The 72,089-nt window shown below is 33.4% G+C and overlaps 2 protein-coding genes across 2 annotated transcripts; one reads left to right on the top strand and one right to left on the bottom strand.

Moving 5' to 3' along the window:
- Positions 1 to 38,005: 38,005 nt before the first annotated feature.
- LOC105791050 (protein PHOX1) lies at positions 38,006 to 41,751 on the top strand. Its single transcript, XM_012618927.2, has 3 exons — positions 38,006 to 40,735; positions 40,830 to 41,085; positions 41,291 to 41,751. Exons 1-2 carry the CDS (start codon positions 38,599 to 38,601, stop codon positions 40,976 to 40,978), a joined length of 2,286 nt encoding a protein of 761 aa, XP_012474381.1. The 5' UTR covers positions 38,006 to 38,598; the 3' UTR covers positions 40,979 to 41,085; positions 41,291 to 41,751.
- A 318-nt stretch (positions 41,752 to 42,069) lies between these two features.
- On the bottom strand, positions 42,070 to 50,205 carry LOC105791052 (uncharacterized). Its single transcript, XM_012618928.2, has 16 exons — positions 50,045 to 50,205; positions 48,809 to 49,138; positions 48,592 to 48,720; positions 48,290 to 48,497; positions 47,595 to 47,741; positions 47,067 to 47,141; positions 46,742 to 46,813; positions 46,506 to 46,577; positions 46,009 to 46,080; positions 45,827 to 45,898; positions 45,275 to 45,346; positions 45,106 to 45,177; positions 44,342 to 44,485; positions 43,482 to 43,553; positions 42,943 to 43,089; positions 42,070 to 42,509 (listed from the first exon to the last, which is right to left on the bottom strand). The coding sequence occupies exons 2-16, from the start codon at positions 49,004 to 49,006 to the stop codon at positions 42,325 to 42,327; spliced, it is 1,737 nt and encodes a 578-aa protein (XP_012474382.1). The 5' UTR covers positions 49,007 to 49,138; positions 50,045 to 50,205; the 3' UTR covers positions 42,070 to 42,324.
- Positions 50,206 to 72,089: the final 21,884 nt, after the last annotated feature.

Below are 72,089 nucleotides of genomic sequence, written 5' to 3'. Positions count from 1 at the left end.
ATCAAAATAGGGTTACAGAGAATTACTGTAAAACTATAACATAAAAACATACAATTCTAAACATTGATATAAACATAGCATAATCCAATCATATACCTACATATTGTCCCTTAATCGAGCCCTCGAGGCCTTAGAAACAAATTAGAAATGACTCAGGACTAAATCGGAAACATTCGGAACATTGAGGATAAACTGTAGGGGTCTTAGGCCATGTAACAATCGAAATAGGGACACACGGTCATGTCCCAGCCCGTGTCCGTACTCATGTAACTCTCTAACTTGGGTCACATGGCCAAGCCACACGCCCGTGTGCTAAACCGTGTAACACTCGAAATGGCCTCACACACCCATGTGTCAGGTCGTGTGCTAGGTCATGTAACTGCCTGACTTACAACCTTTAAAACCTATATGGGACACACGGCCGTGTCGCATGGCCATGTGTCACACACGGCTGAGACACACACCCGTTTCTTAGGCCGTGTGGAAAAGAAATTGGCCAAAATCAAGTCATTTCCTTCACCCATTTCAAACATGTACCTACAAGCAATATACACATATAATCAAGGCACCAAAACATACCAAAACATGCATAATAAGACCAAATCAATAGGCCATTAATCCATCCAACCAATATGCCATGTAGGCACCTCAATCACAATCAAGCAAATATACCTAAACTTATGCATAATTGACCATAACTCATCTATACACATCTAGCTCAATTCCATATCAAAACATACCATAACTTACAACATTGCAAACATACCATCACTTACCACTTTGGTCATAAAATCATGCATCAACTTGGCCATATTAACACCCAACCCCAAGGTATCAAAAGTACCAAAAGTACTACAAATTCAAAATAACATTTACAAGCCCTAAACATCAACTAACCATTAAACATAAGTCCACTTATACATGCCATTATAACCTTGACCAAAACATCAAAATTTATCGATATAATCGTTGGATAGTGTGATAGGTCTCCGACGAGCTTCCGATAATCTATAAAACATGGGAAAGAAAACTATGTAAGCATAAAATGCTTAGTAAGTTCGTAAAACATGAACATAACTTACCATCTCAATGCATAACTTTAAAATTAAACATGATACAATCCAACCAATAGCTTGGCACAAGTTTAAGCATAATCAACAACAATTGTTAGTGCATTAACACATAATTGACTTGAATTATCACATGGTAAGGTAAATTCACATGAACATAATGCCATTGGATTCATACTTTCCATAAACATAGATATACATTCATAGATCATTTCATACCTTTCCATAGATTCATAACATAACCATTGGAACACTTATCACTCCTTTCCTTTTCATGCCCATTGAACCACTTAGAATAATATCGGATACGAGGAAAAGCACACACAAAATGTGCTAAACATATGGTCAAAACCATTTCTTTTCATTTTCCTTTACATCATTGCTCACTCAAGCCAAAAAATGGGTCTGCTCACACAAGTTGAAGGTCAGAATGTAAGCGACACGATGTCGCTCACACAAGCTGACAATTATCCGCAACAAATGCCAAAACTCAGCCATCGGTAAGACATTTAGGACCAGCACTTGAAACATGGTAACCCTAATGACATGTCATTTGTATCCAATATATTCCTAAGGTTCAAACGGGACTCAATAATCGTCGAAACGTCATTGGATTCTCATCATTTCAGTACATGATATATAGCACAATTCATAAATATCAAAATAACATTACAACGTTAATTAAATATATGAACTTACCTCGATTACAAAGACGCAAGAACAAGATCACTAATCCGAGGCTTTAGCTTTCCCTCGATCTAGATCCGTACGAGGTATATCTTGATCTAAATAAGCAAATTCAATTCATTTAATAATTTTACTATTCAATTTAGTCCAAAATTCATACTTTTCAAATTTACACTTTTGCCCATAATGTTTTAACTTCTTTACAAATTAGTCTTTAAGCTTGTAAATTGAAATTTATGCAATTTCATCCATATTTCATGCTAGCCAAAAAACCTAGGGGCTTATACAACCTCACACAAATCAACATTTCACAAATTTATCTTGGTATTTTACTACTTTTACAAATAAGTCACTAAATGATAATTTCATCAAAAATACTTAATAAAACTTGTTTATTTAACAACAAGGGCTCATAATCTTTCATTAAACTTTAAGAATCATGCAAACATGTTCATGGAAAAGCCGTAATCCTTTAACAGTTTTGCAAATTAGTCTTTGGGCTAGATAGATTAAGATATAAATATCCCGAAAACATAAAAATCATTAAAAATGGGATGAAATTACAGTTACATGCAATAGATATCCCTAGTTGAATGCTCAAGCTCCTTCAATGGAGTTTTTCTCTCTTATTTTTAGTGGAAGGGATGGACAAACAAGATGACATCTTTTTGTTTTCATTACTTTACTTTAACTTATTTATTAGATTTCATAATTAACCTTGTTAATTAACCTTCAATTCACTTAATTTTATGTCCATGAATGTCCACTAATAATAATGGTATAATTACCATATAAAACCCTTTGCAAATTAATTTCATAGCTAATAGATACCTTTAACTAATAGAACTCCACTTTTGCATCTTTTACGAATTAGTCCTCTTTACTTAATTAAGCATACAAACGTCAAAATTTCTTAACGAAATTTTTATACGAACTTACTAACATACTATAGACATTAAAATAATAATAAAATAAATATTTACTCATCAAATTTGTGGTCTAAAACTACTATTTTGATTTCACTGAAAATGGGCTCTTACAATTGCAATGTTGGCATTCAGGTTTATTATTTCGAACACTCCCCACACTCACTACAGATGTAGCCTAAGGTATCAAACTTGAATGTTGCTTCCCTTTTTCTCTTCTTAGAAGTCCGACTGAAGCTGATGTACAACTTTAAAATTCTTTCGATTTCTTTGATGAAGATGAAAATGATTTTCCCATTGGTCGCTTACCAGTGTCATGAGTCTCAAAATTCGCCTTTCTTTTAGCTTTACTAAGTTCTTCACCCTTATGCACTCGATCCACCAATACCAAAAATTCTTTAACATTTCAGAATTCCCACTAACAATTTGATGTCTTCATTTAAACCATCTTTAAACTGAGTACACATAACCTCTTCTGTTGGAATACATTATCGAGCATACTTGCTAAGTCGCACGAACTCTCTTTAATATTTGACTACAGTCATACGGCGCTGTTTTAACTCAAGAAACTCTTTCCGCATTTTGTCAAGATACCGCTAACTAACATATTTATTTCTGAACTCTATTTGAAAGAAATCCCAATTCACATGGTCCCTTGGTACCACAATAATCAAAGTATTTCACCACTGATACGCTGAGTCTTTTAACAGAGATACCACACATTTTAAACATTCAACTGGAGAACAAGACAGTTAATCAAAAACTCTCACAATGTTTTCTAACCAAAACTCAGCTTTTTCAAGATCGTCTTCAGCTTTTCCACGAAATACTTCTGCCTCATACTTACATATTTTATCAAGTGGAGGCTTGCTTACACGTACTTGTTCCAAACCTTAAGGAATAGAGGAGACAAGTTAGGGTACGGGATGGGGTGGAGGTCGTTGAGCTATAGGGTTCGTTCTAATGAATTCAGAGAACCATTCAAACATCATCTGGAAGAAGGCATTACTTTCACCCTCATCAGAATCAACTCGATTAGATGACATCCTTTATCTATATGGAAATGTAATTTGATTTGAGTCAGGAGATATCACACAATCACAGGTTATATAATGGCATGTATTTCTAACTCTATACATCCTACGCTCAGCCCGAGAACTGACTAAACAGTAGCTCTAATACCATTAAATATAACACCTCTAAGCCCCCTCTGTCGTTGGATTAAGGTTACAAAGCATTACCATGCAAATCCGAACAATTAATATCAAAACATATCAATAATGTCATTTAACAACAATTACCTAAAACTCATTATAACCTTAGTATATATGTACATTTGGGCCTTAAATCAGGCCTTTGAGGCCCTAAAATCAATTTAGAAACGATCTGGGACTAAATCGAAACAAATAAAAAATTTGGGAAAATTTTGAATATAAGGGTCAGACGATCGTGTGGCCAAGCCGTGTCACATTGCCCAGACCATGTAACAATTGAACAAAGGGACTCATGATTGTGTCCCAGCCCGTGTCTTAAACCATGTAACTTATTGAGTTAGGTCACACGGTCATGTCGTAAGCCCTGTACCAGACCGTGTAACTCTCTGACTTGTGACACATGGCCAAGTGATAGGCCATGTAACTCACTGACTTGATACACACGGCCATTTCTTAGGCCGTGTGAAATTTACACGAAAAATAACAAGTGACACACGGCTGTGTGACAGCTCGTGTGCTCCATAATTTGACCCTAAAACAAGCCATTTCAAGACTAAAAAATACCTAATCAACCATTCCATTTGTGCACACATTCAAAATACTTAAATACCTTTCAAACACATATAAACATACCAATTCAATCAACCTATTTCACCTAACCAATAATTCTTTCAAAGGCACCACATTTATACCAAAACATCATTAATCAAAACAAAGCAACATAACCACATTTCAAGCATAAAACCTACTTCGTCTAACTACCAAATGACATCAATTATAACCATTCACATATCATCATAAACATACCAAAAGGACTATATATTACAAGTACTTAAAAGTGGTCATAATGACTTAAACTGGTCAAGGCACTAAAAGTCCATCAAACAAAACACAAATTCCAAAAGAACACAAACCAAATTGACCATTAATACATTCATGGACTACCATTATAAAAAGGTCCTATACATGTCATTTATAACCTTGGCCAAAAATAACTCAAAAACTACTGAGATGATTACAAGATAGTGTGATAGATCTCCGATAAGCATCCAACCGATTGAGCTTCTCATAATCTACGAAACAAAGGAAAATAATTACGTAAACAACTAATGCTTAGTAAGCTCGTATAAACTTAAACATAACTTACCAGTCATAAGCTTAATTTATAAAATGTGCATAACATCTTTACCGTACTCATAAGCTTAAATACAATCCTATAAGCATCACCAAACTCACAAATTAGTAAGTTCATACATGGTACATATAAGTTCAACCATATCATAAGTAGATTTTCATGTACACATCATCTATCACATTAACCTTTACATAAGATGATTAACCATTATCCAAATGTACACATACCTTGCCATTAACCTTTGATTACCCGTTGAACCATCTAGAATTACATTGGGTACTGGGGAACACGAAAAAATTCCTTACACAAATGCAGGACCTCAGCCATCGGTAGGACATTCAAGACCAGCACCCGAAACATGAAATCCCAAATGACATGTAATTCGTATCCTAAGAATTCTTAAGGTTCAAATGGGATTACTTATCCGTCAATTACTCAAAGCATCGATATATATGATTTTCAAGTCAGTTTATAACAAACACAATATAACCAATAATCAATCAAACTTTAGTCTAGTCCAATTATGGTTGCAATTACCAGATTGTAGTCTAGTCCGAACTTTAGCTTTTCCCTGATTTAAGTCCGATTGTCATTTATCTTGATCTAAATAGATAATTTCATTCAATTAAGTACTTAAAATAATTTCAAGTATCCAATTCAATCAAGAATTCACATTATCATGAAATTAGTGAATTACCCCTCCTATTTTAACTTTTTTACAATTTAGTCATTAAGCACGTAACTTGAAATTTAACTATTTTAACCCTCCATACAAGCTAGCTGAATTTCTTAGGGACTCATATCAACCCACTTAAATCATCATTTCATAATGTTACCATGAAATTTTACTATTTTCTTGAATAAGTCTTTAAACCCTAAATTCACTAAAAATCCTTTAACAAAACATGTTTGTTTAACTACCAAGAGTAATAATCTATCAATTAACACTAAAACACATTAAAAAAATCATGTCAAGTACGTCAACCTCTAACATTTTTGTAATTTAACCCCTGGGCTAAGTAGTTTAAGCTAAAACCAGCTCAAAAACATAAAATCACTAAAAACGAGACTCAAATTAATGCCATGCATGAAGAATTTAAAAACCGAAGCTTCCTCCCCTTCAATGGATATTTTGGTTTTTGGATGAAGAGGAAACAAAGATGATAACTTTCTTCCATCTTTTATTTACTTTATTTTTCTTTTATTTACTAATTTACCTTTTTACCCTTATTATAATTTAAAATTTTCAACTAACCCATGTCCATAACTATCCATTAACTTAATTATGGTATAACTACCATCTAAGTTCATTAGCTTTCATTTCCATAGCCATTTAGCTCTTTTAACTAATAGAAACCCACTTTTATAACCTTTTACGATTTAGTCCTTTTTACTTAATTAACCATTTAAAATTCAAAATTTCTTAACAAAAATTTAATGCTAATTAACCTTATAAAACATTAGATAAATGTTAAAATAATAACTCACTTGTCGAAGTCGTGGTCTCGAAACCACTGTTTCTAACACCACTAAATTTGGGTTGTTACATTTAAGAAGGGAGTGGGTGAGCTTAACAAGCTCAGTGAATGCCTAAAACAACTGCCATGCAAGCAATTCATCAAGCCTCAACGAAACAATCATATAGCACAACCTTAAAAGATCCAACTCTAGTGTTATATTACACTTACTCGTGCATTATTACTAGTTCGTTTACATGGTAATCATATTCACTTTTAACCATATATCACATTACACATGTAATCACATAACATTTAAGAATATATCACAACACTCATATAATCACATAACATTTAAGCATATATCACAATACTCATATAGTCACATAACATTTAAGCATATATCACAATAATAAAAAAACATGTTTATAAATAAATTGGATAGCAACCATATTCTCATTTAGGCATACATCATATTACACATATATACACTTTAATATAATTTGACACTTGAGCTATGAGACATAAAAGTGAGTTTTATCATCACTCATCGGATACACGGATCTCCAACACATTAGATAGACTCATAGAGTCAAAGATGTCCCAAAAGTGAAGCATAAACTAACACTCTCCTTATTTCCCCTCACTTGTCCCGTTGAATGGAGCTTAACTCACATTCTCTTATCCCTCTAACATGTCCCAAGGCCTCAATGCCCAAAATCACTGTACATATAGGTGAGTACTCACAATCCTATGGCATGTCAACTATCTCCAACTATTTCAAGATCACAAGGCCAAAATATCTGAAATCAAACACATATCACTTACCGATTATCCGTGCACTATCACCGCATATTTGCATCTTTAGCAAAACATTGTCACTTAACATTTAACATATACATAACATGTACACATTTGCACTTTCACAACAGTTATCATAACCACATATCACATGTTATAACATCTCATCTCAATTCATATATTTACAAACACATAAACACACACAAGATAACATAGGTATGAGACAGCTTACACTCAGAATTTAGAGTAGGGGTATAGGCTACTACTAAATTCCTAAATAACATATTGAATCATGTCCACAAGCAATTATTCCAAACACTCACCAATTACGCTTTCGCCGAAAGCTCAATCTAGCTTTTCCTTGCCTTTACCTCTACTCATAGAAGGTCCTATCGATTCCAACGCTTCAACAAAGTAAATCACAACAACACAATCCACATTCAGCCAAAGACTCACATCAAACAATCTAAAATCACAAGCCTAGGCTAGGTTCTCTTTTGACCGAAACCTTCGACATAGAAAACTTAAATTTTGAATATCTCAGTCTATACTTAATCTTTTAGTCTAAAATGAAATCCATTCATCTTATAAATTCCGTACAACTAATTTTTAACCTTTAAACTACACAAAAACACCCAATTCATGGTATCGACTTTTTTAATTTGTTTATGGCAATTTTAACAAAAATTCGTTAAAAACTCAAGAAATATTTAACAATCCTTCAAAGTAAGTTTAGAAACCTTCTAATCATGTTTAAACAAGTTGACAAACACTTTGAAACCATGTTTTTACTCAAAATCTGAAATTCACCATTAACGATCCAATTTTTGGCTTTTACTAAAATCATGCGATTTAATGGCTAAAAATTCTATTTAAAAGACTAGATAACATTAAAAACTAATAGAAAGATGAATGGTTACCTTAGTTGAAAGAAAAATGGACTTGTTTTGAAAACCTGAAAAACTCACACACGAAGAAGATGATGAAATCTATGAAATTTTAAATTGTTTTCTTGAAGGTTTATGAAGATTTAATGTTTTTGGAATGATGGAAATTAATTGAATTAAGGTTTACAGAATAAAAAGTGGAAGAGAGGAGCTCTGTGAGCAAGGGATGGCTAAAGCATGAAGATGGAAAAGACTAACATGAAAATAAAGCTATAAATGGGGTTTTTAGGTTAGATTTTAAAATCTGGTCTAATTCCTCTTAAAAACTCTAAGTTTTGACTCTTCTACAAATCAGTCCTATTTTTAAAATTAAAGGTATTTAAAACTCATTATCAAAAATTGATTTAATTTTCCAAAAACATAATAAAAAACATTACGATAAATCATGTCGTAAAATTTTAACACTTTAAGGCTAAAATACCTAAAATACCCATAAAACTCCTAGGCCTTATTTGGGGTGTTACAGAAGTGTTTTTTGAAGTTTGATGGTAGATTTATAAGCTTGATAGTTAAATGGGATTATTTTGTAAAGTAATTTTTAGTGATTTTAATGTTTAAGGATTAAATAGTTAAAACAACTGAACTTCATGTAATTCTTGTAAACACTTTAATGTTTAAGGATTAAATAGGTTGTTTAGGGACTAAGAGAAATTTAGCTAGCATGAATGAGGATTAAATGTGCTTAATTTGAAAGTTTCGGGTTTAGGTACTAAAATGCATAAAGTGTAAAGTTTAAGGGTAATTTTGAAAAGTCTTAACAAAAGGGCTTACAAGCACAAGTTTGATTATTGAAGTTGTTTGAATCGATTAATTGAATGAAATTTATTATTTAGATCAAGACACAAATCGATTAGACATAAATCGTGGAAAAACGAAGTTAGCAGAATAGTCGTCTGCATCGTATTCGTAACCGTTTTTGTTTAGGTAAGTTTGTATATTGATTAAGCTTATTAATTATTTTTTAGCTGAAATGTTGATTCATATTTGTGTTATGCATAGTTTAAAATGATTGTTATGTGATAATCAGTAATTTGAATTAAGTTGTTAATATTAGCTAAATCGAAGGTTATGATTGAAAATGGGAAATTACATGGATAAGTACTTGTGATAAAATAAAGTGTAAATAATTATATGATTTGGATATGAAACATGGCTCGTTTGAACCTTGTGGGTTCTTAGCATACAAATAGCATGCCATTAAAGTTATTATAGTTTCGGGTGCTGGCCTTGGATGTCTTATTGATGGCTAAGGTCCTACATTTGTTACGGATTCTCCACAGCTCGTGTAGCTTAACGTCTCGACCCACACCTCATGTGAGTAGGGCCATTTCACGACTCGTGTGAGCATTTTCAATTACGGCTTGTGTGAGCATTTTTTCGCGTATCTAATGTTATTTCACTATGGTTCATCGGGTATAAAAGGATATATGAATGAGTTATACGAAATGGTTATATGGAAATAGATTTATGAAATGAATTCTTGAAATGAAAATGTGAGTTGTTGAAAGAAAATGAGATGATTGAGTTATATATGCTATTTATGAATGTTATATGGTATGATATGGTTATAAGTTTTATATTTGTGAACTCACTAACCTTGTGAGGTATGTGGTGTGCATAGGCGACAAATGAGCTTACAAGTTGTTTAATGATTTTTATCCATGAATTGTTTAGTTGAATCCTATACGATAAGTTTGAGTTTACACTAAATATGAACTTACTAAGAATTGATTGCTTAAGTCTGCTGTATTTAATTCTTTGTAGGTCATCGGAAGTTAAGGTCGGTTGGAAGTTCAAGTCGTAGCACACACTATTCGTTTGTTGACTTGGTAAAATCATAATACAGCCTTCTTGATGAAACTTGGATTTAATAGTCTCAAATTCTAATGCTCTCTGGGTTCATGTTATTTAAACAAAATATGGAATAAAAAATGGATTGCTTGAGGCTTTGGATCAAATAAGTATTAAATGCTGGAGGGACCTATGGGTCCCTACTATCGGTCCCCTTTGCAATCATATTTCATCTTACTCTAATTTGGCGTCGGCTTGCTTTCTTAAGGATATGGTCACTAAGGAAGGATATTGGAATCTTGATATTTTCTAACTTTTGCTTCTAGATGAGATCATTTGTAGGATTGTGGCGATTCCCTCGCCAAGTCCAACAACTAGATCGGATAGAGTCATCTGAGGTGATACAACAGTAAGAGCCTTACGCTCAAGAATGCAAATGAGAAGATTCAATAAGAGTCGTGGAACCCAAAAGAGGTAGTTTGGCAATTTCCATGGAAATTTGAAGGTCCTTAGAGGATTAGATACTTCATTTGGCTTGCCTTTCAGCAACGACTTATTACTAATATGGAAAAAGTGCAAAAGGTGATTGAGTCATGATAGTTCTTGTGGGTTTTTCATCATGAATTTGAAGATGTGCTACACGTTTTAAGGGATTGTCCGACAGCTAGAGGTATTTAGGAACACATAATTTCAGTAGATAAGCTATCTCAGTTTTATTTAGGTGGACTTCTAGAGTGGCTAGTAAATTTACAAAATTCTCAATAGTTATATTTGGGAGATGTTGATTGATTACGTGGTGTATTTGGAAAAATCGTAACCTTCTCACGATTCAGGGTATTTCATAGAGTGCAAGTGCAGTTATTAAAGTTTCTTATAGCTGGGTGAAACAGTATGTCTCATGTAGTAATAAGGTAATAAAGGTTGAATTGCAACATAAAATTTCACTTTCTTTCTTTTGTGGGAATTTTGATCTGCTTAAGAATAAATGGTGTGGTCAAAGTGGATAGAGGATTTGTTGTAGCTAGAGGAGTAGTGTGGGATCAAAATGAAAGGTGGATCCTTAGTTTTAACAGGTATTTGGGTTTTTGTTCTGTTACTGAGGCTGAGTTATGGGGCATCAAAAATGGTTTAGAGCCTCTTTTGGAACAAAATTATGATAGCATTCTAATTCAGACAGATAGCACGAAGGAAATCAATGCAATTCAAGACCAAGTTCCTAATGTTTCAGGTTCCTAATAGAATATTGGATCATTCGACATATTCTTAGGGAATATAACAAGGAAGCGAATGGTGTAACACCCCAAACTTGACTGAAACAGTCCGGCTCAAACCCAAAATGTTACATTAGCCACTAGAGTGACTCTCCATTTCATCTTCAACCAACCTCCAACACACCATCATACCATGTGAACAATAAGAACATGCAAGCTCTAAGATTTTAACTAACAATACTTCGCTTTCGCAAGCAAAGGGGTTCGCATGTCGCAGTAGTAAGACATGTAAACAAAAAGAGAACTCATGCGTACACGTAAATATGCAGAAGATTGTTAACACACAGTAACTTACTTCTAAGGCTCGCTAATTACACAACTCAAATATTCTAGTCTTCGAGGAATAAGTCTCCTTAAACAAGGTAGGTCTCACGAATGATCCCTTTGTATTAAGATTCTGCAAACTTGTATCGCAGGGCCCCTCTTATTTTACGTATCATAAATTATTAAGGGTTTGCAGGTAACAATTCGTTAAACACTACAGTTCGCACCTTGCACAGTTCGACAACTTTGTCACTTTGCAACAACTTTGGCGAACTCTTTATGTCGGTTTTGATTATTTCATATTCTAACTTATGGCAAACACTCTGATTAGAAATTAAATACTTTAGACATGAAATTGTAAATTAAGAAAACATCAAACATGGTTTCAAATTATATTCATACCGACAAGAAATTAACTTACTTAACATTCAAGTATATATATAGTTTCATTAGTTCACGAGCTTGAAATAATTGGAAAAAAAAAAAGCTAAGGCTCCATTTGTTTGCTAGTAGTTGATTTTTTGGAAAATATTTTCCTTCTTTTACCGTGTTTGTTTGACCGAAATTTTTTAAAAAAACATAAGAAAATGTCCCTTTTTTATGTAAAATGTCTTACAGATTTTATTTTTGTAAGATATTTTACAATTCTTCACCCTCATCACAAAGCAATCCTTCTTCTTTCCTCTCTATCCATCAGCGTTAGCCTCTCCTCCTCATCTTGGGTGTGCTTGTTATCAACAGGTTCTGTTCTTTTTTTCTCTCTCTATTTTTTGAATGATCAAGATCTGTTCTTGGGTGTGCCTTTCCTCTTTTTTTCTCTCTATTGTTTTTTTCTTTTTGGGTGGAATTTGGATGATCGAGATCTTGTTTTGAATGACAAAGTCTTAAGCTTTTAAAAAAAATTAGAAGTTTTAACTATTGTTTCATTTCTCTGATGTTTTTGCTCATGTATATTTTATATTGAAGGATCTTGTTAATTTGTTGCAAATGTGTCAAGCAAAATGGCTCTTTATGAATAGATTTGGGTCTTAGGTTTGCTAGATCTATCAGCTTCAAAGATTTGGGCCGAGGGGTCTTACTTGTTATGCTAGTTCTCTTTTAATGGCAGATTTGTAATGCATGATTGTGGGAAAAGAGATTAATCTCATTGAATTTGTACTTAAACATATTATCTTTGGATTTAATAATTTAAAGGGACTCATTGACTGCATCTTAAAAAAACACACCATCTATTTTAGGGTTCTTGGAAACTTGGTAAAATGAAATCAAAACACAAAGTTCATAATCTTTATTTAGTAAATCATTTCTTCGTTCTGCAAATGTGACTTGTCAATTTATCTTGTTTTCGATCCTCTTCAACTCCACTTTTCCTCTACCCATCTTTTTTTTATATATATATTGTCCAAAATAACTAAAAGAAATAAAAGTTTTCTGAAGAAAGGAAGGAATGAAGAAATAGAAACCTATGTTATTTTGAGAAACTAGGTTGTTATTTTTTGTGTTTTGTGTTTTGTTTTGTGGTTCTTAAACACGGCCTATAAACACGAAAATTAAATTTTCATCTGATGTTAATGCATCTATATATATGAATGAAACATGTAACATATATATTACTCTTTTCTGCACATCTCTCTTATATCAGTCAACCACAGAGCATAAACGTGTAGGTAACGGACTCATATGCATTTTCTTTTTCAGTGCTTTTATGTTTTGCGTTTGGTTTTGGTGTAGTTTGAATGCTGTCACTACAAGTACATTTGGGGATCATAAGTTAGGATTTATATAGATATAGATCGTGCACTAATTCAACTACATATTATGGAATTCTTGGTTGCAACATTGATTCATAACAAAGTTATTGTTATATTTTGGTCCCGAATGCATCAAGTTTGATGAATCATATCAAACTGTCGGTAGTTTAGGGATTATTTTATAATCTACAATCCAATATTTACAATTGTATTAGAGCTTTAAAAAGTTTGTTGCTAGTGCTATTATTATCTGTTATATCAGACCAATGATTGCTCCATAATGTCTATACCAAAGATTACAAGGACAACAGTATATTTTCTTATTCATTAAGTAAATGGCAAGTGTATGTTTAAGCCTGGTATTATATTAATCTATTTCAAATTATCTCCATATAGCTTTTTCCTTTAGTAGCCATTGAATGTTTAGATCTTCTTAAACACGAATTTGTCAATCCTTAGTGCAATTTTAGAAGTGGCGTGAATATGATTTTAGTACCAATAGTCATTCCAAATGTCACGGACTCATAGAATTAAGAAAAAAAATGCTTTGTTATGCTTGTTGGCTCTTTGAGACTAGCTGAGAGTTAGGACAACATTAAATTATTTGAATAGATTTGCATGTCGTCCTATTACTGCTACTCTTGCTTCAAATAATTTGTTTCTTCTACAAGATGAAACATATTTCTTGATCTAAAATTAGTTCTTCCTTATTAATTATATATATGGTAGATCATAGATGATGGAGTTTCTTGTCATATGGTAAGAACTCTATTTATTAAAATGTTAAGAGTCAATGGAACAACAGACTCAATTTTTATTTTTAATCAAATCCAAATGAGACTCGTAATGAATATTTTCAAGTATACATAATTTTGACCAAAAAAAAACCTATAGTGTCCTCCTATTTTTGGAAATTTGAATAAAAAAGCTACCTTGATAAATGTTGGGAAAATCGATTTCTAAAACTAATAGAGGTAGATTTAATTTGTGTCCTAATTCGTCCAACAGTGGCCATAGTTATAAAGTGGAGAGTAATAGGAATATTTTGCATCTGTTATCTCATTATGTTTCTCCTCCACAAATGAAAACTATCTTTCTACTACCACATATAAAATCAATTATTAAATGTTAGTTTTGGAATATATTACTTAATGTAACTTAAAAAATTAAATTACTTTATAATGTTATTGATATATATATTACTTTTTTATATATATCTTCTGTTTGTTTGTTTGTTTGTTTGTTTGTCCTTTGATCCTATGGCAAGCTTGTATTTTTTTTTTGTAGTGATCAAATATTTGTGTGGCATTATTTTGTGTAGATGGATCATAATCAAGATCAAAATGCAATTGTTGGGGTCGTGGCTTTAGTTTTAGCTTTTGAGGCTCTTTGGATAAACCGCTTCTCACCCTTGTGTGAATCAAGATTATGAAAGAGAAAATTATATTAATAGTATTTTATATAGTGGTGACCAACATTGTATTGATGTGATAAGGATGAAACCGATTGTCTTTTTTAATTTGTGTGATATTCTTAGTAGGAACAATTTGTTACAATCAACAAAATCGGTGAATATTAAGGAGCAAGTAGTTATATTTTTACATATAATTGGTCATCATGTAAGGTTTCGAGTGATTGGATCTAGATATTATAGGTCAATTGAGACAATCCATCGTTATTTTAGGGTTGTATTGAGAGCTATTTTGAAATTGTATAAACTAGTTATTAGATTACCTAATAAGTCTACTCATAATGAAATTAGAAACAATCCAAGGTTTTATCCTTATTTTAAATATTGTATTGGAGCATTAGATGGAAATCATGTTCATGCATCCGTTCCACTTAGCATTCAAAGAAGATCCCATAGTCGTGAAGGGGAGACGACATAAAATGTATTGATTTCCATTACATTTGATTTGAAATTTTCCTATGTTCTAGCTGGTTGGGAAGGTAGTGCACATGATTCTTGTATTTTAAGTGATGCACTTTCACGCCCAGGAGGATTAAGAATTCCGGAAGGTAAGAATTAACATTAAATACCAAATAGTTCAAGTAAGCTCTTAATTTATTAGTAATAATTATGTTTTGTAAAATTGTAGGTAAATATTATCTTCCGAATGCTGGATATGGCATCCAAAATGGATATATTACCCCATATCGTGGCATCCGATATCATTTAAAAGAGTTTAATGATCAGGGGCTAGAAAATGTAAAGGAACTTTTTAATCTTCATCATTCATCATTGCGAATTGCTATTGAACTTATTTTTGGGATTTTGAAGAAACAATTTCGTGTGCTAAATATTGAACCATTTTGGAATTTTCAAACTCAAGTAGAAATAGCTTTGGCTTGTTGTATCATTCATAATCAGATAATGGGAGTTGATCCTACTGATTTACTTAATCAAGGATTATATGATGAGCTTGAGCTTGATTTGATAATACCAACTCTTATGGAGCGACAAGAAAGAGAAAAAGCAAGAGAATGGTCTATTAAGACAGAGGAAATTGCACAAACTATGTGGACTGATTATATGGCTAGAAATATTAGGTAGGTTTAGGGCTTAGGATTATTGTTTCTATATTATGTATGTTTTAGTATTAAAAATTTTATTTTTTTTAATGTTGGTTAGATATTGATATTGAAATTAGTTTATTGGATTTTGAAATTATGTTTTAAAGTTGTTGGATATTGAACTTATTATGTTTTAAGCTTGTTGGATATTGAAATGATTGACAATGACAATTATTAATGTAAAATGGGTAAGGGCAACAAAGAAGGGACAACCAAGCAATTCAGGTGGACAAAACCGATGGAACATCTTTTTCTCAAAATTTTAGCAGAGGAAAAGGAAATAAGCCTTATAAGACTTTCAAAGTAATTTCTATTAATCGAGTTGTTATAGTTATTTCTGAAAAATTCCAAGTTCAATGTGATTCTAAGCATGTGGAAAATCATTTGAGGACTATAAAAAAATCAATGGCAAATTATATGCACAATTCGGGCCGAAAGTGGTTTTGGATGGGATGATAACATGAAAATAATCACATGTGATAGATCGACATATGATGCGACAGTGATGATAATATATTTATATATATATGTTAAATATATCTTAGCATTATATTATTTACTTGTTATCCTAATCTTGTATAATATCCAACAAGCACACAAGAAGTATGAACTATTTTTGAATAAAAACATTGATCATTATGATGAAATGGCTTTGGTTGTTGGCAAATATATGGCAACGGAGAGTTTTTCTAGAACATTTGCTGACATAAACTTGGATGATAGTAACTAAGATTCAATGCCTGTAGACTGCAACAATGAGGAGGTTAAGGTAAGAACAAATGTATCTTCATCTGGCACATCTAAATGTAAAAGAAAAAATGTTCAAGAAAGTGTCGTTGATGAAGAAATTAAATTTGTGGGTGAACAACTTAGCAAGATTGCAAATGCATTGGAACAATTTACTGCGGATAAGACACAACATCTTTACGAATAAGTGATGTCAATGGAGGTGGAAGGATTTGATGATGACTTCCTTTATAGTGTGTTTGATTGTCTTGTGAGTCATGAATCCGAGGCCAAGACTTTCTTAGTCAAAAGTATGAAGCATAGAAAAATTTGGCTTCAAAAATTTTCTCAAGGTTGAAGATATATATGTTTAATGTGGTGTAGTACTAATTATATGGTGTAATACTAGTTATGCACTTGGACAATATTGTAATTATCATGTGGTGTACTACTAATTATGTACTTGGATAATATTATTAATTTGTAGTTATCATATGGTGTACTATTAATTTGTAATATTAGTTATGCACTTAGATGATATTGTAGTTATCATGTGGTGTAATACTAGTTATGCACTTAGAAAATATTGTAGTTATCATGTGGTATACTACTAATTTGTAATATTAATTGTGGTTTGGAAGCTAATTTATTATTTAATCTTTATTTTTATTTTTTATAACACAATTAGGAATCATCTATTCGTTTTGGTTGTTTTCAATTTATGGTTATTAATATATTTAATTTGATGTATTTATAAATAAATAGATGCAATATATGTAAAAATAATGTAAAATATAAATTTAAGAGATATAAAATAAACTCAATTAAATAATAAAATAATAATAAATTCTCAAATGTATGTTTGTTTCATTTAAAACAGTTTTCCTGAAATATTTTCAGGAAATTTTCCAAACAACGAAAAATATTTTACATAGATTCATCCAAACACTAGAAAATATTAAATTTTCCAGAAAAGTAATTTATTTTCCAGAAATCATTTTCCAGAAACCATTTTTAGTCAAACAAACGGAGCCTAAGTCTTAGAACAATCAACGAAGTCAACAGAGAAAGATATTTCTATCCCCAAGCGAAGTCCCACATTTCCTTTAAGTCCAGAGTTCGTTTGTATCACCTATTCAGTGTTTATGCCTCGCCTAGATCCCTCGCTTCGCCACTACACACTGTGTGATCTAGCTGTTTGCAGTGTTTAGAAATTAGTGTGCAAGTTCTTGCAAGCTCAGTTAATGTACAAAAAAATACTGCATAGCATGACAAAAACATAAGTTACATAAGAGCTTTATCAAGGTTACTGTTCTGCAAACTGGGTTCGCCATATCTATGCGAAGCCTAGTTTGCGGATACCTGTTGTCAGTTAACTTAAAACAGTAAAACATAGTATTTTGGAAAACACAATCTTATTCACACATTCTTTTTTGTGGGATCAATAGATCTCTTTATGACTCCTCACTTTGACTAAGAGTCTTTCATATCCCATAAGTGTAGTACTAAGCTAACACTTCCGTAACACCAACATGTCCCATTGAATGGAGCTTGGCTCATTATTGCCTTATTTCTCCTAACCTGTCCTAGGGCCTCTCGCCCAGAACACAAAACAAAAAGGTGAATACTCACAATCCTATGGCATGCCATTATATCCAACGGTTACAAAAGACTATAGTGTCAAAGCATTTACTCAAACATAGAGCTCGCAAATCATTAGGAGCTTGCAAAACACTATTCATATCTAGCTTGCAATATAGAGCTCGCATATCACTATTTATGAAAACAAATATTTAAACACAATCAAAAAATAGAGTTTAGAGAAGACTTACTCCCGGAACTTAGGATTAAGCCCTAAGTCCTGATTAACACTATGGTTCACACTTACATGTAGCGATCCCAAAACACTCACTAGTTTGTTGGAAGCTTTAAACAAGCTTTGTTTTTCCATTATCTTTACTTGTAAACAACTCTGTTAGGTTTGCAACTTCACAAATATACACAAATTACTAATAGAAGAAGCACATTAAAACTAATACATAAACACAAGCAAACCTAGGTTCGCACATGCTAGTCTTTTCGCGAACCTAGCCTCTTTCGTTGCGAACCTTCTTAAAAGTTTTAAAATTACTTTCAATAGAGAAATAGAGTTTTACCTTAAATTTTAAGAGCTAAGTTCTGGGTTCTTGATTTCGTAGAAACAAGAGAAAGAAGTAATCGATGAAGAATTTTGAGAGAGTTTTTTCATTCAAATGAATATGAAATTTCAATGAAAAGAGCTTAATTTATAGGCACTTGGTGTTTTGATGATCTTAGGTTGCCCTAGTAGAAATAGGAAAGATTTACATGCATGGGTGGTGTTGTGAATAGGAAAAAAAGTTGACTTTCTACCTTTGGTATAACTGCCCTTTGGCTACTCTTAATGATCTTTTTTACAGTCAAGACCCTACTTTCACTCTCGACCCAAGCCAACGGTCGTAGCTTGCCAAGCCCACTGGCGACCCCTGCTCGCCAAACCTCAAACTCCTAAGCCCTATTTTGGAATGTTACAAATGGAATCACTAAACTAGTACAAGAAAGGAGAGAAGGACTACAAGTATTAAGGCTTCTCCTTTGGGAAGTTAGTTATGTTGATGTAACTTTTTCAAATTTTTTTATATTAGTTTTATGTTGATGTAACTTTTTCAATTTTTTTATCTTTTCACCAAAAAAATATTAAAAGATGAAAGGAAAGAAAATAGTAAACTATGTGGTTGGTTACTTAACTTTCTTAATTTTCATTTTGGGCATAAAAATAAAAAGTTTGTAAAATGGGCACTATCTTTACATACTTTCATCATTTTAGTTAATTTCCTTACATGCTTTTATCATTTTAGTTACTAGACGTTAATTTACCATTACATACACATTTTAGTAACATTAATAAGTTTTCATTTTGATCACCTATTTTTTAAATTAATTTTTCAAAAAAAAATACGAGTTTTTACAATGATTTGACTTATTTAGTTGTTGAGATGAAACCAAATTTTCCACCTTGTAACTCAATTTCATGTAACAGCTCAGGTTTTTCCTATAAAAACTAAAAAAGTTCTAAAAATAAAGGAAATTAAAAGATAAAAAAAGATTTTTTCCTTCCTTTTGGGGAAAGAATTTGAAATTAATTTTTTAAATGAAAAATAAAGGAAATTAAAAAGATAAAATAGTTTTTCTAACTCAAATTTTCCCATGTAAAACTTACTAAAGAAATTTAATTCTTAAAAATAAAAGAAAATTAAAAGATAATATGAGTGACCAAAATGAAAATTTATTAAAATTGAGTGACTAAAATGAGTACATGTAATGACAATTTAATGGCAAGTAACTAAAATGATAAAAGCATGTAACAATAGTGACTAAAATGATAAAAGTATATAGCAACAATAACTATACTGCAAACCTTTTGCTTTCAATACCTAAAATGAAAATTTATGAAAATTAGATTACCAACTATATAATTTACCCAGAAAAGAAGAGAATATTCAAAGAAAAGACATGTCGTTGTTGAAATTGTGAAAATAATAAAATTGGGTTTAAATAGAAAAGAAATGAGTTAAATTCATTGAAATAAATATAGTTTTATACAAGAGAAAAGTTGAAATATTATTTTATAACACCGGAAAGGGAAAGACACAAAAATAATTTCCGTTCTTCAATTTCTTTCAGTCCTACTTGTAATCTTTTTTTTTTCTAATACAGTAATCCATTAATTAATTAATTAATATTATTATTATAAGATGAAAAGATAAAGCAGAGAACAAATGAAATATGAAAGTTGAATGGAGCAAATGTGAGGGAAAAGCCGAAAGGAAGAATAGCAAGTTTTGTCATCAATCGTCCCACCAAATTAAATTAATAACTGATACTAACAATGAAGATCCACACCCATACAGAACCTTTTTATTGTGTTTGTATTCATGTGAAATAATAATAATAATAATGAATTGTAGTTTGACTTTCGAAAAAAGAAAAAACTACGCGCCGGGGTTTCTTCTTTCTTCATTAATTTTTTATAATTTAATTAAACAATTATTTTTATTCAAAATTGTTTTAAAATTTAATGGTGTGATTATTAATATCTCACTACTAAGATTTGAATTTAAATGATGTTTTAAATAGGGTTAAGTACACCTCTCTTCACAAATCATTTCATTTAAATTTTAAATGACTGTAATTTTATTTTAATTTTTAAATGCATAGTTTAAAATTAAAATTCAATCATTTTAATATGTTGTTGATCAATTTTTAAATATACTAGCTTTTAATGTCATGTGATTTTATACATTTAATATTTAATATATATTCTTTAAAATATTGTATTTTTAATTATAGAAATTAATGTAAAATAATATTTTTATCAATTCAAAGATTTTAAAATCATAATTAAAATATTTTTAACATATTCAACATATAATATAGTTTTACTTTATGTAATTAATGCAAAGTAACATTATTCAAAATAATAACTAATTAACATAATTAACTCTAACCAAGTAAAAATAATAATTAACTCTAATATTACTTAAATGATAATTAAGATGCTTAGAACTTAATAACTCTATTTTATATTAATAAAATTAGCACAATTTATATTTTACACCAAAAATAGCAAGATATGATATATATGTGTGTGTGATTCTAGTAAAAGAAAAAAGAAATTAATAGAGAATAATAAATAATAATAAAGAAATAAAATTACTAAAAATATATATATATAAAGAACTAGTTCCTTATCCTATTTGTTGTATATATCTATTAAATTTTATTAATTTATTAACTTTTAAATAATTTTAAAATTTGTAAGTTAGTCTAGTTAAATGATTAAAATAAATATTTGATCAAGATTCAATTTAATAAATATTTTATAAATTTTATTCAAATTCATAATTACTAATAAGTGGTTTTTTTTAACTAAATGTAACAATTACAATTTAATAGGGACTAATATCATAATTTTAAAAAAGTTAATAAATAAATTTGGAAGATAAATTAAATTGCGAAACTATTAATATTTAAAGAATTTATGAAGCAAATAAACCAAAAAAATGTGTGAACATGTGTTAAATAGTTTAATGTTAAAAAAGGTGTGATTATTACATGCGTTTTCTAATGTAACTTTCATTCACTTCTGCCTACAAATCCTAATAATAAAGAAATATTTAGAAATTTCCTAAGCATTTTACAACATTTAATCAAGTTTTGGGGTTTATTATCATCGCTTTGCATAAAAGGCGGAAAAAATAATTATATAAACATAGTCAAGAGTCAAGACCTTAATTTTGGACTTGCATGTTAAAAATTAATGGTTACCATAATCACATTCAATTTTATAAATATATGTACATAATTTTGTACTCTTAAAATTCCAAGATATTAGCGTAAATCTGAAAATAAAATGAATGAAGAGATTTACTGTATGCATGTTGAATTAATTGATTAAAAATATGATATTTGTAGAAACTATGTAAACCAACTTATAATAAAATTGATGAAAGATTACTACATGAATATTCTTTCTAATTTAGTCTTTTGAATAGCTTCAATCTTTTACAAATGAAATATTCTAATCTAAAATGTTCTTTTTCTATTTTACGTGAAATTGTAAATATGGTATTAAGGTAATTTAATAATTTGACAACACCCTAATTTAGTATTTAGAATATCTTTAATATGTTGTTAACTGTATAGTTACAATTTTCAATTAAAAAATACATATATTTAATTTTAAATAATGTATATTAAATTTTCATTATAAATATTTCTATTTCTATTTATAGTATTTCAAATTTATTTAGGAGAAGACCAACAATTATATTAATAAATCACTATAATTAAGTTGAAGAAAATATACTATAAATAAGGTAATTTAATAATTTGATTGTAAAGCCTTGAATTGTTGTTTTAATATAATCAATGATAAACTTTTCTATCCTTAATTATCATCTAAGTTTCTTTTTATTTAAAAAAAACTTTAATGATAAAAAAGTTACTTATATCATAAATGAATAATTAATTAAACGTTTGGTCCAAAATATCACTCATTTGAAATATTAATAAAAACTAACCATTGCTTTCAAAAACTAAAACTAACAATTAATTAAGTTTTCCAAGTTATCTTTTCCGTTTTAACGCCCAACACCGTTAACTTTAGGGGTGTGCAAAATTCGGGTAAAATCGAAAAAATTAGGTTAACCGACCGAATTCGGTTAATCGGTCGGTTAACCGAATTTTTTCGGTCGGGGGTCGGTTAATTATTTTTTGATTTTTCGGTTAACGGTTAATTCGGTTCGAAACCGGTCGGCTAACCGAATTTTTTCGGTTAACCGAAAAAATTAATAAATAAAATTATAATATATAAATAGGCTCACTATTCATCTAAACCCAATCTAAACCCAAGTATTTAACCCAACCCAACCCAACCATAAAATTAAATTACAAATAATTTAATAAATAAAAATAAAATTTTAAAACTAAGACTAAAACTAAAGTCTAAAAGTCTAAAAATAATTTAATTATGTAGTGATACAATTTGGTTAATTCGGTTAATTCAGGTAATTCGGGTAATTCGGGTAATTTTTAACCAAAAATAAAAAAAAAACATATAATTTTTCGTTAATTCGGTTAACCGACCGAATTAACCGAAAAAATTTCGGTTCGGTTATTTTTTTTGAAAAATTTGGTTTGGTTAACGGTTAAAGATTTTGAAAGGTCGGTTAATTCGGTTAATGTTATTTCGGGTCGGTTAACCGAATGAACACACCCTAGTTAACTTTGAGTTAATTAGGCAGATGACATGGTCCTTGGAAAAAATATAAAAAAGAAAAATAATTATAAGTTATAAATATATTTAAAATATATTAATGATAAATAGGGTAAATTACACTATATGCCACTGAACTTTTATTAATTTTTAAATTTTGTGATTAAACTTTTGAAACTTACAAAGATGTCACTAATGTTATCGCGTTATTACAAAAATACCGCTTAGCCGTTTACTGCTGTTATTAATAATGTGCATTTGACATAGCATTTTAAATGTGCCACATGTTTAAAAAATTAATTTTTTAATATTAAAATATTTATTTTCATTTTTCCTTATTATTTTCCTCTATTTCCCTTTTCTTCTTCTTCTTTTGTTCTTTTCATCTTATTTCTCTTCCCAACAAACCTTAATTGCCACCGATTGATTCTACCACTGCCAGTGGTTTCCTCGAACATGGAACCAACCAATGGATCTCCCAAGGTTGTCCCTTGATTTCGATAAGCCCAACCCCAACCCTTAATCTCATGATTGCAACTGCTCAACCTTGGAATTTAACTTTAAAAAAACCATTCAAAATTAAGTAATGACCAAAAATAGTACATGGAATAAAAAATAAGGAGTTAAACTTGAAACGCCTTGAAAGAACTTATGAAAGGTGAGTGCAACCACTAAAGGTTTTATAATGTTTGAATGTTCAGAAGTAGGGGTGAGCATTCGATCGAATCGAATCGAAAATTTTTGAGTTAATTGAGTTTTCGAATCTCATTTTATCATCTTAATTTTATTTAAAATTTTCTCGAATCGAGTCGAGTGAGATGGAATTCGAATCGAATATATTTGTTCGAGTTAAATTTTAAAAAATAATTTTGGGTCCTTGTAACCATTGTCACCCATCGTAATAAAATTTGTCCACCTTAATCAAATTTTTTATTAACTTTCATCACTTCGTAATTTATTTATTAATTTTTTATATATTGGTTAGCTTCTTTGCTTGCTTAGTTGTTTCAATTATCTTGATTCTTGTCACTATGTATTTTAGAATTAAAAATATATTAAACGTAAAAATATGATTTTTTAATAAAAGTTATTTTAAAATAAAATGTGAAATTGATACCAATTTAAAATTTTAACAAGATTATTTTATGGCATAATTAATAATTCAATTTTAATATAAATATTCAATATGACTAAACAATTCAATAATATAAATAATATAAAATGTGAAATTTAATTTAATAATATAAATAGTAGATATAAATAAAATTATTACTATTTATGTTTAGTGATTTTTTTTGGATAATTTTGATTTTTTATTTGAAGGTAAAGGGTGAGAAGTAAAAGTTTAGGGGAAAAATAAAAAGTTTTGGGAATAAAAGTTTGAGGGAAAGTAAATAGGGGGGAGTAAAATTTTGGAGGGAAAATATTAAAAAAAATTGGAGGGGGGAGGGTTTGGGACAGATGGGAGGTGGGATGGGAAGGAAATAAAAGTTTTAGGGGAAAAGTGGGAGAGAGTAAAAATTTTGGGGGAAAATAAAAGGTTTTGAGGGTTTTGGGGAGTAAAATTTTGAGAAAAAATAAATGGGAGAGTAAAATTTTGGTGGGAAATGGATTTTGGGTAGATTGGGGGGTTGGGAGGGGAGGGGAGTAAAAGTTTTGGGGGGAAAGTGGGAAGGAGTAAAAGTTTTGAGGGAAAAGTAAAAAGGTTTTGGAGTTCGGGGTAAAAATGTAAAATATTATAGTTTGATATTCGAATTATTCGAATTATTCGAGTTATTCGAATTCGAAAACTCAACTCGATTCGAACTTGAAATTCGAAAAAACTATTCGAGTTGATTCGAATAACTCGATTAACTCGAATAACTCGATTCGTTTAACTCGAAATTCGAATTTTTTTTCAATTTTTTCGAGTCGAATCGAGTTTTGCTCACCCCTATTCAGAAGCACCTAATGATATCCCTGTGATCAAAGAGTGTACCACTATTCCCAATTCCAATACCTTAAAAAATCACATATATTGATTTTCACATTGCAATTTCGAATTCATATTACAATTGAGTCAGTTACAGAAAATATTGAAAACAATAAAAAAAAACCAAAATTGCAATATATATTTTCATAAAACAATAATATATATGATTCATAAAACAAAATTGGCGTCTAAGAAACTGAGTTGAATCCGAATGCTCAGGCATAGAAACAGAACCATAAGCTTGGCCATGATGAAGATGATTTTCGTTTTCCCCTGTTTTCTCTTCAACCATCAATGTACCAATCTCAGCAGCCATAACCAACAGCCCAACAAACAAAAACTTATCCCAAGGATTTTTACTAAGGCAAGGAAATGTTAAGTTTTCAGTGGTGTTGGGAAGAACATGGATGAAACCAATGGACAATATCAAACCAGCAACAAAGGCTTTGATGATGGAAAAAAGGGTGTTTTGAGGAAAGCCTTGGGAGATCCATCAACGGGTTTGGTGTTCGGGGAAGCCACCAGCGGTGGTGGAATCGGTGGCTGCTAGATTTGTTGGGAAGAAGAAGAAGAAAAAAAAGAAGAAGAAGAAGAGAAAGGGGAAAAGGAGGAAAACGAAAGAAATAAAAAATACAATAAATATTTTAATATTAAAAACCAATTTTTTAAACACAAATAACAATAGTGAACGGTTAAATGATATTTTGTAATAACACGATAATGTTAGTGATATTTTGTAAATTTTTAAAATATAACGGCAAAATTTTAAAAAACTGATCAAAGTTTGTCACATTTAATATAGTTTACTTTATATATAAAATATAACAATTTATAAAATATCAATTAACTTAAAATTATAATTGCAAATAATGTTTAAGCAGCTACAATTTTCAAATGGGATGATTGGTCCTAATCATTTCATCCAAATTTACAAGCAATTATAGTTTTTGTTATATAAATTTTATATTCTAGTACTAAAAATACTTTATCTATGGATCTTAATTCAAAAAATCTAAAAGAAACTAAAATACCTTTTTTTTCTAAAAATATCATGTCTTTTTGAAATTATAAAAATATAAAATTATTAAAACGATTTGGATGTGAATAAAAAAGAATGTATAATATGCAATGTGGGTAAGTGTCATTAATTTTCTACTTGTTGAGTAATATTTTCTTGTATGTTATTGATAGAAGTGTTCGGGTATTTATATATGTTACAGATTCTATTACAGCTCATGATAGGGCCCCACTATTTTGTCTTGACTCTGTTGCCTCTAGTACTGGCATTCTCTGTCCCTAGTACTGGCATTCTCTATGAACACTAGGTTTGTTGGGCACGTGTCTACGAAGCACACAGTCCTTTCTGTTCCTAGGACTAAAACTCTGGGTAAGCTCCGTACCTATTGAACTCGTGTTTGGGTGGCCTGCAGAACACGCGACCCTTTCCTGCGAGCTCCCTAGGTCCTTGCGAGTTGGGTCATTGGCTTTGTCTTGCGAGCTAAGTTTGTGAGCTCACTCTACAAGCAGGGTCTGCAAGCTCTCCTTGCTATCCTCTCGTGGCTCACTTCACACTTAGTCTTCTGGTGGGACCTATCCAGGTCATGGGTCAAAGACCCGGATCTCTAGTAGGGCTCAGGTTGATGATTACTGATTATAACAGTCTACTCCCCCTTTTAATGGGCCCAAGGGGTGCTATAAAGTGGCGACCTTAGGTCCATCATGTCAAGTTTTTAATGCAGCTTGTTGGGTACGTTTGTGAGCTGTGATACATATCGATCGTTCTGATGGGTTTCGAGTGTGCATATCTGACTGTTGAAAGTTGAACCATTCCCATCTGCTTGCATTTGGGTCATTGATTTTTTTTGGTTATACGAATCGTCTAAGAGTGGGATGAGAAACCCTTCTTTAAAGGGGGAGCCTTCAGAACCCTAAATCTTTCACGCCTAGCCTTTCTAACAACCTGTAACAAAGGTAATTTTAGATATTCTTACTTTTTAAATTTTCGCTTTCTTCTTTTACTTGAGTTATGGTGAGGATGAGAGGAATCGACGATTAGATAGTCCCAGCCCATCCACTACGAGAATGACTGTCTCTGGTTCTGGTGACGAACAAACTTTATCCCTACACCACTAAGCAAGAGGAACTGCAAAAAGTTTTAGGTGTTTGGGGAATAAAACTTCTCAATTTTGTGTACAAGTTTTCCATTTTAGAAGGGTCAGACTGGCTGTGCGAAACCATCGAAAATAGTGTCCTTCTTCTGATTCACGCACTGGAAGTTGGGTTCCACTTGCCACTACACCATTTCTTCTGCAGTTTGTTTAAGGACTACAAGATTGCACTGGCCAACTCTCGAGCTTTTTTTGGTGGATTACCATGACGTACTTCATCGAATGCTCCTGGCGTGGTGAGGTTCCCTTGCTCACCGTTTTTCAACATTTATATTAGTTAAAGAGTCATAATATTGAGAACTCATCGCGGTTCAATTACTTCTCTCATCGAAAAAAGGTGAAGGCGGTTATTGTGAACCAATGTTCCAACCTTCGTCTAAACCGGAGGAAGTATGTCAGGGTTCGTAGCAGACTTGGCGAGACTTTGGGTTCCCAGTCAAGTGGTCTTCGTCGAGTCAGGATATGTGTTCGTTCCAGCGGACTCTCCCCACAGACGAATTTGTGGCCTAGCTTTAAAGGCTTTCCACTAGACGTCTATTGATTTTAGAAGACCTTATCACGGTAAGAAATTTTTTTTAGTACTACTTGAAAGGTTACAGCCTTAACGGGCGGAGGCCTGGTGATAACGGGGAGGTTGCTCGATCCCTTGGTGCATTGCTTGAGAGCTGTACGTGACCTCATGGCTCTTTTGACAAGTTAGGCCTAATATTGTAGGGTGCCACGGAGGAACCAATAAACTTTTTCTATCACTTCTGTGAGATGAAACTTCACTCATTTCTCTTGCCGAGTATTCACAAGGGGAAGGTGGTAGAGAGAATGTAAATCTGTTAACCGCTTCCACTAATCATAGGGTTGTTGGTGATGCAAGGATCAATCACAACTTTAGGGATAGTTTGAGTGAAACTGATAGTATCTCTTGCAAGATCAACGAGGCCATGGATATTGACTCTTTGATAAGTAGTTCTCACAAGAAGTGTAAGACTACTGTGGGGGTTGTGCGCATCAATTCTGTGAGTGAGGAAGAGGAAAGCAATGTGCAATTGGAGCGACGTAACAAAGGAAGGGCAGGCTCTGCTGGTCCTATTGCTGCAATGGTTGAAGCTTGAAATTCTCCAAGTTCTCTAGTGGTGAGCTTGCCACTTGTTCCCCTTGCCAGCTAGCTGATTGCCATTGATGAGAATACTCCCCCACCTACCCCTAATGTCTCTCTTTCTATGCCTATTATTAGAGAAGCTTCGATCAGAAGTAATAGAGGTTCATTTTCGTGGCACAGTAATTTGAAAGTGCATGAGTATCCTTATAATCCTAATGACGTGGCCTTGAGTGTCAAGCTTCAGTGCTAGAGGCTGCGAGGCTAAGCAGCTCACGAATACCCCCAACATCGAGTTTATCCTTATCTCTGCGATTCCTATTTTTACTTAGATATAAAAAGGCTCATCAAAGCAAGCTTGCAGAGACTAAGGAAGAGTTGGCAAGAGTTTATGAGTTATATCATAAGATGGAGGAAAATGAGGTTATTAATAAATAAAACAGGGATCTTATAGGGCACCTGGCTGTTGCTGAGATTAAGATAGAGGGGCTAGCCTGCGAGGTGGCCGCTAAGAGGTAGAGTAATGAGGCTGTGCAGGCTGAGGTAAAAAGGATCATTGTAAAGCACAGCCACTCTCGAGAAAACCATTAGAGAGTACTAGGACCAAGTGGAGGTCACTGTATAGTAGTCTAAGGCCCTAGAAAAGTTCAAAGAGAAAATAGTTGAAATTGTCTTAAATTCTATTTCAAATCTGAAAATGAACATATTGATGCACGCTCAAGTTACTATTGGCCCTTTCAATGCTCTTGATGGGGTAAACATGAATGGGTTGTGTTTCGACGTGTTTTTTTCTTCTGGTGATACGTGAGACTCATTTGTGTCTACCTGGAAGAATTCTCCATACTTTTACTTAGAGGAGAGGACCCAACTAGGAATGAGGACATGACTCTCTTTGTTGCGAACGACGACGTTGCCCCTTCTGATAATACAAACCAAGGCACTGATGGAGTAGATGGGAATAATATATCTTAGTCAACTTGTATTTATTGTTGTTTGGTTTTTCATGAAATGAAAATGTGTATTTAAAGAAATCTACTTTTGATAGTCGTTGCCATTATGTCTTTTACGAGATCATCATATTTATCGCATAGCTATATAGTTATTATAAAGGCTTTAAGTAAAAACCTTTGAAAATTACCAGCTACGAGCTATTTTGAGACTTAGTAAGGTTGTTAGCTAGAAATGTTATCCAAAAGCAATTTTATTATTGAGAAAATTTTGAAAGATAACATAGCTGGGGATGTGAATCCGTGAGCTGTTTTATACTTAAGAAAATTTTGAAAGGTAACATAGCTAGGAGTTTTCAACTCTCGTAAATTATGTTGGAGGCTGTGATCTTTATCCTGCGAGCCTTAGTATGGCAGTTGGGAGTTTTGCTCTCGCTAACTGTGTTGGAAGAAACGGTTTATATCCTACGAGCCTTAATATGACAGTTGGGAGCTTTACTCTCACTAACTATATTGGAGGCTACGATTTTTATCCTGCGAGCCTTAGTATGACTGCTGAGAGCTTTGCTTTCGCTAACTATGTTGGAGGTTGTGGTTTTTATCCTGCGAGTTTTAATATGACAGTTGGGAGCTTTGCTCTCACTAGCTATATTAGAGACTGCAGTTTTTATCCTACGAGCTTTAATATGACAAACTGGGAACTTTACTCTTGCTAACTATATTAGAGGCTGTGATTTTTATCTTACGAGCCTTAATATAACAGCTGGGAGCTTTGCTCTCACTAACTGTGTTGAAGACTATAACTCTTCACCTACAAGCCTTAATATGACAGCTGGGAGCTTTACTCTCACTAACTGTGTTGAAGGCTATGGCTCTTCACCTACGAGCCTTAATAAGATAGTTGGGAGCTTTGCTCTCGCTAACTGTGTTGGAGGCTGTGATTTTTATCCCGAGAGCCTTAATATGACATAAATGTTGTTAGGGAAAGATTCTTCATTCACAGGGTAAGGATTTAAACATGATACTTTTTAATATGTCGGACATTCCAAGTTCACGGTATAGCTATGCCCTCTATTCTCGCTAGGTTATTACTCAGTAACCTATTTTTTTCTATAACTTTGTATGGCCACTCCCAATTTAGAGTCATTTTTCCTTGTTGTGAGATGGGTAGACTAACTTTGGTATTTCTTAAGACAAGATTGCCAAGTTGGAACTATTTTTTTACCTTAGAATTGTAGTAGTGAGCTACTTGTTGGGCACGCGTTGCGTTTCTAATTTCAGTTGTTTCTCTAAGTTTGTCAATCAAGTCAAGATTGAGTCTGATGGCCTCCTGATTAGCTTCATCGTTGAAGTGTTGTGTTTTGTGTGACCTCAAACCGATTTGTACAGGGATTACACATTTTGCACCATAGACAAGAGAAAAAGATATTTCTCCTATTGCGGTATAGGGCGTAGTTCACAAGGCCTATAAGATTCCAGATAGTTCTTCTAACCAAGTGTCATTAGTCTTGCCAACTTTTTTCTTGAGGGTTGTTAGAATTTTCTTATTCATTGTTTTCACTTGCCTATTAGTTTGTGACATTTTCGTTGAGCTTTAAGCTAGAGCTATCTAGAGGTTAGTACAAAATTTTTTGAACTTTTCTTGGAACTGCGTACCATTGTCTATAATAATCATGTGAGGTATCCCAAACCTATAGACAATCGATTTCTACAGGAAAGACTCTATCTGTTTCTCTGTTATAGTTGTCAATGCTTCAGCTTCAATCCATTTGGTGAAGTAGTCCACAACCACTACTATAAACTTTTTTTATGTCATGGCTATAGGAAACATGATAAGGATATCAACCCCCCAAGTTACGAATGGCCAAGAACCTGACATGACTTGAAGAGGCTCTGCTAGTTATCGTTGGACTTTGGCATTTCTTTGGTAGGAATCGCACATGCGAACCAGTTAGTGCGTGTTTTTCTGGACTGTAGGCCAATAATACCCTTGTTTAAAGATTTTTTAGGTGAGTAGCCTACCCTTTAGGTGATCACCGCAAATCCCCTAGTGGATTTCTCACATTACATATTCAGCCTCAAGTGGTGATAAGCACTGCAGTAGTGGATGTGAAAATCTCTTTCTATATAGTACACCCTCCAAAAGGGTGTACCTATCAAATGTAGGATAAAATATGTTGTCTTAATTCATCGTATAGTCAGATGGGTTCGTGACATTTAAATATCTGAATCATATATTGGGAATTTGGAAAATATTTTTAATTTGTAATGATGACATACTTAACTACTTTACGTTATAGTTTTATGAGCTCCTTCTTGTCTCGATTGTCTGGTTCACCTTGAAGGGTGCGATTTATTAGTGTCATCTAGGTCTCTGCCTGATCCACACATAACACTTATAGTATGTCATAGCTCGGGGTCTCTCTCTGCTCGAGTAGGATTTTCCCTCTTTGTTCGATGACAACAGAGGATGATAATTTGGACAAAGCATTGGCACATGCGTTGTCACTTCTCGGGAGCTATTTAATTTGAGCTTTATTAAACCCTGCAAGCAACTATCCTGCCATTGCATGATATTTTTTCAGCACCGCTTCTTTCACATCGTATTCGTCATTCATTTGTTTTACTACCAACTGTGAGTCTGTGTGGACAATTAGGTCCTTTAATCTTAGCTACCGTGTTAATTGCAGTCTCGATACCAAGGCTTCATATTTAGTGATGTTATTAGATGTTTGGAACCCAAATGACAATCCGTACTGCCATTCGCTGCCACTAGGGTCAGTTATGAGTATACCTACTCCTGATCTTGTTTTGGCTGCGGAACTATCAGCATAAATTATCCAATTTTTTGAATTATCAGTTTGCATGTACACTTTCAAGAGGTGGGTTAACTACTAAACGTCGCACAACAAGCGAAAAAAATAATTTTAGTCTAAATACATAATACATGGTGGTTCATCATAAAGTATAACTTGTGGAATTGTTAGCATGTTATGCCTCCTCATAAGATATAACTAATCAAACTATTAACTTCCATTAATGTTCATACAACATACAATTTTTGTAGGATAATTACTATTCAACATTTCAAGTTGTAACCCACATTACCTGCTACGTCCTCAGTTCTTTCAAAGGAACACTCTACTATAAAGTTGGCTAGAACCTATCCTTTTATTGTTGTACATTGGGTGAAGTCTATTCCAAATTTAACAAGTTTAATACTCCACTTCATGACCCTTTCTGAAGTGTTTGCCTTGGACAACACTTTTCTTTATGGGCTAATTGGTAACCACAACGACTGGATGAGCTTAGAGGTACGGGCGTAATTTGTGAGCTATAACTATCAGAGCATAGATACATTTTTCAATTTTTGAGTACCTCATTTTTTCATTTTGGAGTATCTTGCTGGTGTAGTATAGTGGGAATTAGTGGACACCCTCTGACTTAACTAACATTGTAGCGACTGTCTCTTCTAAGGTAGTCAAATATAGGTAAAGGGTTTCTCCTACCCGGGGTGATTTCAAAAGTATAGGGGAGGTAAAGTACAATTTTAATTTCTTGAAGGTTACCTGACATTCTTCAGTCCATGAGAAAGAGATCATCAAAGCTTTGAAGAAAGGGATGCACTTGGCTTCCATGCTTCTGCCATTCTAGAAATGAATCTATTGAGCGCCACCACTATGCCTGTGAGGCGTTGTATGTCTTTTATGGTTCACGGAAAAGACATTTCCATGATGGCTTAGATCTTTTCTAGGTTCACCTCTATCACTCCTTTTGAGATCATGAAGCTTAAAAACCTACCAGCTCATACTCCAAATGCGCACTTATTAGGGTTTAACTTCATGTTGTGTGCTCTTAGGACTATGAATGTCTTTGATAGACTTCATACATATTTCTCCATCAACTCACTCTTTATTAACATGTCATTCATGTAGACCTCAAGCCCGCAACCTATCTGGTTTTTGAATATCCTATTTACGAGTCTCTAGTAGGTTGCTCCCGCATTCTTGAGGCAAAATGGCATGACCTGATAGCAAAAAAGTCCTTCCTCGATGATGAAAGTTGTCTTTTCTTGGTCACCCTGATCCAACAGAATTTGGTTGTATCCCCAGAAAGTGTATATGAAACTTATAAACTTGTGGCCTACAAAAACATACACTAATCAGTCAATTTATGGTATGGGAAAACTGTCCTTGGGGCATGTTTTGTTAAAGTTGGTGAAGTCAATACACATTCTCCATTTGTCGTTTGCCTTCTTCACCATTACTACATTCGAAATCCAATCTGGGTATTCCATCTCTCTGATGAATCCTATTAATAGTAACTTAGCTACTTCCTACCTCATTGCCTCCACCACTTGTGGCATGAACTTCCTTCTCTTATGCTTTACCAGCTTTGCCTCCGAGAGTACGTTTAACTTGTGCACAATTACTTAGGGGTCCACACCTAGCATGTCTGCTGCAGACCAAGAAAAACATCTGAGTTCTTCCTCAAACATTAGATCAACATATCTTTTTCTTCTTCTTTGAGAGTTGATAAAACTTTGACGGTTCTTTCCTTGTTATCACAAAATAACTGCAAAGTCTCAATATTTTCCACAGGTCAGGCTTTTTGCTCCTATGCTCATCTCTCATGTCCAAACTGTCTAAATCAAGAGTTTGGCTCACCAATTTAGCCCACTGCAAACTTTGTCCTTTAGCAATAGGCTCTCTCACTTGCTTGACAAACAACATATGACACTATGTCGCAGTTCGTTGATCAGATCGTAGGAATCCAACTCCAATATTTGTCGAAAACTTAATTTTCATATAGAACGTTGCAATCACCATCTTTGCCATTTTATTACCGGTCTTCTGAAGATGGCGTTGTATGCCATTGGGTGATTTACAACGTGAAACTAAACATATTTTGTGGTTGTCTGCTCTCCATTTTTTAAGGTGATTGGCAATGAGATTGATCATTTCACCTCAACGGGATGGTTTGCAAAACCATACAATGGACTAGCCTTGAACCGCACCTATTCCTTTAGTCCCATCTTTTGATACGCATCCTAAGATAGCACTTCCACCATGCTTCCACTATTTACGAGTATTCTTTTGCACTCGAAACCCACGACTGTCGTTGAAACCACTGTCAGATCGTTTCCTTCCTCATTTCGGACCAGTTCCTCGTCATTATTGCCAAACTCAACTTTTATTTTTCTATTTTTGTGACCTCTTAAGAGCATTGATGGATATCACACTTCTCATGCGCGCCATCCTCTTCACATTGGAGTATGGCCAATTTCGTTTGTGCTTTAGGTGCCTCTAACCTTTTGTTTACTCATGGGATCGTTGCACGAGCTTTAACCTTGTTGAGGGCCACTCTGATTTACAAATTCTGTGAGCTAGCCATCTATAAAGTGAAATAATTTTCGATTTTATGTCACATGTCGTTGTGGTAAGCACATCGATCTCTCGAGTTCATCCTTCTCCCGATGCTCCTCAGTGGAGATGGCTTGTGTAAAATGCCAAGGTTTCTGACTTGGTTGAGGATGTAGATACGTGTGGCGTTTAAATGGGTGTAAGTTACGAACCTTCTTTGAGGAACATATCTTCTAGCGTGGTTTTGCTGAGGTCTCTAGAGAGCTCTGAACGTATCACTTTGGGGCTGGTTCCTCTGTGGCATGTCACTTCTTACTCGCAATGATTGGTTAAAGGGCCTTGCCTACTATAATGACCATTCTTGTTTTTGGACTGTCTGTCTTCCCTCTAAAAGGTGGCGCGCGATGCTCGTTTGATCTCCTTTACTTTTGCGAACTTCTGAGTTCATTCATAGAGGTCAGCCAAACTTTGCGATATGTTATTTGTGAAGGAGTATTGTACATGGTCGTTCTGTACCCCCATGATAAAGGCGTATATGGCCCACTGGTCCTCTAAGTTATTCGTGTTTAGGGTCACCGCATGAAACCTCTTTACATAATCTTGAAGGGACTCGCATTCTCTTTGTTTCACAAACATGAGTCTATAGGCTTATTCATAATTTTTCTGTAGGCCCTAAATCTAACCAAGAACATCTATCCCAGCTGCGAGAAGTTTTGAACCGAACCTTGCGGAAGAGACAAGTACCAACCTTTGGCGCTCCCCTTAATTACTATGGAAAAAACTTTACATTTTGTCGCATCTGATGCTCCCAGTACGTTCATGTAGTCATTGTATTGCATCAAATGAACTCACGAGTCCCTTATTCCTTCAAACATGTCTTTCGGGACCTTGAAGTCACTTGGTAGGTCAGTGGGTTATTAGAACAGAACAGTTAATCCATGTCTTGCGATTCAGGGTGTAATGCTCGTACATCTCTTCGCAACTTGTCTATCTCGTTCTACCATTCTTTAGCCTGGGTGCCTGGGGCCTCGTTCTACGTGTTTATATTATCCTAGAAACCAGAGTTATCAGAATGTACCTTTCTTTATAGCTCATTGTTCTACTTCAACAGCTCATGCTGAACATCTTACTGTTGTTCGAATTGTGCCTCTTGAACAACCATCTACTCTCTCATAAGTCTCATTTACTCCTGAAGGGCCAAGAACTGCTACGGGGGTACCTCTTGGTTGAGAGGGAGTGACAACCCTTGACTGGTAGAAATATTCAAGTCTAAAGGACTAAAAGCTCTTCGATAAATTGTGTTGTCGAGGTTTTCTGGTCTATCGGTGAAACATCTGGTGAATAAGTCTGTTTCGTTGTGCCGGTCGCCAGAACCTAACGCTCCGACCTATCCTGGTGAAGAGTTGAGAGGGAAATTTTCACTCTGGTGAGCCATTTGCTTCGAAAATTGAAGAAAACTTAATCAAACTTCAAAAAATTTGATGATTAGAAGTTCGTCTACGCTCACTGCACCAATTGTTGAGTAATATTTTCTCGTATGTTATTGGTAGGAGTGTTCGGGTATTTATACATGTTGTTACAGATGTTATTATAGCTTATGATAGGACCTCACTATTTTGTCTTGACTCTGCTATCTCTAGTATTGTCATTTTCTGTCTCTAATACTAACATTCTCTGCGAACTCCAAGTTTGCTGAGCACGTGTCTATGGGACAAACGATCCTTTCTGTTCTTGGGACTGACATTCTAGGCGGGCTTCGTACCCGCTAAACATATGTTTAGGTGGCCTACGGAGCACGTGGCCCCTACTTGCAAGCTCCTTAGGTCCTTACGAGTTGGGTCTGTGGTCTTGTGTTACGAGCTGAGTCATTGGCTTTGCCTTGTGTGCTGAGTTTGTGAACTTGCTCTACAAGTAAGGCTCGGGAGCTCGCCTTGCTATCCTCTCGTAGCTCGCTTCGCACTTAATATTCAGGTGGAACCTATCTAGATCATGGATCGAAGACTCGAATCCCTAATAGGGCTTACTAATATATAACACTACTTTTGTTACCATATCATTAATTTATTATGTCCATCGCATTAGTTATCACATCACGAGCTTCAATGGAAAAGATGATGTGAGCTTGAATGAAAAAGATAATTTCAAGGATTTACAATACGGAATTTTTTTATCATTCAAGGAAAAAATTTGAAATTTTCAGAGTTGCGTAGAGAAGGAGGGCGGAGGACATTGGGATTGTGGCGGTGACTCCTAACAAAAGTAAATAGTCAACATCACGTTTCTGTAGGAATCTTTCTTACCACTTTCCAACAACACTTGTCTTGCCGTTTACCGTTTGCACTCCAACTTGCTTTGGAAGTTGCTTCAGACCCACCACACTTCACGCTTTTTATTTATTACTTATATATGTGGTTGAAATTACAAGACAAACATTTCTATTTTATCATATATTTTAAACATGACTTCTTCCAACCTGCCCTTCAACTTTCAAGCTAAGGAATTCTGAACCTTTGCCACGTGTTTTACTATTCTTTTTTATTGCTTTAATATTTATTTATTTATTTCATAAATAATTTTAAAAAATTGTTTTGTATATTTTTCCTATATATATCAACGATTCAACCTTTAGGATTAAAATTTATAAAACTTCAAACCAAATTTATTAAGCTATTACTAAATAAATATAATTAGATTTTTATAATTATTTGGATTGGAAGTAGCAAAATCTAAAGAAGCTGACAAGTTTATTCTCTAATGACAAATGAAGGTGCCAATAGTCAAAAAAAAAAAAATCTCTGCCTTTGGCCGTTTTATCAAACATAGCCAGAATCCCTTGGAAAATGGGTCCTTTTTATTTTTTCTGAATTAAAAAAAAAAACTTAAAGCAATTTGCGTTTGAAATATAAAGGAGGAAAAAAAAAAAAAAACGCACAGACACACACACACAAAGAAAGCTTTTTGTGGCGTTCACGTTAAGCTGAAATTCACGTTGTAAAAAAAAAGAAAAAAAAAAGAGCAACACTAAAATATAAAACAGAAAACGTTGGTCTGTTTTCTTTTCTTACGTATTCTCCCTGCAACACACACATATTCCATTTTCTCACAAAAACATTATCTTTTTCAATTTTCCTGGAAAAGTTCCACACCTCATTTCCCCTACATAAATAATCCCTTGCCTTCTAATTTCCTTCTTTATTTTTGGTTTTGCATCAAGGTCTTATCTTTCTAGCTGAAACTGAGCCTGCCTATTATTCTGTTTCTCTCTCAACTGGGATTTCTTAATACTTCGTTAAGGGCTGACAGCTTCTAGTTTTGAGGTGGTAAAGATAATATATATTTTTTCTATTCCCATTTTGGTATCTGGGTTTTAATTCTTTTTAGGTGTCTAAGAGCTTTTGTTTTGGTGTGCTTGTCATATCTGCTGTATTTGAACTGGTTTTTGAATCTTTATTCATATTAAAAGTTGTAAAAAGTTTTTAAGTGTTTTAAGGTCTTTTTGGTGGTGGGAGGTTGCTTGTGGTTTTAGCTACTGGGGTTGAGCTTTTTTAAACTTGTGTAAGAAGTTAGTTCAGGACCAGGGTAGGGATTTGTTTTCTTGGTCAGGGTTTCTGGATTGAGTCACGTAATATAGTTGGGGTTGGATTTGCAATGGGGAAGCATAGTGGAAAGCACAAGAAGCAAATAGGGGATAATAATGTGAAGCAAAAGAAAGTTGGAGACAATAGTTCGAAATCATATGATTCAGACACGGCAGTTTTCATTGCCATGTCTCAAGAACTGAAAGAAGAGGGGAACAAACTGTTTCAGAAAAGGGACCATGAAGGAGCAATGTTGACATATGAGAAGGCTCTCAAATTGCTTCCAAAGAATCACATAGATGTATGCCATCTTAGGACTAATATTGCTGCATGTTATATGCAGATGGGATTAAGTGAGTACCCCAAGGCTATCCATGAGTGTGATTTGGCATTAGAGGTTACTCCCAAGTATAGCAAGGCACTTGTAAAGAGAGCCAGGTGTTACGAATCTTTGAATAGGCTGGAATTAGCTCTCAGAGATGTTAATACAGTTCTTAACATGGAGCCTAATAATGTCATGGCATTAGAGATTTCAGAAAGGGTAAGAAGCTCACTTGAGAAAGAAGGTTTACCTGTTGAATTGCCTCTAGAGTCCGTTGAACCTCCAAGTACTTCGAAAACTCCGAAAGTTGTCAAAGAGAAAACCAAGAAGAAGATCAGCAAAGCTAAAGAATCTGTTGAACGTCCAAAGGGTTCATTAATTTCGGAAGTTGTCCAAGAGAAAACAGAGAAGAAGAACAAGAAAAAGATCAGTAAAGCTGAAGAATCTGTTGAACCTCCAAGGGATTCACAAATTCCGGAAGTTGTCGAAGAGAAAACCGAGAAGAAGAACAAGAAGAAGATCAGTAAAGCTAAAGATAACAAGGCTGCGGATCGAATTGAGGAGAAGGAGGTTGATGGAAATGTAGAGGAAAAGAAGGCTGAGGATAAACTGGTTATAGAGGAGAAAATTAGCAGTAAAGCGGAAGAACCAAAGAAGACTGTCAAGTTGATTTTGGGTGAAGATATAAGATGCGCTCAGTTACCACTTAATTGCAGCCTTCTGGAACTAAGGGAAGTAATTCATGATCGATTTCCTAGTTTGAGAGCAGTTCTTGTCAAATACAGAGATGAAGAAGGTGATTTAGTCACAATCACCAGTGATGAAGAGTTGAAATTGGCTGAAATATCAGCAGAATCCCAGGGTTCTGTGAGGCTGTATGTTGTAGAAGTCAATCCTGAGCAGGATCCACTCTTCGAGAGATTTAAGCATGAGGAAGTTCACATTCTTGACATCAAACAAGGTAAGGCAACTGAAAATGGCCATGCCAGAAAAGTTGTGGAAACCAGAAAAGAATCGTGTTGCATTGATGACTGGATAATTGAGTTTGCTCAACTATTCAAGAACTATGTTGGGTTTGATTTAGACGCATACTTGAATCTCCATGAGCTTGGTATGAAGCAATATTCTGAGGCCATGGAGGACATAGTTACAAGTGAAGAGGCACAGGATCTTTTCGACATGGCAGCTGAGAAATTCCAAGAGATGACAGCATTAGCATTGTTCAACTGGGGAAATGTTCACATGTCCAGGGCAAGGAAGAGGGTATACTTCCCTGAAGATGGTTCGAGAGAATCTGTACTTAAGCCGATCAAAACAACCTATGATTATGCACAATTAGAATATAGCAAAGCTGGTAAGAGATATGAGGAAGCACTGAGAATCAAGCCAGATTTCTATGAAGCTCATCTAGCTCTAGCACAACAACAGTTTGAGCAGGCAAAACTTTCTTGGTATTATGCAATTGGCAACAATGTTGATATGGAAACATGGCCTTCTGAGAAGGTCTTGCACCTTTATAACAATGCCGAGGAAAATATGGAGAAGGGTATGCAGATGTGGGAAGAGTTAGAACAGCAGCGCCTGCTTGAGCTTTCTGATTTGAAGGATGAACAAAAGCAGTTGAAGAAAATGGGATTGGATGGTTTACTGAAAGATATAACAGCAGATGAAGCAGCAGAGCAGGCAATCAACATGAGTGCTCTGATAAACATTTTATGGGGCACCATACTTTACGAACGTTCGAACATGGAATTTAAACTAGGGCTACCTGTCTGGCATGAATGTTTGGAGGTTGCTGTTGAGAAGTTTGAGCATGCTGGAGCTTCTCCCACTGATGTAGCTGTTATGGTAAAGAACCACTGTTCAAATAACATTGCTTTGGAAGGTAACCTATGGTTAGAAATTCATAACTTTGTGTCATCAACTGGACATCTGCTTACCCCTTAAAAAGCACTAACTTACCTTTCTATCACTTGCAGGTTTAGGGTTTAAGATTGACGAGATAATACAGGCATGGAATGAGATGTATGAAGCTAAAAAGTGGCAGAGCAAGATTCCATTATGGCGACTAGAACCATTACTTAGACGGCGAGTTTCCAAAATTTATCATGCACTGGAGCATGCATAAGTTCCGTACTGTTTTGATTGGGATTTACAGGAGAACGTTTGGTCAAAAGACCATTGTTAAATGCTTCATATTATCTGAAGTGATATGAAGTACTGCATTAAAGTTAGGTAAGCTGATTCTTTCTTTAGTACAAAAAGCAATTGACCATGTCACGAAATCTTTTGCAATTCATATTATGCACTTCAAAATTTCACTTTAGATATGTTCGCTAAACTGGTTTGTGACATCCAATTTCTATGTTTTCAGAAAATTGTATGCAAATTATTTAAACCATTCATTGCCATGAATAACATAGGAGCATCCCTTGTGCAGGTTTTCTTGCCATTATCTTTTACATCAAGTATCAGTCTTGATATTTCAGATTCAATGGAGAGACTATTGGATTGCTGAGAGTTGTGTGATGTGATTTTGAAGAAATAGGTTCAATTTACATCAATACATGTGTTGGGGAGGAGTTGAAGCATGAGAGCAGGGATCCGATGTTTTTTTTATGCTTTCTGCTTTGGTCTTCATCAGCTTCTCCCCTCAAAACAAGTAGGAAAAAAACATGCCGAGTTCATTAGTTAGAATAGTTACCTGATTGATTTGTTATTACTAGCTGCATGTGTCTTATTCTGGTTTCAAGCATAGGCAGTGTTCATTAAGGAGGACGAGTTTTGTGTTCGGTTGATGATGATCCTAGATTTGGTGCTTGTATTACTATAAGGGATTTAAGGATTGTGAATTTTTATTTATTTATTTTTGAAATAGCAAGGATTGTGAACTTATTTTCAGCTTTTGCTTCTACTCTTCTGATATTCAAACATGCAGTTCTATTTGGACCTGGGTGAACTCTTATTCTACTTGAAATCTGGTTTTTGTTTCACTATTATGAATCAAAACCATAATTTACTCACATTTACCCCTAATTAAATTTACAAAGTTCAGCTTTTAAACAACTTGAAGTAAGACTCCTGAACAGCTCTATTACCCGAATAGATGGAATCTCATACAGCTCTATTACCCGAATAGATGGAATCTCATACTTACCCCTCCCCTCATTATTTGCCTTCCGTTTCAAATCTTCAGAAAGAAACTCGAAAAGCAGCGTGTACCATAAACAAGAAATTTCTATTTACTGATCTTTTTAATTTTGTTTTTCAAACCAAGAAAAGAGGTAATGCCAAATTCAGCAACCACACATTTACAATCACTTCAGTCCATAAAATTATCACAATTGTCCTTCATCCCATTAGAAAGCAGCTTTTCACGTTTCAATATACACTTATTTAGCTGTTGAGAAAGCTATCCCCAGCTGATAGCAGCTATTTACAATTACAGCATATGTTGCAGTTGTCCCCAAGCATTTATTCTGGTCGAAAACTAACCAGGTTGGGGAGGGCAGTCGACTGAAGCTTCTTAATTTCAGCTGCAGTTACCTTGCAGGACTCCAAAGACAGTGACCGTAAATTCTTCAGAGGCTTTAGATACGGCAAACCATCATTAGTTATGTTGGAATTTGAAACATTCAACGACACCAATGCATTCAGTCCTGCATTTGCAACACAAAATGCAAAATCCATTACAAGGGTGCAGTGTTCATAAAAACACGATAACTGACTGCAAGATTTTCATATTCAGGAGCAACTATTAGCAGTGTACCCAAATAAGCTATCAATTCACCAATTGTCTCCATCATATACATTTATACTTTAGACACACTTCCTGGCCAACTAGTCATAAGTTACTAGACAGCAGCAAAAATGCTGCGAATTACTGATTCCGTTGCAGAATGCCAAGTGGGAGTGTGGGACTAATGCTAGATGAGATAATCTGACACTAGAGATAAACTACCATCTTATATACATCTCTGTATCAGTTTCTGTACAAGCACAGTAATGTTTGTTCTAACAATTAGGGGAAAGAAGACAAAACACTAAACACTACCACAAGCCTAGAGGAGGAAAAAATAAGGCAAAACATACCTGAAATCAACTCCAAGGATTTGTTTGTCAGGTTGCAGTTTTGTGAAAGGTTCAGTAGCGTTAAGGAGGGGAGATCTTTGATATTTTTCACACCAGCATCAGTCAAACCCCCTCCACATATTTCAAGGGACTGGAGGTTCTTAAAGCCTGTCTCGCATGAAAAAAGGTGGTGTAAGAATATTGAACACGCAAAACTGGATCACATAAAACTAAACTGTTGAGAAAAGTTTACAATTAAATTGAGATTTCATTTAACTCGGTTTAGGGTTTATTTACAGCAATCATAAGAACACTGTCATTGGATACACCTCAGTTTATCTACTAAAGGACCTTATATTTCTCAAAGTTACCCCTGAACTTTCTCAAGTATGTCCAATTTTTATATCCAATCTGCAAGAGGCCATGAGAATAGAAAACAAACCACCAAACATAAAAACAAGTTTCCTAAATAAGCAAAAACGAGAACATCAAGGAAACCACAATCATCACACAACTTGCAATTATTAATTATTTAAGGCATGGCAAAAATGTTTACATACATCGCAAATAATTTGTTCCAGTGTCTGAAATCCTAGCCCCAAAAAGATCTAGATGCACCAGTCCAGTCAAACCTGCACCAACAAAACAATAATTATAATAACAAATTGACGACTTATATGCATCCTTAAAACATTACATAATGGGAAGAGAGAGAAGTATTTAAAGAGAGAGATCAACAATTTGGAGCCACTTTGACTTGACTTTAGGAATATGAATATGTCAGCACAGGCATCTTGGTGCAGCAAACTGATATGACATTCTTAATAACAGAAGGATACACCAGGCCTAAATGGTCAATAAACTATTAAACTGGCTTCAATATAATAGCACAATTATACACCAAGAGCCACAGACAAAAATAGTGTAAGAAAATTTCCACCATAACACTGAAAAGAATAACTTTAGTCCACGGAAAGTTTAAAGTTACTGTCTATTCAATTCCAAGTAATGTTGTAATGAATTATCAGAGTAGCCAAATCTGTTCAAAAACCTTTTGAAGTGTTATTATTTATTTACTTTCGAAGATTTATTAATCTGAGGTGATATTTCTCACATATAAGGATCCCGTTCATAGCAGAAAAGTTTGACTCCAAACCTAGCTATCTTGTCATAGTCTAAGAAAAGAAAAGAGTGCAGACATCGTACATTTCATAGCAGTCACCCCTAGTAAAACATAAAAATCAAGGGAAAAAGTAACTCCAAATCCCTTCACAACAGAAGGACCAGCAAAAGACCTCTGCTTCAACCGAAGATGCAAGATCTAATTTCAGAAAGCCTTAAATAGTTGCACATGAGAATGCGACCAAACTTAAGAGACAAAGTTAGAATAATAATCTAAGACATAAGTGAAAATACTAACTTGTCAAAGCCGACAGCCCAGCATCTGTAATTTGGCGAGCATCCAGATTGAGTGACTTAAGAGCAGTCAATCCAGACAACTTTTTTAGACCACTATCAGTCACTAAAGTGAATGACAGATTCAAGGTCTCCAGATGAGTCAATCCTAATAAAGCAGAACCAAGTCAGCATCACGTATTTAACATTCTAATGCCATGAATATTTCAGAAAATAGTGAAACCAAAGACATCTAGCTTTATAAATAAGACCATGCAGAACTGGGTAAGGATCAAAATAGGTTATTTAAAACATCACAACCATAATGTTAAAGCTTTTCGTTAGATCACTGACAAAGCCAACACCATAGAAAATATCATTGTCCTGAAATCTGCAATAAATTCTATTCATTGATATAAATTCAGCCTCGTCAGTGTCAATGTGCAAGGCATAAATGCACTTATGAATGGACCAAAATGGAAATATTAAACATCTCTCACATCTTCAAATTATCACCATATAATGAAGGAATACACATAAAGGGAATCCACGTAAATTAGCCACTTCAATTGTATAAAAGAACATATTAACTCAATAGAAAGGACAGGACAATTAAGAAGGCCAGCTTAATGGAATCTACAAACAATGTTATTTATGAGAACAAACCTCACAAGAAGATATGTTTCAATAAATGTATCACTGAAACTCAATCATGTTTATAGCTAATAGCAAGATTTTAGACCCAGTAGTGTCACACAGGTGTAAGATTATAAGAGAGAGATTATTAACCAGACAGGTGTCGCAGTCCACTGCTTCCGACTTCAGTATCGGACAACTCTAGACTTTTGAGGAGTGAAAGGCCTGAAGATGAACTCAGTCATGAAAATTTTCAAAGCAAAGGGAGACCCTCCCAACATAACAGTTCAACTAGCAGGAAAATGAAGCATGTCATATAAACCTGTTAAATTAGCAAGGCCTTCATCCCCAATTTTACATGAATCTAAATTCAGGCTCTCCAAATTTGTTAATCCTGGAAAGAAATGATATACCAAATTAAACAAACTTAACACCATTTCAAATACAAAGGTCGCCAAAATCAAATGTAAAATGAGCCAAAAGAGCAATAATGAAGTGAAATGCAAACTAGGAAGAGTACATAGGGTAGGCATAGCAGTTATATGGTTTGCAATGGAAATTGTTCACTTTTGGACCACAGGTTATGTTATTTCAATCATTGTAATTGTCAAAATAGAAAGCATAAGATAGCAGTTCGTGAATACCATCATTATAGTTCAATCAAAATTTTTGCCTGAGTAAGTCTAGTGCCAAATCAAAAGCCACAGCTTTAACAATATGACGGTTTCAATTCCCATATTTTATGGCAAGTCGCATGCAATTCACTAACCTAGAAAAATCATTAACTTGAAAAACCTCTAATTATTGTTCAAGGAAAAGAAGAATACAAATGGTCCACTCCCAGCAAGAGTTAAATGAGGGAGGGAGAGAGAACCTTTTAGGTGCACTAAGCATGCATCTGTTATATTGTTAAATGCCAGGTTCAATACCTTCAAACTCTCAAGTCCTGCAAATTAGTAGTAAATAATGTTAACATTCCAACTATACTCAGCAACGAAGTAGTTCTATGTGTTGATTCAAGAATCAAAATATTGAAAGAAATCAAATACAACTCACCAGAAAACTTGTCACATCCATCATCAGTTAGGCCACATCTTCCTAGATTTAAGAATGCCAAAGCAACAAGAGCTGCACGTAGAATAAATACTTTTTATAATTAACTGAACATGTTATATGTTCTCTGGTATCAAGTTGAATAACATATTACAATCCCAGTCCCCGCTTCATAGGGAAGAAAAAACTTGAGAGATGGTCGCATAAAACATGAAAATTATTATAGTTCCAGGAAATTCAGTAATCACTCAAACTCCATGAACTTGTTAATGACTCATTGTTTGTTGCACTATGATGAAGTTTGATCTTCTATGCATGATAATCGTAGAGACTCTATTCTTATCCACCTATCTCCCAACTATAAGACAGAACATCAACTAACCGATTTCCCACATGAACCACATATCACTAAATCTGTAGCCACAACCTTGTTCAATGTATAGCAGCTAGTAACTGTACTATTATAGTATCAATGGAAGCTCTGTGACGAGAAAATGTACCTGAGATGGAATCCAAACATCCAGCAGTAACATTACATCCTTCTAGATTCAACATAACAAGTTTGTGCAAACCTGCCATGGACAGGTAAGATGTATTAATCATGTAACAGATGTATTAGGAAATGGTCCAAGAACAATTAAGATAAAACAAAGAGGAGTCCTATCCTTCTACATAGCACAAACAACAATTTGTTCTGTTAGTCCAACACTATGCAAAAGAGCAGGTAGTTAAATACCTCTCAAATAAGACAGCCCAAAATCTGTAATGTTACTATTTGATATTTGCAACTCCTTCAAATTATTAAGCCCTGAAAAAAAAGGGAAATGTAAAGCCATACCCCCCCAAAAAATTCTCAAATCTACTGCCCTTATGTGAGTTGGTGCGTTGTCAATTATACATGCTAAATCTCACTTGACTGTAAACAAAATTAAGAAATAATAATAGAAAATACAGTGGCAAAACCATCAGAATGCAATGATGAGCTTACATGTCAGCTTGAGTTATTATTGTCGTGAGAAAAAGTACCACCCTCTATTAGCTAAAAATAATGTCCAAATTACCTGAAATAGCCTTCAAGTCCAAGTCTGTGATACATTTACAGCATCTGATATTAAGAGATTCAAGTTTGGACAAACCTGAAAAAAGTAAAAAAAATGACAGCTTCAGAGGGAAGAATTTCTGGAAGAGACGTTGCACTAACCAGCTAACATAGGAACTCCAACTAAAAATTGTGTAATTCATAAAACTGGTTGACTCTCCATTCTAGAATGCATAAAGGTCATATTTAAATGCAATATGAGTTTGAATCCTGGTTTAGCTTATCTGCCAGCCCACACTCTTTCATCCCAATATATGATATATATTGTATTTCCATTTTCTCATGTTGTTCTCAGAATTGCATAATTAGAATATACTAAATTGTTTATGCAATTGCATGAAAGAAAATAAAATAAAAATATCAAATACAAAATACATGAAATAGAGTTCAGAAGAGGTTAATTGTTACAAACTGCACACTTTTGGAGGCGCAAACAATTCAGTAGAACACAAGCATTCTAAGGTCTCACAAGGATTCATTCAAAACAAACCTTTAATATGTACAAATCCACCATGAATCCCTGTGCACCTCTCCAGGTCCAACTTTTCCAAGTTTATTAAGCTGGAAAAGGCACACATTCCTTCAGCTGTAATTGCAGCACTCTTTTTAAAACTCAAGGATGTCAAGTTCGTTAGACCTAAAAGTTCAAGGAACATAATGCCCGTGATCAGCACAAAAACAATGTCAAACAGCATGCCAATCCAAAGAACTATTGCATAGATATCCTAACCACAGAACGACACTATTATGCAAAATTTGATTGTACTATTAATAAAATAGATTATATGGGAATAACATTTCTCTAACCACGATCACTTAAGAGTTTTATGGGATTTCTTTAATTTTTACAACACATTTAATAGATACTTCATACTTAACGGTTTCCAAACATGTTATATTGGAAGCATGCCATCTTTATTTTAGGTTTTTTTTGTTCCCCTATGGAATATGATTTTAAATAAGAAACAGCACAAAATAGCAAAAAAAAACCTTGAAATAGAATCTGCCCCAACTTTTCAGTATTATTGGTCCACTACAGAAAATAAATAAAAGGAAAAACATATTTTATCTTTACTTACAGAAGACTTGTAATTCTATACAAGTATCTTGTCAAGCTAGAATCTAGAAAAATGCCAGAAACTGGCCTATGGTAACATCTATATCAAGAAAGAAATAGAACATTACCACTAATATGCTTCAGTCCAATTTCTGAAATATTTTCACAGTGGTTAAAAGTTAAGGCTTGGAGACTCGAGCACTCTTTTAGGAGACCCAAGCCAATATCTGTCACATCAGAACCAGAAAGATCGACAGAAAGTAAAGATGTCCCTTGTGTAGAGATGACATCCATCCAACTATCCTGCACTCCGGGATATTCACCCAACCAAACATCCTGTCAACACGATGAAAATCAGGTAAATTTCATTCTCTGTGAAGACATAAAAAAATAAAGGTGCTCCATTTTTAACCATTTAGGGAAAACTCACCTCTAGAGCACAATCACGAAACTTTTGAAGAAAAACATCAGTAAGAAGATGAGATAAAACCAACTTGTTGAAAATTTGTTGACTTATATCCTTTGGCAGCATTGTGAATGAACTATACTGGTTGATGTCCTGTGACAGGAAAAGAATATAATTTCAAGAAAAAAGGAAAAAAAAGTCCCCTTAAGGACATGCCAAATACCAATGTGATAAGATATACTTCGCATATTTTATCGATGCATAATTCCATGAGAGACGGGCAAATGGCCAATCCAGGCTGGTGAACCACCATGGGCCGAGAAAAGGAGGTTAGAAGCCACTTTGAACTACCACTTTTTCCGTACCTTCCAGACACTCCTCTTCTCATTCCATCTTCAACGACCTGTTGGTCTCTTTTCCTTGAACACACTCCCCCCATTAGACTAATAGCCTAATAAATTATCAATAAATATCATGAAGCAAGAAGAAAAACCAATTTACTCCCCATTTTAGAACCATCAAACATGGTCTGAACTCTGAAGTCTAAAAGCTGCTTCACCTTACAACACAACTGAACAGAAGCAACAGCATCAGAGAGTCAGCTCTTTAAAGTGTACTATGAATGCAAAATCAAAAGACCAACAAAACCATCATCTCGCATAAGTGACATAGGACTTATGTATAAATCAAAGCTAGCAGTATTCATCCCGAGCATTGTGAATGCAAAATTCTCGTTGGTAAACAGAAACGGTCATAGATTCATAAAAAAAGAAAAAATAAATCAAAATCAGAGCCACCGAAAGCAACAGTTACAAAGAAGCTCCTGAAATCAAACTTTGAATAGTTTAAGGGATATCTCGTCGTGAGCATTGATTAACAATAAATACAGTAATTAAAGGGGAAAAAACAAGCTTAAGAAACAGAACGTTTAAGTGTTTAAATAACAAATTAAGCTGCATCTAATTCTTAACTTGCATCCCGAAAAAGCCAACATACATAAATTACAAACCCCGAGAATAAGTATTCAAAACCCCATTTAAAGGACAACGCATAACCTCCCTCGTTAAACCATAAAATAAAATTAATAAATGCAACTAAACATTTAAAAAAATAAAAAGATCATATGAAACGATGATCAGGAAGTGTTTTTACTTTTTACACCACATTCACCTGTCTACTCTATCATCAACAAAAGTTTTTCTTCTTACAAAAAAAAAGAAGAGAAAAGATTATCAATGTAACACGTCAAAAGAAAAAAAAAACTTCCTCATAAAAATTCACAATTTAAGGAGCGAAGAGCTAAGGATAGTTGATTTCTGGTGCTTTGGCAAAATAAAATAAAAGAACTTTAACTTTTCTTTTCCTCTTGAGGAATCAAAAAAAGAAAGGACGGAAAAAAGATCCTAAGAAATAAAGACCACAGTATCGAATAACGATCATATTCACAAAAAAAAAAAGAGAGAGAGAAAAAGGAGACCTTAGAAAGAGAGATATAATCATCAGATCATAATCAGAGCGGAAAAAGGCAAAACACTTGCAGAGAAATAGAAATGGAAGAAGAAGAAGAAGGAGGAGGAGGAGAAGGAAGTGAAACTGAAAGAGCAAGAAAGCAGGGGAAACAAGTAGAAGAAGTGAGGGGGAGTGTGGAGACTTTGAAGCCGCCTGATGAGTGCCACGTGGAGAAACTTTGATGGAAAAGGACAGGTGGTGGTGTATGAGATAAGAGCGATAGGGAAATGTGGGTCCCACATAGTCCCTGTTCTTTCTGCTGGACCGTTTCGGCTCGCGGGCGGGCGAGAAGGGAAAAAAAAAAAAAAAAAAAAAAAGTTTATCCAATTTTATTTTCATATTCTCCTTCTACAAGCTACTTAGTCAATACCCATCATTCACGTAGCCGCCATGCTTGTCTTCTTCTTTTATTTTTATTTTTATTTTATTTTGCTTGTTGAATTTAGATGGATAATAATAATAATTTATTTAAAATCTTTACCTTATTATTTTGCGTTTTATTTGATCACGCTCGTAACATCGTTTACATAATTGTTTTCTTAGTACTCCTAAATAGTGATATTTTTATTTGCTTTGTGACTTTTAAATGTCTTTTGAAAATTTTAAATTAATGTTTATGGAATTGAAAATAATTTTCAGTATGATTCAATTGGTTTAGATGATTAAAATAAATAAATTATTAAAAATTATAAAAATTGATTTAGTTGTCAATTATTTAGTTAGCGAGACAATTTATTTTTCTCATCAATTCAATATCTCAATTGATTCTCGATCCCATAGATCAATCCGATTCAAACAGCATTTATCAAAATACACTTTTAAACTATTTATACTGGCTCACGTATTAGGTTATATCCGATACTAAAAGATTATCCCCCTTCAAAAAAATTTCACAAGGCCTAGAACATTTAATTAATCTAGTTATTAATAACAAAGATTCAACAAGCTAGCTAGAAAGGATCATGAGCAATCAAGGTTGCAAGACTAGCAAGCTCATCATTAAACACATTAAGAAGATCAACACACTAACGTGACTATACCGATAATCAACAACCATGCAACGAGTAACCCAAAATTTTGGTATAAATTACCTAAGTTACAACTATCATTCTATTTATTTATATTATATTTCTTGGAATTATTGGTAAAAAGTCCTTAATGAAAAATAAAAAAATTATGAAGCCCTCAACAAAATTTATCACCCAATTGAGCCTTTAAAGGATGAAAAACTAATCAATCAAACTCCTCTGTTAATATTTACCATGTTTGACCATTAAGATTCGCTGATGTGTCTGATAGACCAATCGAAAGACACGTAGCAGTCACGTGTTGCCATCCAAATGAATCTGGACAATCATTTGTCCAAGTTCATCCTAGATTTTTTAAATATTTATTTTTTAAAAAATATTTGTTGATGTGACAAAATGTCATGTCAGCATGATGTACATGTGGCTACTATGTGTCACATTTTGATTGGTTTGTCAACCACGCCAGCGAGATTTAACGGTCAAACCTAGTTAACATTAACGGAAGGGCTTGATTGATTAATATTTCATCCTTTAAGGGCCCAATTGGGTGCTAAATTTTGTTGAGGGCTTAATTGATTTTTTGATTTTCCACTAAGGGCATCATTTACCAATAAGCCTATTTCTTTTTACCTCCTTAAACCATATTGTTTTCCTATTTCATTACAATTCACCCTAAAGTAGAGATATAAATAAGACATTAGTGTTTACAATTTATTTGAGTTTGACTCAAAAAATTTGAACTCGATTCAATAGTTATCAAGTCAAGCTCAAGCTTGAGCAATCTGAGCCAAATTCGAGCTTAGTGATAGAACCTTATCGAGCTTTTCATTTTTAATATATATTTTAAATATTTTTATAAATGATGATTGAAAATTCGTAAGGTAAGTGTACATGTCGATCAAGTAACAAAGTGATATCGTTCCCAGAATGACCAAATTCTAGGTTGCTAAGTACCAACAATTCAGTTTTTATCTAATCCATGTCAATAAAATAAATTCTAATTACAATTAATTAAACTTAAGCAAATTATGAAGATTTTGTTAAACTAAAACAACAAAATTTCCCATGTTTCTCAATCAATTTTAAAGACTTGAAACTCTAACTTCACCTAATCTAATTAATCAATTATATCTCATTCAATTGCTCAATCTATGTAATTACTAACTCAGGATTCAATGGTATTAACTAGACCTTTCTAATGTCTCGAGGCTAGAAATTAAGTCTAGCAAACCATGCGTCCTTAGGTGATTTCTTTACTTCTAGTCCGCCTAAGTCAGCCTATCTCTCGAAAGATGAGATTTCTTACAGAAATTCTCTAAGATACCGAACTATAGAGGAAGTAAATTCAAAAGACAAAGGAACTCAAATCAAACACAAAAGCCACAAGAAAACTAAGCATGCCAAGTTTTTGAGTACATGATCTTAAAAATATTATTTAACTCAAGAATGTGATACAATGGGATGATTACAAATAAAGGGAATGGCTCTATTTATAGTTGAGTTTCCCTAGATCCAACAATACAGTTTGAGTTACATCAATGATTAAGATTAGTTCCTATCTACAAGATGAGAGTCCTAAGGGATTTAAATTCTATACAATCTTATCCCTTAGGATTTACAATATTCACCATGGTAACTCTAGTTTAACTAGAATGTTTCACTGGGCCATCAAGGCTTTAAGTAGATGGGATTATCCATGTATTCCACAAATTGGGCCAATTCAAGTGGGTCAATGAGCCTCAATTAATCAGTTGTCCTTCATGAGATGCTCTACGGGCATTTTTCACGGGCTTTAATCTATGACTTGTGACATTCTCCCCTACCCATTGTTATGATGCCCTCGTCGTGTCCTCGGAATGACCCTAGTTTGACTCATCTTGGAACTGTCTCAATGCCTCGTTCCATTCCCAACTAATCTATTTTTCAGTTAATTTTGCCCCTCAGAACATTTGCCTCAGCTTATGTCTCCGTCGTTGCCTAACTAAAACTATATTTCTCTCTCGTACATCTTGTTTACAAGAGCCCACCGCTCTTACTTGCCCACATTGAACACTAGGTTAACCTTGAGTATTGCTATCAACTCTGGTTTGTAAGCCCCTCGACTTACTCACTCCAAAACTCTGAAAGGGCCTTTATGTCTTTGCCAAGCCAATCGTAAGTCTGTTGGAAAAAATCTAGTTTGAAAATAGTTTTCTTGCACAGTAAAAAAATAAAATTTTAAAAAACAAACTGATTTGTGATATTTATAGTAATAAACTTTTTCCCGAAATTGCACTTGTGCTTTGGGCTAGAAGGATCCTTGTCGTTCTCAACTTTCAACTGAACGACCTTCTCTGCTATTCTCATACCACGAACTACTTCAAGTGTGGGCTTGAACACTTTTGAGTTAAACACAAAACTAGAAAATATTTTTTGTACTTTCAGTGGGAAAGTAAAACTTTCTCTCTTATAGAAATGGGTAGAATCGTTATTCACAAAAAAATAGAATTTATACTTAGAAATAAATTCTCACTATTTTTGGGTAATATAACAATATCTCAAAAGTTGTGTGTAGCATATTCTTTTTTTAGCCCTATCGATGTCATTTATTTATAGGGAAAAGAAGTGAAACCCTAGTTGAATTAGTAGAATGAATTTAATGTCTATTTAATAGAAAAAACCAATCCCCTAGTTGAACTAGGAGAGATAGGCTACTAATTGGTTGTGTTTCCTCTCATATGTATTATGATAGGGATTTGGGCCTCTCTTGTATTAGGCCCAATTATATGTGCTTGGACTTTTAACCCAACACTTTATAATTTAATCCAACCCATTACATGTTTTTCTATTTCTCAAAATAGACATTATTTATTAAATTAATTAATTTTCTATTAAATAATTTTCTTAATCCAATTCTAATTCCGTTAAAATCATGACAACTTTTTTGTAAAAGAATCAATGAGAAAATGTATTTAATTTACACATTTAATAGATTTCAAAATGATCAATTAATTTAATTCCATTTTTGAACTTCAATTATTTAAGTAAATTGTGACACCTTATACCTAACTCGACTTACTGGGCCCAAATATAGGGTGCCACCATACTTAACAAAATTTTTCAATGGGCAAAAACTATACTGAACATACTTTTTATTTATTTATATTTTCTTTCCTAAGTCAAAAGAATTTGAAGGAGATGTTCATTAAATACAACAAATTCTTGATAGTAGTATAAGATATTACAACTTAAAACTTGTTAAAACTAACTTAAACATGGCATAGAGTAATATTCGCCATATTCCTACTAGTGCCCCTCTGTATGCATAATATTGCTCTTTAAACTATCTCCTAGACGTATTCCTGGCTTGATCTCTCCTGGCGTTCTGGTTCAATTTCCAGAATCTTATATTACAAATAAATACCCTTAAGTTCAACGAAACTTAGTGAGTCTCACCCAATATTACCTTTGAACCTTGTTGTTGAATTTCTCAGCTTGAAGGTTCTAAACTTCCATTCAACCTATGGCAGATACTTTTCTGATTCCCAATGGATAACTATACGCCATCCTCTACATTAGGCCCCCTTACACACATTTTGCTTGATTGGAGGGTCACAGGCTCCACACCTTATTGCGGATCCGATTTGTTAATCTCTTTGAAGATAGAAGTTGGATACATCCTTTAGAATGATAATCATACGGATACTACTCTTGGCAGATTCTTATATTGGCTTTGGCAGGCTATAAGAACGCAGTCATATCGTAACTTTAAGTCGATCCATACAGACGAACTTGGTCTGATGAATACCATATTTTAGATCATCCAATAGATCTCAAATGACTTCGATACATATTATTAAATCGTCTAAGTTTGGTGGGCACTTACACCACCTATAATTACGGATATGCCAAGCTCTCCATCCTAATGGGTTACTATAGCGTATTCATAAGTTGAATACATTGTCAAGAACTCTTTCAAAAAATGCCCCAAAGTCATATGCAGATTTCGCCACAAAGGCAGACTACTAACTCGCCACTTAGGTGTTACAAAATTCACCATACAGACTTTCCAGATGACTCGCCACAAGGGTATCCCAGATAACTTCACCATTAAGGCTTCCCGAATAATTTGTCACAAAGGCTTTACAGGTAATTTGCCACAAAGGCTGAGTTTGGTTTGCCACCAAGGCACCACATAAAACTATCATGTTTGATGATATGGATTTGCCTAAACTCAGCATCGCCTGAGGTTTTCCCATCATCACCCTTTGGACACACAAAATCCCTAGTAGACAAATACGGCTCATCCACCATATCCGGAATGTACCATGGCCATTGTCTTTCCACATATCTGCCACACTAGCCTTTTCTCCTGTTTATTGTCCTGACAGACCTCGTGTTTATAGTTTTGATGGACTATATTTTTACCATATTAGCCTTCGTGTTTATTGTCTCGGTGGACATCATCAAAGCACCACCACGAGGTCTATTATCACATTACATATTTTTTCGACATTGTAACACCCCTAACCCGTCTCTATCACCGAATTAGGGTTACAGAGTATTATAACACATTTTGAAACAATTAACAATATTAAATAATTTATTATTTAATTTAAATATCATATAATCAAAACTACATATCATTCATAGCATATATACATTTGCGGGTTTTATTTCGAGCTCACAAGACCTACAAATTAGTTTAGAAACAATCAATGGCTAATTTGAAATAAAACAAAAAAAATTCAGAAAAAATTGAAAACAAGGGTCATACAGTCGTGTGGTTCAAGGACATGGTCATGTGGCCAAACCATGTAACTCAAGGTCACACGATCGTATCATTGACCGTGTGCCAAACTGTGTTTAGTTCATGTAGGGTCACACGACCATGTTGCTAGGTCGTGTAACAGCTTGATGCCATGTGGAATAACCTGCACTTAAAATTAGTACACGACCGTGTGTACATGAAAAACCTCAAGTCCAAGCCAAATTCAAACACCATTTCTAAAGTACCAAGCCAAACCATTTGCAATTATTACCACCTATTTAATTCACATTCAAACCTACCAAAATCACATCATAACATTCAACCTAAATGCTTAACTAATGTATCCTCATTGGCACCACAATTTAAACATCCAAATAGGCACACACTCAAAAGTTACAAGTCATTACCTTAAAGACATACCAATTCATCCATTTTTTCACAATCATTTGCCATAACTCAAACTAATCACATAAGGCAATTATCAATTAACCAAAAGCACTTCTAAACACAAATTTAGACCAAAGATGCAAAACATATATATATACAACAACAAAACTTACTCAATCCAACTTATAGACAACATTTTTATAAACAAAATAACTTAAAGGCTCCTAGTACATGCCATTTATAACCCAATAATTAAAATGACCAAATCTTCTACTGTGATTAAGGATAGATAGTGTAAATGTGCTATGACTTGATTCCAACCGATCGAGCTTTTTGATGATTTACAAGGAAATAAAACAATAGACATAAGCAAATCAAAGCTTAGTAAACTCATATTTAATAGAAACTTAAACTTATCGAATTTGAACCATTTTTTACAATTCATGCATAATTTCATTAGCAAGCTTATGAATTCATTCATTTCCTATACACAGGACAAATCTCACAAGTTAGTGAGTTCACATATATACATTAAAATTGAGTATACTATAGCAAAAGCTTTCAAATAACGTATTTACCAATCAATTCTTCTCAACTCATATTCAAATGGTAAATCACATTCCATTTTAATGTTCCACGTTCAATGTTTAATTCCATGTAGCTAATGCATATATTCTTTCCATTTTACTCATATAAGAACTTAAATCATATCATGTCATATAATGTTCATAATTAACAATTGCAGTACAATCATCCATCTCATGTTCATATTATATAACACATATATCATGCGATACATATTACCTGATAAACAATTGTTCAAAGATATCATAACGTCTTTCATCCCCGGTCTTATTTATTCTGACATGATGCCATAGTGTCTTTCAACTATGGTCTTATTCGATTCTAGTATAGTGCCATAATGTCCTTCAACTATGGTCTTATTTATTTCCGGTATAGTGCCATAGTTAGTGTCTTTCAACTATGGTCTTACTCGTTTGATTCGTGATGCTATAACATCTTTCAACTATGGTCTTACACGTATTTCAACCAATGAACTCGATCATCAAATATATATAATTACCAAAAAAATTGATTTAATTTAATTTAATTTAATTTACGAACTTACCTAAACAAAATTGGTTGCAGAGACAAAGCCAACGCCTATTTCGTTACTTTAGCTTTTTCATGATTCAAATCCGATTAGGCCGTTTCTTGATCTAAATAATAACTTTTGTTCAATTAATTCATTCAAACATATAAAATAAATAAATTTAAGCTTATAACCCTTATCAATGTAAATTTACAAAATTACCCCCAATATTTTACCCTTTTTACAATTTAGTCCCTAAATCTAAACCTTACAATTTAATCACATTTAAGCAAGACCCATACTAGCCAATTTCTATATAGTATCTATTCATCCCACATTTATCAAAATTTCAAAATAATTCCATGTAATTTGAATATTTTCACAATTAAATCCTTAAACATTAAATTTACTAAAATTACTTTACAAAATAGTCCTATTTATCAACCAAGCTTAATAATCTACCAAAAATTCCCAAACACCTCAAAATCATAAATGGCATAATCTAAAATGTTTAAAATTTTATGAATTAGTCCCCAGGTTAGCTAGATTAAGCTAAAATGATCACAAAAACATAAAATTCATGAAAAACGGGTGAAAAATACATACGATGCATGTGAAATAAACCTTGGTCGAAAGCTTGCTTTAAGCTTTCATGGAGTTTCAGCCTTCTCCCCAAACGGATGACTAACAAACGGCTCTGTTCATCTTTTAATTTATGTTTTAATTTAATTTAATTATGTAATTACAAGTTTGCCCTTTACTATTTAATAAAATTTCATAAAACATATCACCTAAACCATCCACTATCTAATAATTATGGATAAATTACCATATCAAGCCATTCAAATATGTTTCTATGCTTAATTAACCCATAATAATCAATAGCGATCAACTTTTGCATCTTTTACAATTTAGTCTTTCTTTTAATTAACAATCAAATCACTAAAATTTCCATACCAAATTTTAATATACTTATATTTTAACTCTGTAAATGTTTAATAAAAAATATTTACAGGCTCGGTCAACGAAACGAGGTCCTAAAATCTCATTTTCCAAAACTACTTGACTTTAGGGACAAATCACTTGTACCTAACTATTTGTTCACTTATTCAAAAAAATTCAAATAAAAATTCAATATATTGCTACATTTGACTTGTAAATATTAAATAATAATATTTAAGGACTCACTTGTTAGATTTGTGGCCCCAAAACTACTATTTCTGACACCATTAAAAAATGGGTTGTTACAGACACTCCGTCCGAACCTTCTTATCCCCAGCCATCTTTGTCAGCATCATTCAATTTACATAATGAACAAAATTAAAATGGATTTCACTCATAACCATAACAGAATACTTCCCAACACATAATTTCCCCTGCATGCTTACCACACATCGTCATATTCATGCAGCACATTGTATACTTCATTACATATATATAGATGCTTCATAGGAAACACACACACACACACACACACACACACACATCAATTTCTTAAGAAGATATGCATAACTATATGGAAATCAACCATACAAAAAATCATCATAAATAATGTACAAGAGTCGGGTCTAGGGACTCACCAAAGACTTACCTTTATTTCGACCTGAAGCTTCCGTTTCAACTGTCCTTCCCAATCCAAAAACAACAATAGATTGCTTAAAAGATCATGGAATTTCTATTAGAATCCCCATTTATACATAGTTTACTAACATTTCAACTACATGTGACCCCTGTGCAGGGTCTTGCACTCAACCCTACTGTTCTTACATCTTTTAACATCCTTACTCTTTAACAATCGTAACATACAAAGCTATAAGACTTACCAGAAAGTTGAATCGTCCATAGATTAAATGAAGTCTTAGTTTTATCTTAACGAAGAAAAAGAGAACATTTAGTCTAGAAAGAAGAACTAGAACGACGAGCAAAAAGAAAAACCATCTGGAATGTCCCCTTTTACTTTATATATATACTCTCGATCCCCTGATTCCCCTAACAATTCCAAGGGTAGGTAAAAGAAAATCTGATAAAAATCTAAAATACTGTTCGACCATTCATGGGAAAGATCAAATCAATCCAATTGACTCCAGACTAAACCCATTACAAAAACATACTTGAACAGTGCTCATGTAAACCGAGCGTACTATACTTTGGTGGTTACTAGCGTATGGTGTGATCTTAAAGATAGTTAAGTCTTCTATCACTTTATCATACACTTGGTAGGCTCTTCATGCTTAGCCAAAACTCTAGGGCGTACTTTTCCTTAGGTGAACTCTTTCTTCTCTTGAAGATACCCTGTATTTAAATCCTTAGATGCCACCAACAGAAAAATATTTTAACGCTAGTATGCGTCCATACTCTAACTCGCCAACAAGTCAATAGGATGGCAGATGTTACTACCATAGTGCACCAAAACAGTTTACATACATACCTTACTTACCTTTTTGGATCCACCAATTTCAGGGTGTGACATAAATAATAATTCGAAAAACTTAAATTTATTATCAGGTCATTTTAATACTAAGTGAGAAACCAAATTCATTTCCGAATGTAACCCATTTCTCTAACATTATCATTTTTATCCATTTCTATTCATTTGATTCATCATGCAATTCATTTCTAGTTTCAACGAGCTAGTGAAAAGATCGATCGGATATATGTGATTAAGGCTCAAATGATTTATAATTAGTTCCACCTTGTCCCTTATTTGATTTTAAACTCATTTAATCATGAAGTCAGTCCACTATAACATATTAAATGAGCTCTCCCTAATGACATACCATTACGAAAGTTACTCGGTCAGTGCTCATCTAATGACTGTTTCATAAGTGTTTTACCCTTATAGGATTTCCTTAATCTCTTTGGGATAAATCCGCTCTCCCAATATGATCCTATTTTATCTCATGGTAACCATTACAGTTGGATTTGGTGCCCTAAGTGTAGTATTTTTGTCTAAGCACACTAGTAATTTGTTGTAAAGATTGATTAATAAAATTATTCATGAATTACATTAATATTTTGTATAATTTCCTCACATGGTTTTTGCACGCAAAGAAAAATGGAAGCAAATGTTGCTCATTGGTTGTCTAATGTTTAGCTAATACTAAGTGGTATTACGTGGTCGGATCGTAATATGGAAAGACAACTTGTATTAGTAGACGAACCTAAACATGTTTTTAGTCTTATAAAAAATGAGCAAACCGATTGAAAGACCAATATGTCATCTATCAAATCCAATTGGAGAGATACATTGTCTTAGGCATTGGAGCAGATGACTCCCAGAAGATAGAGATATAGATGTGACTAACTAGACTTATAGTACATCAGACTGGACCCAAGTAGAATATATCCCAAACCATTTATAGATTTGTTTGCTTGTGATGTTCATAGTATGACATACCTAAATCTTGAGTGGATAGAGGACTATATATGTGTGACTCGTACACTCTGGTGTAAGTCAAAGTCTGAGTTTGAATTGATAAGGAACTGAAAGATGGTGTGTTGGGTGTATGACTTCTGCAGTATGTAGTGTCATTCAAAACAATGGAATTCATGGCTTGAGACATGGCTAAATGATATCCTCTCATTGGCATTACATGGTTGATGAAAAGTAAACATGGTCTTGGGTCTTTCGTCTTTGTGATGAATGACTTAATAACTATTCAATAGTAACTGACTTTTCATGAAGGAAGATGTAATGGTTACAATGAGATAAAATAGAATCATATTGGGATAATGGGTATTATCCCAAAGAGATTAAGGACATCTTATGAGGGTAACACACTTATGACAATGTCATTGGACAAGCACTGAGTAGTTGCTTTTGTAATGGTATGCCTTTAGGGAGAGCTCAGTCACGATACTATAGTGGAATGACTTCATGACTAAATGAGTTTATAATTAATAGACAAAAATTCGAAACTTAATTATAAATCATTTGATACCTAATTACATATGCCCAATTAGTCCCTCCGCTAGCTCGTTGAAACCAGAAATGCATTGTGTGTTTGAATAGAAATGAATAGAATGAATAGGAAAAGAGAAATGGGAAAAATTTAGAAATGATTATGGTTTTTTCCAAAATGAAAAAATGGAATCATTTGGAAATGAATATAGGTTTCCAAAATGGAAATGGAAATGGAAATGATTCATTTGCAATTCTATATGGATTACTTAAAAATGATGGGAAGAATGAGTTTATGTTTTTGAGCTGTTTTGAAACTCAAAAATGAAAACAAACCATTCGGTCACAGTGAACAAGTTGATTTGTGAAATATTAAACATATTTTCTCAAAATTTTACTGGGGGTAAAATCATTAAAATTTTATCGGGGGTAAAATAGGGATGAGAAAATTGTTTAATAAAAAATATTAAGATTTAATTTGAGAAATAGAAAAACATAATAGGATTGGATCACATTATAGAGTACGAGGTCAAAAGGCACAAGAAATACTCGTAATTGGACCCTATATGAGAGAGTGTTAAACCAAGTTTTATTTGATAAAATGTTTTGATATAACAAATTGAAATGTTTTTAAATAAAAGTTAAAATTGAACTAACTTGACAAAATGACTTGTTTAATATTAAAGTCTAAGAGATAAAAACTTTGAACTCTTAGAAAATTTTGAAACAATTTTAAAATCAAGTTAAAATAATTTTGACTAAGTAATAAAGTGTTTTATCATTTTATCAAGTCAAAATAATTTTCAAACAAGTCAAAATTGCTTCAGGTTAAAAAGTATCGATACCTTTTTAGCCCAGTATCGATATTTTATGAATTATCGATACCCTTCTTATAAGCGATACCAAAATGGCATTCTGTTTTTCACAAACCCAATTAAGTATCGATACCTTTTGGTGAAGTATCAGTATTTTCTTAAATATCAATACCCCGTCTTAAAAATGGTACCAAAATAGTATTCTATTTCTCACAAAACTTACAAAGTATCGATTCGGTATCGATATCTGTTTATAAGTTTCGATAAAATTTCTTTTGGTATCGATTACAAATCTCCAACGGTCATTGAATTTAGCATTTATTGCAAAAAATATTGATAGGCATATGGTATCGATACTAGGTGTTGCAGGTGAATTAAACACTCTGGTTTTTACATCCCCAATAGTTCTATTCATGATACCAACAACCTCAACGGTTGGAAATCAATTTGGGGGAATAAATACCAACATCAAAAGCTCCTATAACAACTAGAAAACACTTTGAAGCTAAAATCATCAATCAAATAACCTTTGAGCTTACTATTTCCATATTCTTCTTACATATGCTTCTGAACTTTACTTTTATTCTTGTGCTCAAGTGTATTTCATTTTATTTGAGCTTAATTTGCAAACACTTTATCTCAGAAGGATTATTTCTTTGTGTGCTTATTTGTATTTCCTTGAGAGGGTTTGTGTCTTAAATTTTAGGGTATAAATATTAAGGAAGTTTTAAGGTTAAACCTTGTCCTCAAAGGTTATCAAGTTAGTGAATTTGGGAAAATCCTTAGTTGTGGAAAGCTAAGGTAGTGGAGTAGGCAATTGGGGTCGAACTACTCTAAATTATCGTGTTAAGCTACTTCAATGGTCTTATTGGAAGACAAGAATGATGCTATTTATATAAGCCAATGATCTTATCGTATGGGACATCATCATGGATGGTCCATCAATACCTGTAAAGTAAGAATGAGAGCTGTCGGTGTCAAAAAGCAAGAAGGAGTGGAATGAATAGGATAGAAGAAGCATTCAACTTATTACCAAGGCCATGCACACTTTATTTTGTGCACTTGGTCCGGAAGAATATAGTAGAGTATCTTCATGTTCCAATACTAAGAAAATTTAGGACAAGTTAGAAGTCATTCATGAGGGTACAAGTCAAGTTTAAAAGTTTAAGGTGGGAATTCTCACACTCAACTATGAAACATTCAAGATGAAACCCGAGGAAGACATCAGGGCTATGTCAGATCGATTTACAATTATCTTCAATGGGTTCAAATCATATGGGAAGACTTATCCCAATGAAGAAGTTGTGAGAAAAATACTTCGAAGCTTGCCAGAGGCATGAGAGGCTAAAGTGACCGCCATAGAAGAAGCAATAAACTTGGAAACACTCTGTTTAGATGAGCTTATTGGTTCATTACTTACTTATGAGATGACAATTAAAGAAATGGTTGAAGAAGAAAAGATGGAGAAGAAGAATTGACATTGCCCTCAAGTCTAGAATAGAATAATGTAATTCAAATGAAGATGTGGATGAGGATGAAGAGATGACTATGTTTGCAAGAAGATTCAAGAGGTTTATGAGGTCCAACAAATGAAAACAATTCCAAAAGAAGGAATAACTCAAAATTGAATCAGCCAAGAAGAAAGATCCTATCATTTGTTATGAGTGCAAGAAACTGGGACATATCAAGTTTGATTGTCCTCAATGGAAGAAGGAGGGGTCTAACAAACAAAATCATAGGGCCAATGTTGCTACTTGGAGTGATGAGGATTCATTCGATGAAGAAAATTAAGAAGTGTCCAACTTGTGTCTCATGGCCATTAATGATTCTAAGGTAACTTCTAACTCATCTATTCCAAATTCTTATTCTTTTGATGAGTTACAAGATGCCTATGATGAATTGGGTTTGGAATTTGAAGTCATGGATTCAAAACATAAGAAAAATATTTTAAAGTTCAAAAATGAAAATGACTTATTTTCCAAAGCCAATCATGAACTTGAAGAGAAAGTAAACAAAATGTAATAAGTTATTAATGAGTTTGAGAAAAAGAATTCATTTTGCATAATTTACGTTCTAAAGTTCATGATGATCATGAAAAGCAACTTAAGTTGCTTAATAGTGAAAAATCTCACTCTAGCAAAGTTTTTGAAAAAGGAGAAAATTCAAAACAAAACTTTGTTAAAAATAATTTTAATTTCTATAAACATAGAGGTCCCTAAAATTTTTACAAAAGAAAAATTATTAAAAGTGTATGGGTCCCTACAGGACTCATAACTTCTCAAGACATGAACTTGATTTCAAAATGGATACCTAAAGGGACTAAAATTATAGGAACTAACATTTTAGGTACCAAAAATCAAAGTTTAATTTTATGTTTGTTGGAAAATGAGCATTATTTTGAGGTGGACTATTCAAGGAAAAACTTACGGTACCTTGATAGTGGATGCTTAAGACATATAACTGATGACAAGAGTCACTTTATCAATTTGAATCCAAAAAGTGGAAGAGAAGTTACATTCGGTGACAACTCCATAAGAAAAATTGAAGGAATAGACTCTATTAGTAAAAACTCTTCAATTATTATTAAGAATGTCTTATATGTTAATAGTCTTAAGTATAATCTTTTAAGTATTAGTCAATTATGTTATAAAGGTTTCAATGTCATTTTTGAGTCTAAAGGTTGTAAAGTTATTGACATTTCTTCTAATAAGATTGTGCTTGTAGGACATGGGAAAGAAAATATATATATGGTGCATTTAGATGATTTGCATAATTGTAAAAATGAAAATAGTTCTTTGTTACAGCATAGAAAACTGAGACTTGCTAGCATGAACATATTGCATAAACTAGCTAAAAATGACTTAGTAAGAGGATTTCCTAAAATTAATTTTGATCTAGATAAAGTTTGTGATGCATGTGCTAAGGGTAAACATAAGAGAATTTCCTTTAAACCTATTAATGATGTATCAACTAGTAGAGCTCTTCAACTATTTCACATAGACTTATTTGGTCCTATTGGGACAACTAGCTTTGACGGAAAACAATATGCTTTTGTGCTTGTTGGTGACTATTCTAGATTTACTTGGGTTCTTTTCTTAAGTACTAAAGATGAAATTTTAGAAAAATTAATCACATTTTCAAAAATGAACCAAAATGAAAAAGGTTACTCATGGAATTGAATTTTAAAGTCTTAGTTTTGAAATTTTTTGCAACTCAGATGGAATTAGCCATAATTTTTCTGCACCTAGAACCCCTCAACAAAATGTAGTTGTTGAGAGGAAAAATAGAACTTTAGAGGAAATGGCTAGAACTGTGCTTTGTGAAAATAATTTACCAAAATATTTTAGGGTGGAAGCCACAAACATCGCTAGCTATGTTGTAAATGAGTAAAGATTAGGCCTATTTTAAAGAAAATCTATATGAACTTTTCAAAAATAAAAGCCTAACATTAGCTATTTTCATCCTATTTTCATCCCTTTGGATGCAAATATTTTGTTTTAAACAATGGCAAAGATAATCTTGGTAAATTTGATGCAAAAAGTGATGAAGGAATTTTTCTTGGCTATTATTTAAGTTCTAAAGCTTATCGAGTCTTTAACAAAAGAACTTTAGTAGTAAAAGAGTCTATACACGTTATTTTTTATGACTCTAATCCTTCTCCTAGAAAGTATTCTTATGTTAATGATGATGATGCAAAATCTTTTAATAACAATGATAAAGAGGATCAATCATCAACTGAAGAATTTCAAGAACAAACACAAGATTCTCTAAAAGAAATTTCAATTGAGGAAAGGGAAATCACTCATCCAAGAGAGTTCAACCATGTGAAGGATGGTATGATTTTGGGAGATCCATCTCAAAGAGTAATTACTAGATCTTCTCTTTGAAATACTTGTAAGTATGTTGCATTTATCTCATGCATTGAGCCTAAAAATATGAAAGAAGTATTAAATGATGAATTTTGGATATTGGCTATGTAAGAAGAGTTAAATCAATTTGAGAGAAGTAAAGTATGAACCTTAGTTGATAGACCTAGTGTAACACCATTAACCTGTATCCGTCACTGGAACAGGGTTACGGAACATTATAGGAGTTTACAAATCAAATAATCAGACATTTCATATCATATAGTATTTATGCCAGAAACCAATCAAAATCAAACATATTGTCCCTTATTCGAGCCTTCGTGGCCCAAAATACATGTTAGAAACAAGTCGGGACTAAATTGGGTACTCAAAGAATTTTTCGAAAAACATGAAAATTTTTCAAAGGTGCAGGGGACACATGCCCATGTGGCCAGGCTGTGTGACTCACACGGTCAAGAGACACACATGTGTCTCAGGCAGTGCGAATATTCGAAATAGGGGCACACGACCGTGTCCTAGCCCGTGTCCATACCCGTGTAACTCTCTGACTTGGGTCACACGACCAAGTCATGCACCCGTGTGCTTGGTTGTGTTGAGCATACTGACTTGTGCAATTTTAAAAAATACAGGGGACACATGACCGTATCACTTGGCCGTGTGTCACACACGGGTGAGACATACGCCCGTGTCCCTACCCGTGTGGACAAAAGTAGGCCATTTCAAGCCACATTTCTCACCCCATTTATCATCAACCTAACACAACACTTTAGCATAATATCAAGCCATACAAGGCATTCAAATCAAGCTAAAACAGGATTTATACGTAACATAGCACCACATATATCCAAGTATTCAAACTTACCAAATTGACCAAATACACAAATATGCATATTTTTACCAAATATGCTATCTCATACCAATCATTAATATGCTTATAAATTATCCCTCATTCAACCACATCAAGCACACATCAAACATGATAAGGCCACAAGTATATATACATCAAAATATACCAAATACAAGCCATACAAATGGTTAATCTCAATAAAATATTTGCTTGCCATCATTGGCCAAATTAACCTATACATGTCATTATAACCAAAATTAGTTTACTATATGTACCAAAAAGGCCGATGGATAGTGTGAAGTAGCTCCGATCAACTTCCAACCAAATCGAGCTTCTGAATTACTATAAAACATTAAAAATAAAACAGAGTAAGCATTTAAACTTAGTAAGTTCGTATAACATGAAATTTAACTTACCATTTATTCACATTTACTGTAAGCATTCATAATATATCCAAACCAATTTGGCCAAAAGCCTATACACATATCCTCAACATGTTAGCCATGTAAATCTCATGTAATATTCCATAAACATGGGTGAACATAATCACCAAACAAGTTTCATATACATGTATCATCCCATTTCATGTATCAATATATCATGTAAGATTATTTCCATGTATTTCACATAAATTCCAGTAACATTTCATGCCATTCTCTTATAATATCGTAACAGAACTATGCTCGTTGAACCATTTAAAATATCGTTGGATACATGGGAAGGACACACAAAGTATACAAAACTGTAATCCGTCAATTCATATTCATGTAAATGGGAAGCTCTTTAGAGCCATATAACGGGAAGCTCATGTGAGTTGTATAACAAAAAGCTCTTGCGAGCCATTTATCGGAAAGCTCAAGAGATCCAGATATCGGAATGCTCGTGAGAACCAAATATCGGGATGCTCATAAGAGCTAAATAACAGGAAGATCATGAGAGCTGTTGTGTATCCGCAACATATGTAGGACAACAACCAATTGGGAACCCTTAATGACATGCCATTTGTATCCATCGAATTTCTAAGGTTCAAACGGGACTCAGTATTTGTCGGATATGTGATCAGTATTTTACATGGCAATTAAAAATTTCACACACATAACAATATTCAATTCAAAACATACAAATATACAATTTAGTTACACGAACTTACCTCGACAAGTATACGTAGATTTGTAAGCTACTAATCCGATACTTTTTCTTTTCCTCGATCCACTTCCGTACTATGTCTATCTAGATCTATACGAATGAATTTAACTTAATTTAATACAATTCATATTCAATTCAATCCAATACACATCTTTGGAAAAATTATTATTTTGCCCCTATACTTTTAATTAATTATGATTTAGTCCCTAGGCTCGGAAAATGAAATTCATACAATTTAATCCTTATTTTGAGCCTAACCGATTTGCATACATATTAATAACAGCCCATATTTTTCACAAAATTTAGAATTTTTCCATAAATTTTTATCTTTTCAATTTAGTCCCTAAATAATAATTTCATCAAAATTCTCTTTACAAAAGTTGTTTATCTAATAACAACCTTTCATTTTCTACCATAAAACTTCAAAATTCAACTATAATCATGCATGACAAAATCCTAATACTTTAACGATTTTGCAAATTAATCCCCGAGGTAGCTAGATTAAGCTATTACGATCTCGGAAACATAAAAATCATTAAAAACGGGACAAGAATACTGACCTAATTAGGCAAAATAAGCTTTTCTATCTTGGAGCTTCCATGGCTAGGGTTTCCATGTTTTATTTTAGGAAAGATGATGAAAATGATGATAAATTGTTTTATTTTATTTATTTATCATCATTTTATCTTTTACTTTCCAAAATTAACCTTAATAATTTACTAAATTCCAATGATGAACAATCATCCTTATCTACTAACTCCTCTAAATGGTTTATTTTCCATATAAAGACCTCAAATTTAAATTCCATAGTTATTTGATAACTTTAGCTACTAGAATTCAACTTTTGCACATTATGCAATTTGGTCTTTTTTATCGAGCTAGGCATGTAAATGGTAAAATTTCTTAACGAAATTTTCGTACGATATTTCTATCATATTGTAGACCATAAAATAATATTAAAATAAATTTTCTTCTGACTTCAAATTTGTGGTCTTGAAACCACTGTTTCGATTTTACTAAAAATGGACTGTTACACCTAGTGATAAATCTACTATAGGTACTAAATGGGTTTTTAGGAACACGCTAGATGAGAGTGGTAACATAGTGAGGAACAAGGCTAGGCTTATTGTTGAAGGTTACACTTAAGAGGAAGGAGTATATTATGATAGAAGTTATGCTCCCGTAGCTAGGGTGGAAGCCATTAGAATGCTTTTAGCTTTTACATGATTTAATGATTTCAAATTATATCACATGGATGTAAAAAGTGCATTTCTAAATGATTTTATAAATGAAGAAGGGTACGTTGAAAACCACTCAGTTTTGAAGATCCAAAATTTCCAAACCATATTTTCAAACTTTCAAAAGCTTTATATGGTTTGAAACAATCTCCTAAAGCTTGGTATAAAAAAATATCAAATTTTCTTATTGAAAAAAGGTTTTTGTAAAGGGAAGGTTGACACAACACTTTTTATTAAAAGAAAAGACAAAGATTTATTAGTAATTCAAATTATGTTGATGATATTATTTTTGGTTCTACTAAAAATTTTCTTTGTCAAGAATTTTGTAAGCTAATGCAAGGTGAGTTTGAAATGAGCATAATGAGAGAACTAAATTTATTTTTGGGACTTCAAATCAAGCAAAGAAAAGATGACATCTTCGTTAATAAAGAAAAGTACAAAAGGAAATGCTCAAGAAGTTTGTGATGGACACTTTCAAACCACAAGCTACTCCTATGAACCCTTCTACAAAGCTTGATAAAGATGAGGAAGGTAAATGTGTTGATTTGAAATTATATAGGTCAATGATTGGTTTTTTGCTTTATCTTACCGCAAGTAGACCCGACATTATATTTAGTGTATGCTTGTGTTCTAGATATTATTAATCTTATCCTAAGGAATCACATTTACAAGCTCTTAAGAGAATCTTTAGATACCTTATAGACACTCCAAGTTTAGGCCTTTGGTATCCTAGAGACTCATCCTTTAGCTTGCATGCATTTTCGGATGTGAATTTTAGAGGTTATAAATTAGATAGAAAGAGCATCTCCAGTATTGGTCCATTCCTAGGCAAAATGCTAATATCATGGTTTTCAAAGAAAAAAATAGTGTTGCCTTGGCCACTACCGAAGCATAATATATTTTTGCCGATAGTTATTTTGCTCAAGTTTTATGGATGAAACAATAACTTAAGGACTATAAAATTGATATAGATACCATCCTTATCATGTCTGAAAATACTAGTGTTATTTGTCTCAGTAAAAATCTCATCCAATATTTTAGGACTAAACATATTGAAATTAGACATAATTTCATAAGAGATCATGTCCAAAATGGTGAAATAGTTCTAAAGTATATAGACACCTTAAATCAATTAGTTGACATTTTTACAAAACCATTAGAAAAAGAGATGTTGGACACTTAGGAGAGGACGAGGCTTAACCACATTGCCTTGACTTTGTGTTGAATCTTTCTATGCTATTTGATTAATTTTGTTGCATAAAGCTTATTGAGTAAAGATTTCATGACTCTTGTATGCATAAAGATAGGGGGAGTTTATGTAGATATTTAATCTATTTTGACCTTATTTATTTAGCATGAATTGCTCTTGTGTTGTTTTTACACTTATTGAATTAGTCATTTTCTTGCAAATTTAGTCATTTTCTTTAAAAATCTAAGTTTGCTTTATGAATTATATGCATTATGCTTACATTTGGCATTTCCATCCATGTGAAATATTTTAGGATGATCTTAGAGTCATTTTAGGGCCCTTAGAGCCTCTAAAGACTCAAAAATCTCGGGTTTACAATTTTCACTACACTTGGAAAACAAAATTGCAATTTGGTATCGATACCAATTTAAAAATATCGATACTTTTATAAAAATATCGATACTCATAAAATATTATCGATACCTTGTGGGTTTTAAAGGTACTTGCAATTGTTTTAAGACACAATTTCAAAACCTATTTTTTCTCTCCACCGAAACCCTCTTAATTCCTCCCTAAAATTTCATCATTTTTTCCTTCAACTTGTTGATTTTATAAAATGTAGGTTGAAATAATGTTTGTTGATGAGTTGGGTTGTTTTGAACACCATATTTTGTGTTTTTATTATAGGAGTTTACCTATTTCTAAAAATTTTCTTAAAACTTTTACCCAAAACCCTTGCCCACCAAGTGTTTGTTAAAATTCCCCCGAAGAGTTTTCTTTTGATTTTTAGTGCCTCTAAGTGCCTAATTAGTTAGATTGCCACTAAGAAAAAGCCAAGAATTGATGCATCATCTTCTAACCCATCTAGGATGGTAGAGTCCTCTTTTAGTGAATGTTTTCAATCCTCAAACTCTTGATCTTGTTTTAATGAAAAATTTGCTTCAAAATAGGTGTTGGTATGCTTGAATCAATAAATTTTATTTATCTATATATTTTTTAAGAATAGGGTTGGATGGAATTTTTGAAAATTTCTTCATCGACATTTTATAACATTTTTTGAGCATTTTATTCTAACATTAAGCTCGAACATGGCAAGTCTGGTGATCTCGTTGTTGCCATCACCTCTTTTTTAATAAGCACTTCCATTCGCATTACTATTGAAGAGTTTCGCGATTTGTTACACTTGCCTTCCAGGGTTAACTCTAATGAAAAGGGCCTTTTTAGTTAAGCTTTTTTCATTCAGTCCGGATTAGCATCAAAACTTTCCTTACACGATCGAGCTTTCAATATTATCCTAACTTGAAACTCACGTCCTATTATGAAACATGCCAAGCTTTGAAACACCGATTATTGGTGGCTCGATCCTGTCCAAAACAATAGGCGTCTCGACCTTGCTCTTATCATGTTTAATAACATTATTAAAGCTATCGTAAGGGGACTCAATACAAATATCACCCTTCCTCATGGCACGTATTTGTCATATATCTTTACTCGGTTAGGAATTAGCACCATTAAAGACTCCCCCATCACGTCCAATCACCCCATAAGTTACAAGGCACTTCACCATATCGACTATCACTATGATGCCAACTTCAGTGAGTGGATCAAGGAAAGTAACCCGACTACCGATGATGACGATGATGAAGATGCGTTTGAACACGTTCCTTTACTCGAGCGTGCTCCTCCACTGGCTTTTTCTTTACATACTGCTCAACCATCTTTCGAGGTTAATAGTGGCATCCTCGATACTATC

Source organism: Gossypium raimondii, chromosome 8 (genome assembly GCF_025698545.1).
Source record: "Gossypium raimondii isolate GPD5lz chromosome 8, ASM2569854v1, whole genome shotgun sequence".
Lineage (NCBI taxonomy): Eukaryota > Viridiplantae > Streptophyta > Magnoliopsida > Malvales > Malvaceae > Gossypium > Gossypium raimondii.
This window is presented reverse-complemented; position numbering and strand designations above follow the sequence as displayed.

Coding starts and splice junctions, on each gene's coding strand:
- LOC105791050 (XM_012618927.2), top strand. CDS start 38,599: ATGGGGAAGCATAGTGGAAAGCACAAGAAGCAAATAGGGGATAATAAT. Junction 40,736..40,829: donor AAATAACATTGCTTTGGAAG/GTAACCTATGGT, acceptor TATCACTTGCAG/GTTTAGGGTTTAAGATTGAC.
- LOC105791052 (XM_012618928.2), bottom strand. CDS start 49,006: ATGGGGGGAGTGTGTTCAAGGAAAAGAGACCAACAGGTCGTTGAAGAT. Junction 46,578..46,741: donor TGGGCTGTCTTATTTGAGAG/GTATTTAACTAC, acceptor TGTCCATGGCAG/GTTTGCACAAACTTGTTATG. Junction 43,554..44,341: donor TGGGCTGTCGGCTTTGACAA/GTTAGTATTTTC, acceptor TTGTTGGTGCAG/GTTTGACTGGACTGGTGCAT.